A 72,089-nucleotide genomic window follows, 5' to 3' on the forward strand; every position below is an offset into this window, starting at 1 on the left:
GTGGAACATAAATAGAAGTACACAGGACTTAGTGGATGTCATGTAAAAGAAGCAGAGGGTTTAGAACATGATATTCTGGAAAAGAAAGGAACATATCCAGCAAAACTGAATACAATCATGAAGTAAAATATATATATTTAATGAAATAGAGAACTTTCAAGTATTCTGTTGAAAATAGCAAATTGTTATTCAAACAGAAGACAAGAGAATCAAAAAAGATAAAAAGTAAAGAGTAATCATAAAGGCCTCAAAAAATAAAACTTTATATTGCTATATGGGAAGAAGAGATATACAACTCCTCAGAAATTTGTCATCATCACAGCACTTAGGAGGATTCTAGTAAGAAAAAGGCTATGGAAGTGAGCTATTTATGTTGGGATCATGTAAAAAAATATGGTTAGGTGTCCTGTAAGAAGAGAAAAACAGAGAAATTATCTTACTTTTAAAAAAGGTACAAAAGGGAAAAAAAAACGTTTTACAGTGGAGGGGGAAATGCTTGAGCCTCTGACTTCTAAAATGATTCAATGGGATACACACACACACCCCCCCCCCACACACACACACACACACACACACACATGCACACACATATAGATATTCAAATGATAATAGAAATTTATCTCAAGCAACAGAGAAGATAAGGGGGAGGGGATAAAAGAAGGGAGATGGTGATAAAATGAAGGGTAAACAAAAAATATAAAAACAAAGAAGACTTTAGAGGAGGGCAGGATGAAAAGAGAAAGAATGATAAACAGAAGAAAAAAGATTACAAAGATGTTCATAATAATCAAAACTGTGAGTGTTAATGGAATGAAGTCACCCATAAAATAGATATAGGGAAGAAGATGGATTACAAATAAAAACCAACAATATATTCTTTACAAGAAACACACTTGTACTAGAGATATATACAAAGTACAATCAGGAGAAGACTCTATTACGCTTCAGATGAAGTTTAAAAAGGTAAGAATAACAACTCTCAAAATAAAGGAAAAGTAAAATTAGCCTTAATTAAGTTTGATAAGCATGGAAATTACATTTTGAAAAAAAACATCATGGCAGTAAAATAATAGAAATGCTAAACATACATGGACCAATTGACATAGTATCCATATTCTTAAAAAAAAAAGTTAAATGAATAACTGGAGAATATAGAGAGTTAAACTATACTACTGACAGACCATAACTTTCCCCTCTCAGAGCTGGATATATCCAATCATTAAATAAATGAACAATTTTTAATAAATCAAAGAGATGAATAGAATCTTAGAATAATTAGATATGATAGAGCTTGGTAAAAAAAAAAAAAACTGAATGCCACTTAAAAAACAATGTACATGGCAGCTTCACAAAAATTGATCATTGTGGGTTTGCTTCAGCAGCACATATACTAAAATTGTAATGATACAGAGAAGATAGCATGGCCCTTGTGCAAGGATGACACACAAATTCATGAGGTGTTCCACACACACACACACACACACACAAACACACACACACACACACAAAAGGTCATTGTTTAGGCATAAAAATCTTACAAACAACCGAAGAAACACAGAAATATTAAATATACTCCTTTTCATATCATAATGCAATAACATAAATTTAATAAAGGAGTATGGAAACATAATTAAAAATTAAAAATTTAATTCTAAAGAATGAGTGGGTCCTTTGCAGATGATATGATGGTATACCTTCTACTAAAAAGCTATTAGAAATAATCCATAATTTTAGCAAAGTAGCAGGATACAAAATAAATCCCCATAAATCCTCAGCATTTTTATACATCACCAACAAAATCCAACAGCAAGAGATACAAAGAGAAATTCCATTCAAAATAACTGTTGATAGCATAAAATATTTGGGAATTCTCTACCAAAAGAAAGTCAGGAATTATATAAGCAAAATTACAAAAAAGTTTCCACACAAATAAAGTCAGACTTAAATAATTGGAAAAATATTAAGTGCTCTTGGATAGGCTGAGCGAATATAATAAAGATGATAATACTCCCTAAATTAGTCTATTTATTTAGTGCTATACCAATCAGACTTCCAAGAAAATGTTTTAATGATCTAGAAAAAATAACATCAAAATTCATATGGAACAATAAAAAGTCGAGAATCTCAAGGGAATTAATGAAAAAAAAAATCAAATGAAGGTGGCCTAGCTGTACCTGATCTAAAATTATATTATAAAGCAGCAGTCACCAAAACCATTTGGTATTGGCTAAGAAATAGATTAGTGGATCAGTGGAAAAGGTTAGGTTCACAAGATAGAATAGTCAACTATAGCAATCTAGTGTTTGACAAACCCAAAGATCCTAACTTTTGGGATAAGAATTCATTATTTGATAAAAATTGCTGGGATAACTGGAAATTAGTATGGCAGAAATTAGGCATGGACCCACACTTAACACCATATACCAAGATAAGATCAAAATGGATCCATGACCTAGGCATAAAGAACGAGATTATAAATAAATTAGGGGAACATAGGATAGTTTATCTCTCAGACTTGTGGAGGAGAAAGAAATTTGTGACCATAGATGAACTGGAGACTATTACTGATCACAAAATAGAAAATTTTGATTATATCAAATTTAAAAGCCTTTTTACAAACAAAACTAATGCAAACAAAATTAGAAGGGAAGCAACAAACTGGGAAAACATCTTCACAGTTAAAGGTTCTGATAAAGGCCTCATTTCCAAAATATATAGAGAACTGACTCTAATTTATAAGAAATCAAGCCATTCTCCAATTGATAAATGGTCAAAGGATATGAACAGACAATTTTCAGATGATGAAATTGAAACTATTACCACTCATATGAAAGAGTGTTCCAAATCACTTTTAATCAGAAAAATGCAAATTAAGACAACTCTGAGATATCACTACACACCTGTCAGATTGGCTAAGATGACAGGAAAAAATAATGATGAATGAATGTTGGAGGGGATGCGGGATCACTGGGACACTGATGCATTGTTGGTGGAGTTGTGAATGAATTCAACCATTCTGGAGAGCAATCTGGAATTATGCCCAAAAAGTTTTCAAACTGTGCATACTCTTTGATCCAGCAGTGCTATTACTGGGCTTATACCCCAAAGAGATACTAAAGAAGGGAAAGGGACCTGTATGTGCCAAAATGTTTGTGGCAGCCCTGTTTGTAGTGGCTAGAAACTGGAAATTGAATGGATGCCCATCAATTGGAGAATGGCTGGGTAAATTGTGGTATATGAATGTTATGGAATATTATTGTTCTGTAAGAAATGACTAGCAGGATGAATACAGAGAGGCTTGGAGAGAGTTACATGAACTGATGCTAAGTGAAATGAGCAGAACCAGGAGATCATTATACACTTCGACAACGCTATTGTATGAGGATGTATTCTTATGGAAGTGGATTTCTTTGACAAAGAGACCTAACTCTGTTTCAATTGATAAATGATGGACAGAAGCAGCTACACCCAAAGAAAGAACACTGGGAAACGAACGTGAACTATCTGCATCTTTGTTTTTCTTCCTGGGTTATTTTTACCTTCTGAATCCAATTCTCCCTGTGCAACAAGAGAACAGTTTGGTTCTGCAAACATATATTGTATCTAGGATATACTGCAACATATCTAACATATATAGGACTGCTTGCCATCTAGGGGAAGGAGTGGAGGGAGGGAGGGGAAAAATCGGAGCAGAAGTGAGTGCAAGGGATAATGTTGTAAAAAAATTACCCTGGCATGGATTCTGTCAATACAAAGTTATTATAAAAGAAAATTAAATTTAAAAAAAAAAAAGAATGAGTGGGTCAAAGAACACCTCACTTAAGCAACCAGCAATTTAATTAAATAAAATAACAACTAGTTTGTATCATCTCAGTGCTGAAGAGAACCACGTTCATCAGAATGGATTGTCATATAGTCTTGTTGTTGCTATGTATAATGATTTCACTTAACATCAGTTTATGTGGGTCTCTCCAAGCCTCTCTGAAATCATCCTACTGGTCATTTCTTACAGAATAATAGTATTCCATAGAATTCATATAGCATAATTTATTCAGCCATCCTCCAATTGATGGGCATCTATTTAGTTTCCATTTTCTTGCCATTACAAAGAAGGCTGCCACAAACATTTTTGCACATGTGGGTCCCTTTCCCTCCTTTAAGATCTCTTTGGGATATAATCCCAGTAGAAATACTGCTGGATCAAAGGGTATGCACAATGCATAGTTTAGTATAATGTGCTGCTGAAGAAATGTATGAATTATTCTATGATATTCGAGTGTTCTTTTTGATTATTTTCTAAAAGATAGTGTCTAGGCTCTTTTTTTTTCATCATGTATTTCAGGGAGTCCAGTAATCCTTAGATTGTCTCTACTATGGTAGATCTATTTTCCAGGTTGGTTGTTTTCCCAATTATGTATTTTACATTTTTTCATGTTTCTTGATTTTGCTTGACTAATTCTTGTTGTCTCAATGAGTTATTCATTTCCATTTTTCTTTCAATTCTGAATTTTAGTGAATTATTTTCTTCATTTACTTTTTTTTTTTACTTCTTTTTGTATTTATCCAATTGAATTTTTAAATAAGTTGTTTTGTTCTATGGAATTTTTTTCCATTTCACAAATTTTGTTTTTTAAGGAGTTGTTTTCTTTTTCCATTTTGAAATTCTGTTTTTAAGGAGTTCTTTTCTTTTTTCTTTTTTATAAATTCTGTTTTTCTGGGAGTTGCTTTCTTTTCCCATTTTATCAAATTTATCTTTTAATGAGTTATGTAATTTTCCCATTTCATTAAGTCTATTTTGTAGTGAATTTTCTTCAGATAGTTTCTGTGTTGCCTTTTCCAAACCCTCTTGCAAATTTTTCATTTCCTATCTCCATTTTTCTTTAAGCTCTCTTTTAAGGTCCTTTTAAATTTCTTTTAAGAGAGCCTTGTGTAATGGGGACTGGGTTATATCACCTTTTTGGGCTTCATTTGGAGATATTCTGCCTTTAGTCTCCTCATGATTTGAAATCTGTTCTCTTTCACCATAAAAGCTGTCTATTGTCAGAGTCCCCTTTATTTTTTACTCATTTAAAAAAATAATCTGCCTTTAGGATGGGGAGGTTTTCCAAGCAGCCTTGGCTGTGCTGTGTCAGTGCTGATTCCCTTCTGGTGCTGACTGGGCATAGCCAGGTCCTGTGATATTCTGGCATTTTGGTGTTCATTATTGATCTTTGTATTTGTATTGGATGTTTTATAACTTCTCTGCTGATCTACTGGCTTGCAATCAGGGCAGAGTGGCCAACATTTCTATAGATTCTTGTAGATTCCTCCCCATAGATTCTCTGCCACATGGAGTCTGCACCACCCCTCATAGTCCACACTGTCCCTAGAATCTGCACCCACCCCATGGATTCTGCACCACACCAGGACTCTGTGTTGTCTGTCCTGGTGTTTCAGCTGATTGTGCTTCACTAATTCCCTCCCATTTCCAACTGAACCAGAACTTTTCTGGTCTGTTTCCTCCCTGTAGATTCTCTACCACATGGAGTTTGCACTACCCATGGAGACTGTACTTTTTGTTGTCTGCCCTGGTGTTTGTGCCCAGCCTCGTGCTTGGATGCCTCCCTCCCATTTCCAATTGAGACAGACCTTTTCTAGCAAAATTAGAAATTATCTTCTGCTGATAATTTGTTGCACTCCCAATATTTGTGGGTTCTGCAGGTCCAGAGCTAATTCAGAGGTTTGATTTCTTAATGAGTGTGAGAGTTGTAGAGAAAGTCAGAGAGAAATTTGTGTTGTCTTTGCCATCTTGGCTCTGCCCCTGGAAGTCACAAAATCTATTTTAAGGAGCTTTCTTCAGATAATTTCTGTGTTTGCTTTTTCAAACCTTCTTGCTACATTCTTATTCCTTTCCCCATTTTTCTTCTCTCTTTAAAATTCCTTTTTGAATTCTTTCAAGAGAGCTTGTGAGATAGGGACCAATTCATAATACCTTTTGGGGCTGCATCTGGAGATGATCTGCTTTTCGTGTCCTCAGGATTTGAAATCTGTTCTCTTTCTCCTTAAAATCTATTCATGGGTAGAGGTGTTTTTGCTTTTTTGCTCATTTTTTTTAAAGCTTGAGATCTGCTTTTAGGGAAAAGGGGAGATTGTCCAAGATTCCTCTGCAGGTGACATTGGCTGTGCTGGGTCAGTGCTGAAAAATGTTTGGTGATGGGTGAGTGTGGCCAGTTTCTGCATTATTATCAGATTGAGTGGCTATTTGCCTTTTGTATTAATGTTGGATGTCTTGAAGTTTATCTGCTGATCTACTGACTTGCAATCAGGACAGAATAGCCAAGACAGCAGTCTTTGGCTTTATTTCTTCGGTTCATGGGATAGGATGCCACACCTCCCTAGGTTTCTGTGCTCATGTGTATTCAGTACCCCTTCTGTGCCCAATTAAAACAGATCTTTCTAAAGTTCTTCCAAAGTATCTTCTGCTGGAAATTTTTTACACTCCAGATATTTATGGTACTCCAAAACCAGTTTAGGGGCTTGATTTTGTGTTGATTTGAGGGACATCAGGGAGAGCTTAGATAAAGACATGCCTCCTTTCTGCCATATTGGCTTTACCCTGACCAGACTTATTTTTTAAGAAAAAGATCAAAGCTACCTTAATTATATGGAAAATGCTTTGAATCATCAAGTTATAAAAATACTAATAAAACAGTTGTGATGTATCACTTCACTTCTGCCAAATTGGCTAATATGACAGAAAATAAAACCACAAATGAGGGAAGGGATGTGAGAAAATTGGCAAACTTATTCATAGTTGGTGGAGTTATAAAGAAATTTAAATCTTTTGGAGTATAGCTTGAAACTATGCCCAAAGTGCTATAAAACATGCATGCCATTTTCCTAGCAATATTGTTACTTGGTCAGTATAAGTCAAAGAAAAGAGAAAAGGATCTATTTATACAAAAATATTTATAGAAATTCTTTATGGTATGGAAAAGAATTGGAAATTGAAGGGTTACATATTAATTGGGGAATTGCTAACTAAGATGTGGTATATAATTGGGATGGAACACTACTGTTCTATAAGAAACAACAAGGGTGCTTTCAGAAAAATCTAGAAAAATGTATTTAAATTCATGCAAGTGAAATGGACCGAGCCAAGAGAACATTGTTCATAGTTACGAGAACATTGTTCATAGTTACAACAATATTGTAAGAATGATTAACTGTAAAAAAAACTTAGCTACTCTGATTAAGGCAGTGATCCAAGATAATTCTAAAGGACCCATTGTGAAACATGATATCCACCTTCAGAGAGAGAACTGAAAATTTTTGAATGAAGCATGCTTTTTTAAAACTTTCTTTTTATGTGGTTTATTTTGTTTGTGTTTTATTTTACATGGCTGATATAGAAATTACTTTTATAAGATTGATCAATTTGCTTTTCTTCTCAAGGAGAGGGAAATGACAGGTGGGATGGGTAAGAGAATTAGCAACTTAAAATTTAAAAATATGATTGGCACTTTTAACATGTTCTTGGGAATTTTTAAAATTATATATGTGTGTGTATACATATATATATATTTGCACATTTGTATATTTAGCTATGTGTGTATGCATGTATGTGTAAAATAAAACATAGACTCTAAATTTCTTCACAAACTGACCTCATGTTATCATTCTAATCTAGTTATATATTACCAATACTTGCATGATATTTCTCCAGCCAAACGGGCATATTTTTTGTTTGTCATATATAACTTTCCATCTCCTGCCTTTGGATCTTCAAATAGAAATGTTTAGAAATGTTTTTCATTTCTAAAATAGGCTCCCTCCTAATCTGTACCTCTTGGAACCTTTAACTTCCTTCAAGATTCAGTTTAAGTTGTCCCTTCTTTAAGAAAAATTTCTTGATTTCTCAAATTGTCATCCCTCAAATTCCAAATTTAACATATATTTATATATCATGTATTAACTTATCAACTTGTCAAAGCCTACTAAAATGTAAGCCCCTTGAGAATAATGTCTTGTTATTGTATTGAGAATACTCTACATAGTGGTTGCTTACCACATATCTGACTGATTAATTGATTCAGTCTTTTAAATTAATTTATAGTAAAAAATGTAAAAACTGATCAATGCATTTCCTCTGTTGCTATATACACTTATTTGTTACTGGAGAAAGATTTCATATATAAAATAACCAACAGCTAATTTAACATTTATAAATGGTCTACAAAATGTGACGTTTAGCATCCTCTGCCCCTATTTTTACCCTTCGAACACTGTTGAGAACATAAAGGGACCATCCAGGACTTAGGGGGATTTTGTATTTTCTTTTGTTCTGTGGATTTCTATGCTCAAAGAAATCATCACTGGAATGCTGGCTTTAGTGAAAAGCCTCAATCCTTACCTAGACTGGTCCTCAGGGAGACAAAAAAATATGGATTTCTATTGATTATTTTTTAAGCTGGCATTTGATAATATCCACTAAAACCTTATTCCAGTGTTTCATCCTAATATGGAGAAGATCTTGAACAATCAAAGTCTATATCAGCTACCTCCAAAATAGAGTAGCTTTAAGAAGTTGCCTAGTAACAGACCAACCTAGCTAAATTTAGAGATGTTCATTCAAGCAAGCAAACCATAAGCACCATGCTAGGTACTGAAAATGGAAATATAAAGAATGAAACACTTCTCTTTTCAAGTATCTTGCCTTGAATGAGGGATACAAGTTTATAATTATAAACAAAATAAATAGAAAATGAATGCAAATAGATAGCTAGGAATTAAAGGCAAGATAGTTTGAGGAGAGAATTAACAGATGAAAGGGTCAGAAAGACTTCATGTAGATGATAGTAATTGATCTGAGTCTTACAGGATTCTCTAAGGTTGAATAGAGGAAGGAAATGAATACCAGGGCCAAAGGCTTCAACTGCAAGGGCACAAAGGACAGAGATACAGTGTAACATATGAGAAACAGAAAAATTGTTTCATAATAGATATTGGAATTTTCATCACAGCAACTAAGCAGATCCATCTACCAATATATGGAGCATGTACCTACATGGACAAAACAATAGCTCATCAATTTGGAACTATGCTCAAAAAGTTATCAAACCCTTTGATCCAGCAGTGTTATTATTGGGCTTATATCCCAAAGAGATCTTAAAGAAGGGAAAGTGATCTGTATGTGCAAAAATGTTTGTGGCAGCCCTCTTTGTAGTGGCCAGAAACTGGAAATTGAATAGATGCCCATCAATTGGAGAATGGCTGAATAAATTGTGGTATATCTATGTTATGAAATATTATTGTTCGGTAAGAAATGACCAACAGGATGATTTCAGAAAAGCCTGGAGAGACTTACACAAACTGATGCTGAGTGAAATGAGCAGGGCCAGGAGATCATTATATACCGCAACAACAATACTATATGATGATTAATTCTGATGGACCTGGCCATCTTTAGCAATGAGATGAACCAAATCAGTTCCAATGGAGCAGTAATGAACTGAACCAGCTATACCCAGCAAAAGAACTCTGGGAGATGATTAAGAACCATTACATTGAATTCCTAATCCCTATATTTTTGTTGCCTGCATTTTGGATTTTCTTCACAGGCTAATTGTACAAGATTTCAGAGTCGATTCTTTTTATACAGCAAAATAACAGTTTGGTCATGTATACTTGTGTATCTAATTTATACTTTAATATATTTATCATTTACTGGTCATCCTGCCATCTAGGGGAGGAGGTGTGGGGAAGGAGGGGAAAAATTGGAACAAAAGATTTGGCAATTGTCAATGCTGTAAAATTACCCTTGCATATAATTTGTAAATAAAAAGCTATTTTTAAAAATGGCTTATTCTGAAATCATTGCTTGGTAAAATGATGGATATGAAAAAATGCTCTGAATCATTCTTGATTAGAGAAATTTAAACTAAGATAACTCTGAAATATCATTTCACACTACTCAGATTGGTTAAAATGATAGGAAAAAAATGATAAATGTTGGAGATGAGGGAAAACTGGGACACTAACACATTGTTGGTGGAATTGTGAACTGATCCAACCAATCTGGAGGGCAATTTGTAACTATGCAGAAAGAGCTATCAAATTGTGCATATCCTTTGATTTAGCAGTGTTTTCATTGGATCTGTATCTCAAAGAGATCATCAAGATGGGGAAAGTACTCACATGTGTAAAAATGTTTGTAGCAGTCCTTTTTCTATTTGGCAAGGAACTCAAAATAAAGTAGATGTCCACCAGTTGGCTGAATAAGTTACAGTATATGAATATAATGGAGTACTATTGTTATATACGAAATTATGAACAGGCTGATTTCAGAAAAATCTGGACTCATATAAACTGATACTAAGTGAAGTGAGCAGAACCAAAAGAACATTATATACAGTAACAAGATTATGTGATGATGAATAGTCATGGACTTGGCTCCAGGCAATTCTAATAGACTTGTGAGGGAAAGTGCCATCCATATCCAGAGAGAGAGAATCATCAAGACTGAATGTGGATCAAAGCATAGTATTTTCAACTTTTGTTGTTTTTTGTTTACTTTTCTCTCCTTCTGATTGGACTTTTCTGTTGCAGCATAATGACTATGGAAGATTGCTTGCTATCTTGGGGGAGAGGGAGAAAAAATTGAAACATAAGGTTTTGCAAAGGTGAATATTGAAGACTGTATTTACATTTATTCAGAAAAATAAAATACTATTTTTAAAAGGAGAAAAATGTAACTGGAAAATGTTTTACACAATATAGATACAATATACTGGAAGAAGTGTTAAAAATAAATAAAATGACTGACATAATATGTGTTTCTAGCTATGTGAATCTTGGGTAACTTCTAGGTTTGAAGTTTTATGATACCATTATCTTTGTTTGAGCCTTGGCTTTCTTATTTTAAAATTAGAAATTGTATTAGTTTAGATTACCTTGATGGTATATGTTAATTCTTTGATAGTCAGCTTTAGGTTTATCTTACAAAATCCCAATACTTCTCAAACATCTTAAGCATGATGGTTTCTACTCAGACCTTGACTCCACTGCTTTCTCTCTGAAAAATAACATTCAATTTTGGTAATTTGGTAAAATGATGGAAATGCTAGAATCTTGCTGAGTTTTGATAGTCCAGATATGGCCTTATTTTGATGTTTCAGACAACACTTTTCAGACTTCTGTCACCAGAAGCATACTTTTGCAGTTTCTTTTCAGGAATCCTCTTCTTTATTAGATCCTAAGATCTTAAGAATAAAAACTATCTGGCAGCTTTCATTTGGGTCTCTAGCACATAACACAATTCTTGGTACAGGGTAAGTGCATTATAGCTGTGTTATCTATCTTTAACTCTATTTCTTAGAGTCTCCTGAGATGATTCATAAAAAAATAATAAGATGTTGTCTTTTGCAACAAGTTCAGTGTCACAGAGTTTATGTGGATCATGTTAAGGATATCTGGGTCAAAAGACAACAATTCTACCAAAGAATATTTGCTAAATTTGGAGTTTTCCAGAGCAAAGATGAGAATCCTATTAAATATGAAATATTTGGAGCTATTTGGATTATGGTGTTTAATGCATAAACTGAACCTAAACCTTTTATTTTGATAACATAATAATTCAATATCTATAAAAACTACAGATGTTCTCTGTTCTCCAGAAATGTATACTCTAAATTAGTAAAATAAAAACTCAAATAGAAATGATGTCACCTATTGACTTAGAAACCCACAAATTAACACTGTCCATGTTGCATTGTATTTTTACTAATTATATTTATTTTTGTTTGTTTATAATTTTTATTTTATTATGCTTCAGGTGGTAGTCCCACCATTTGGCACATTTAATCTAAATGAAAGAATAGAGCAAACATATACAGAAAGCCATTACCCAGTATTAGATTCTGGATCCTAAGAATTTTGGCTCCAATTCTGTTTCAAATGGACCCAAGACAAATAACTTAAACTTCCTGGACCTCAGCTTCTACATCTTTCAAATGAAAAGATTAGACAGGACATCCTGTGGGATCCCTTCTAGACTGGTTTATAATGCCACAATTCATTTAGAATGCTTCAAGATTTTTTTTTCCTTTTTAGTCTGGAGCTATGAAAAGAACTCATGCTTAGAAAATCATTCTACTAATGAAGATCAGCATTTGCTTTTCAATTTATTATTTTATAGAGGGACTTGCAATACTTAGAGAACAAATGACTTATCCAGGATCTCACAGACATTTAGGATAATATTTAAACCCAGCACTAATTAACCTTGCCCCTCAGATTTGCTCATTGTAAATGTTTAATAGGTGATTGCTGAATGAATTAATATTTTTTTTTAATGAATAGAAAGAAGGATGAAATAAAAGAGGTGATCAAAGTCATCTTGGATAAGACAAATTTCAGGGAAGTAGATGAGTTGTGAATAGAGTTTTGAAAGAAAGCCAGGAGAGTTGGGGGCAGACCCAAGATGATGGAGAAGGCATACTTGACTTTCTAAGCTCCTCTCATACCCTCACAACCAATTATTAAATTCAGTCTCAAAAATAGCGCTTGACTGATAAAACCCACGAAGATCCGAAGTACAACAACTTACCAGCTGAAGAAGATATGGAAGATCACCAGGAAAGGTTTGTCCTGAAGGGCCAGAGCAGATCAGCACAGGCAGAGAGATAGGAGAGACTAGCATCCAGAGCAGACCAGGGGCGGGGGTGGCCTCTGGGTCTAGAAAAGTTATAGAGATGACTCTGGCATATGCTGATTTATCTGCTCTGCTTGCAAAACAGCAGATCAGCAGAGAAATTAAAGCCAAGACAGATGGTGCTCTAAAAACATCAGAACCTAACAAGATCTGGCTATACCCACCCAAAACCAGAAGTGACTCAGCACAGACTACAGCACAGTTGTGCAGCTGCAGATGGCAGCACGGGGCTCTAGTGGGCAGTCACTATTCTGCAGGACAGGGGAGTGCAGCCTGGGGCAGCCTATAATATGCACAGTGGGGGGCCCAGCCTGGAGCAATAGAACTTCCATAGTAAGAATATGCTTCCCTGGACAGAGACACAGGACAGAGGTCTGTGTGGGACTATTCGCTGGATCACTTCCAATACCCACAGTCCCACTGCAAGCTTTGGCTTGAGGTAGTGACACTTTCACTGCTCAGTCTCTGGCCTCAGGGCAGTTGCTAATCTGCACAGCAGAATTCTTCACTGGGCACTTCCACAGCTTGGCTCATGCTGACCAGGTCTGAATCACTTCTGGTGGGGGTGGGGGGAGGGTGGACTTTCCCCCAGAATACTCCCATACCCCGCAGCTCTTTGCAGCTTGTTGGCAGGACAACTACCGTACATATACCTATTACTGTTCTGCAGAGGAAGCTGGTAACCTCCTAGCCCTGAAGGCAGACCTTACAGGCTTTTAAAAAAAAAAATGAGTAGGAAAATCAAAAGGATGATCAATAGCTTCCATACAGAAAGAGAGAAGGTTTTTAACCCTGAGGAAACTAATAGCAGAAAGTCTCCAGACAATTGTTGGTCCCCAATACAAAAGACTCTACTCGAAGAGACTATAGAAAATCTTAAAAGAGAGCTAGAAGAAAAATGGGGAAAGGAAAGAGAAGCTATGCAAAATAGTAACAACTTCCTGAAATATGAATTGGAAAAGGTAAAGAAATTCCAGGAAAGTAGCATTTGTAAATTGGAAAAGATAAAGAATTCCCAAGAAAGTAGGATTTGTGAATTGGAAAAAGAAAATAACTCACTAAAAAAAAATAGTGAAATGGAAAAAAAAATTCCATATAGTAAAACAAATAATTTATAAACTCAACTGGGCATATGCAAAAAGAAGTAAAAAATAGCTAATGAAGAAAATAATTCATTAAAAATCAAAACTGAACAAATAGAAATGAATGATTCATTGAGACATCAAGGATCAGTCAAGCAAAACCAAAAAAAAAGAAGAAATTAGGGGAAAAAAATCAAATATCTATGTGGAAAAATAACAGATCTGGAAAATAGATCTAGGAGAGATAATCTGAGGATTATTGGACTTCCTGAAAGGTATGATGAAAAAAAAGAGCCTAGATACTACTTTACAGGAGACCATCAAAGAGAACTGTCCAGATGTAATAGAATCAGAAGGTAAAATAGGTATTGAAAGAATTCATGGAACACCTTCTGAAAAAGACCCTAAAATAAAAACTCCAAGGAATATTGTGGCCAAATTTCAGAAATATCAGACTAAGGAAAAAATACTACAAGCAGCCAGAAAAAAAAAAAAAAAACAATTCAAATACCAAGGTGCCACAATAAGGATCACTCAAGATCTGGCTGCCTCCACATTAAAAGATCGAAGAGCCTGGAATCTGATATTCCGAAAGGCAAAAGAAATTGGAATGCAGTCAGGAATAAACTACCCAGCTAAGCTGAGCATTTTTTCCATGGAAGAAGATGGACATTTAATGATGAATTCCAATTGTTTCTAATAAAAAAAAATATTTGAACAAAAAAATTTGATCTCCAACCATAGAACTCAAGAGAAACAGAAAAAAGTAAAAGGAACTCTTGAGAACTGTATTTCTCTTGTGGATACACATAAAGACTACATGTATAATGTGATTTTACTGATATAACATAAAAAAAGGGAAATAGAAATTGAAAGGGGATAGGGGAAAAGGGAGATAAAAAGAAGGAAACTACATTCCACGAAGAGACAAAGGAAACCTATCACATCTGAGGGAATTTAGAGAGGGGGAGGAACATTCTGTGAGTCTTACTCTCAACAGAGTTGGCTCAAAGAGAAAATAACTGACATATTTGTTTTATAGAGAATCTTCTCTCACCTCATTAAAAAGTGAGAGAGGAAAAGGGAAAAGGAAAGGAATAATAAGGGAAGGTACAAGAAAGGAGAAGGGAATCAAAGGGAGGAGGGAAGGATCATAAAGAGGGAGAACTGCGTGATACAAGTGGGGCCCATAAGTTTAATCCTGGTTCAGGGGGAAAGGGAGAGCACGAAAAAGAAAAGCATAATCTTGGGATAATAAGATGGCAGGAAATACAGAATTAGTAATTTTAACCATAAATATGAATGGGATAAACTCTCCCATAAAACAGAAGTGGATTGCAGATTGGAACAAAAGTCAGAACCCTAAAATATGTTGTTTATAGTAAACACATTTAAAGCAGGGAGATACATACAGAGTAAATATAAAAGGCTGGAGCAGAATCTGTTATATTTCAGGTGAAGTAAAAAAAAAAAAACACGGAGTAGCCATCCTTATCTCAAATCAAACAAAAGCAAATATTGATCTAATTAAAAGAGATAAGGAAGAAAACTATATATTGATAAAGGGTAGCATAGACAATGAAGCAATATCAGTACTAAACCTATATGCACCAAATGCTATAGCATCTAACTTCCTAAAGAAAAATTAAGAGTTTCAAGAAGAAATAGACAGAAAAACTATAATAGTGGAAAATCTGAACCTTGCACTCTCAGAATTAGATAAATCAAACCACAAAACAAATAAGAAAGAAATTAAAGAGGTAAATAGAATATCAGAAAAAAATTAGGTATGATAGATCTTTGGAGAAAATTGAATGGTAACAGAAAGGAGTATACTTTCTTCTCAGCAGTTCATAGAACCTATACAAAAACTGACAATATATTAGGACATAAAGATGTCAAAATTAAATGCAGGAAGGAAGAAATAGTAAATGCTTTCTTTTCAGATCATGATGCAATAAAAACTACATTCAATAAAAAGTTAGGGGTAAATAGAACAAAAAGTAATTGGAAACTAAATAATCTCATCTTAAAGAATGATTGGGTGAAACAGCAAATTATAGACACAATTAATAATTTCACTTAAGATAATGACAACGATGATACATCATACCAAAATTTGTGGGATGCAGCTAAAAGAAGTAATAAGGGGAAATTTTATATCTTTACAGGCTTACTTGAATAAAATAGAGAAAGAGAAGATCAATTAATTGGGCTTGCAACTTAAAAAGCTAGAAGAAGACCAAATTAAAACCTCCCAATCAAATAATAAACTTGAAATTCTAAAATTAAAAGGAGAAATTAATAATATTGAAAGTAAAAAAAAAACTATTGAATTAATAAATAAAACTAAGACTTGGTTTTATGAATAAAACAATAAAATAGATAAACCTTTGGTAAATATCATTAGAAAAAGGAAAGAGAAAAATCAAATTATTAGTCTTAAAAATGAAAAGGAAGAACTTTCTACCAATGAAGAGGAAATTAGAGTAATAATAAGTAGTAAGTTTGCCCAATTTTAATGCCAATAAATTTGATAACCACAGTGAAATGGATGACTGCCTCAAAAAATATAGGCTTTCCAGATTAACAAAGGAAGAAGTAAATTGCTTAAATAGTCCCATTTCAGTAAAAGATATAGAACAAGCTATTAATCAACTCCCTTAGAAAAAATCCCCAGGAACAGATGGATTTACATGCAAATTCTACCAAACATTTAAAGAACAATTAGCCCCAATGCTATATAAACTATTTTTAAAAATAGTGAATGAAGGAGTCCTACCAAATTCCTTTTATGACACAAACATGGTACTGATACCTAAACCAGATAGGCTGAAAACAGAGAAAGAAAATTATAGACCACTCTCCCCAGTGAATACTAATGTTAAAATCTTAAATAAGATATTAGCAATAAGACTACAGAAAAATCATCCCTAGGATAATACACCATGATCAAGTAGGATTTATACCAGCAATGCAGGGCTGGTTCAATATTAGGAAAACTATCAGTATAACTGGCCATATTAATAACCAAATTAACAAAAACCATATGATCATCTCACTAGATGCAGAAAAAGCATTTGATAAAATCCAACATCCATTCCTAATAAAAAACACTTGAGAGTATAGGAATAAATGGCCTTTTCCTTAAAATAATCAGTAGCATCTATTTAAAACCATCAGTAAGCATCATATGTAATGGGGATAAACTGCAGCCATTCCCAATAAGATCAGGAGTGAAACAAGGTTGCCCACTATCGCCATTACTATTCAATATTGTATTAGAAATGCTATCTTTGGTAATAAGAGTTGAGAAAAAGATTAAAGGAATTAGAATAGGTAATAAGGAAACCAAATTATCACTCTTTGCTGATGATATGATGGTATACTTAGAGAGCCCCAGAAATTCTATTAAAAAGCTATTAGAAATAATCCACACCTTTAGCAAAGTTGAAGGATACAAAATAAACCCACATAAGTCATCAGCATTCTTATATTTCACTAACAAAATTGAACAGTTAAGAGTTACAAAGAGAAATTCTGTTTAAAGTAACTACTGATAGTAAAAAATATTTAGGAATCTATCTGCAAAGGGAAAATCAGAAACTATATGAGCAAAACTACAAAACACTTTCCACACAAATAAAGTCAGATCTAACCAATTGGAAAAATATTAAATGCTCTTGGATAGGGTAAGCAAATATAATAAAGATGACAGTACTACCTAAAATAATCTATTTATTTAGCTCTATACCAATCAGACTCCCAAAAAACTATTTTAATGACCTAGAAAAAATAACAACAAAGTTCATATGGAAAAACAAAAGGTCAAGAATTTCAAGGGAATTAATGAAAAAAAAAATCAAATGAAAGTGGCTTAGCTGCACCAGATCTAAAATTATATTATAAAGCAGCGGTTACCAAAACCATTTGGTATTGGCTAAGAAATAGACTAGTTGATGAGTGGAATAGGTTAGGTTCAAAAGACAAAACAGCCAATAACTTTAACAATCTAGTGCTTGACAAACTCGAAGACCCCAGCTTTTGGGATAAGAACTCACTGTTTGACAAAAATTGCTGGGCAAATTGGAAATTAGTATGGCAGAAACTAGGCATTGACCCACACTTAACACTGTACACCAAGATAAAATCAAAATGGGTTCATGACATAGGCATAAAGAATGAGATTATAAATAAATTCGAAGAACACAGGATCTCAGACCTGTGAAAGAGGAAGGAATTTATGACCAAAGAAGAACTAGAGATCATTACTGATCACAAAATAGAAAATTTTGATCATATCAAATTGAAAAGTTTTTGTACAGACAAAACTTATGCAGACAAAATTAGAAGGGAAGCAATAAACTGGGAAAATATGTTTACAGTCAAAGGTTCTGATAAAGACCTCATTTCCAAAATATATAGAGAATTTACTCAAATTTATAAGAAATCAAGCCATTCTCCAAATGATAAATGATCAAAGGATATGAACAGAAAATTCTCAGATGAAGAAATTGAAACTATTTCTAGCCATATGAAAAGGTGCTCCAAGTCATTATTAATCAAAGAAATGCAAATTAAGACAATCCTAAGTACCACCACAAACCTGTCAGACTGGCTAGAATGACAGGGAAAGATAATTTGGAATGTTGGAGGGGATGTGGGAAAACAGGGACACTAATACATTGTTAGTGAAATTGTGAGTACCGTGTTTCCCCGATAATAAGACCTATCCCAAAAATAACCCCTCCCCTTACTGTGTAAGATTCCTCTAAAATAAGCCCTCCCCCGAAAATAAGTCCTAATGAGATTGCTATTATAGTGAAGGTGATCCCCTGCACTACACGCTACATTACGGTACCCTCTGTATGCACTGTCCTGCCCCCCACCCCCCCAATCTGGTGAAATGCACGCCGCGCTCCAAGCTGCATCCAATCAGAGCTGCAGCAGCGAGCGCATCATCCTGTTCTTCCCCAGTGATTTGCTTGCTGGCACCATTGAGAGCAGTGCCACGGAGGAGAGCTGAGGCAGGACAACATAAAAACCTGGTATGTAAGCGGGAGTGAGGGGGCATGATGGAGGATAAAAGAAGAACTCAGGGGCATGATGGAGGATAAAAGAAGAACTCAGGGGGCATCATGGAGGATAGAAGGAGCACTCAGGGAGCATGATGGGGTTAAAACATTATTGAGGGGCATGATGGAGTGAAAAGAAAAACTGATGGTCATAATTTTATTATTCTGTCTGCACGGGTCACCTGTGTTTTGACAATTTGTTTGGATGGAAAGAAAGCCACACCTCTAATCATCAGTAAGGGCAAGAAAGATAAGATTGAAGGTGTATCAGGCATTTATGTTCTTGAAACCGAAAAAGCCTGGTGTACACAAGCCATTATAAGAAAGTGAGTTGATTTAATGCTGCCATTTGTTATGCGAGGTAACCAAAGAGGTCTGATAATCTGGGATTCAGCCAGCACTCACCACGCTAAAGAAATGAAGAACTTCCTTGCAGAGAGAAGAATAGATCAAGTAATGATTCCTGCAGGAATGACTGTCTATCTCCACACCTTTGACATTGCAATAAACAAGCCATTCAAGGACCATTTGCACATGGAAGTCAATGACTACATTGAAAATAGAATGAAAAGAAATCAGCATGGAAAGTTTGTGAAGCCCTGTCTGCAAGAAGTCGTGACTTGGGTGAAGAAGTCATGGGATAAAATTACTGACAGCTGTGTCGCCAAGGCACTATGAGCAGGTTACCTGGACAAGACATGTTCATTTAAAGAGAGCTATATTGCTGGACATGACAGATTGGGTCCACTTCTTCTGAAGGAAATAGAGGCGCAAGACATCCAGGATGGAATTCAGGGTATGGACACTTATGACGATGTTGTTGAAGAAGATGACATGATCATTATTGAATAAAGGTACTTTTTTTTGTTCCCATTTACCTGTTTATTAAAATTGCTGTCAATGTTCATTAAAATAAGCCCTCCCCTGAAAATAAGCCCTCTGGGGTTTTTCTATCCAAAAAAATAATAAGACAGTGTCTTATTATCGGGGAAACACAGTACATCCAACCATTCTGGAGAGCAATTTGGAACTATGCTCAAAAAGTTATCAAACTGTGCATACCCTTTGATCCAGCAGTGTTTCTACTGGGCCCAGTGTTTCTACTATACCCCAAAGAGATACTAAAGAAGGGAAAGGGACCTGTATGTGCCAAAATGTTTGTGGCAGCCCTGTTTGTAGTGGCTAGAAGCTGGAAAATGAATGGATGCCCATCAAGTGGAGAATGGTTGAGTAAATTGTGGTATATGAATATTATGGAATATTATTGTTCTGTAAGAAATGACCAACAGGATGATTTCAGAAAGGCCTGGAGAGATTTACACGAACTGATGCTGAGTGAAACGAGCAGGGCCAGGAGATCATTATATACTTCAACAACAATACTATATGATGATCAATTCTGATGGACCTGGCCATCTTCAGCAATGAGAGCAATGAGCAATCAGTTCCAATGGAGCAGGAATGAACTGAATCAGCTACACCCAGTGAAAGAACTCTGGGAGATGACTAAGAACCACTACATTGAATTCACAATCCCTTTATTTTTGTCTGCCTGCATTTTGGATTTCCTTCACAGGCTAATTGTACAATATTTCCTAATCCAATTCTTTTTGTACAGCAAAATAATGGTTTGGTCATGTATACTTATTGTGTATCTAACTTATACTTTAATATATTTAACATCTACTGGTCATCCTGCCATCTAGGGGAGGAGGTGTGGGGAAGGAGGGGAAAAATTGGAAGAAAAGGTTTGGCATTTGTCAATGCTGTAAAATTACCCATGCATATAACTTGTAAATAAAAAGCTATTTAAAAAAACCACAATACTATATGATGATCAATTCTAATGGACTTGACCATCTCCAGCAATGAGATGAACCAAATCAGTTCCTATGTAGCAGTAATGAACTGAACCAGTTACACCCAATGAAAGACCTCTGGGAGATGACTATGAACCATTACATAGAATCCACAATCCCTCTATGTCCACCTGCATTTTTGATTTCCTTCACAGGCTAATTATTTCAAAATATGGAATATTATTGTTTGATAAGAAATTACTAACAGGATGATTTCAGAAAGGCCTGGAGAGATTTACACGAACTGATGCTGAGTGAAACAAGCAGGGCCAGGAGATCATTATATACTTCAACAACAATACTATATGATGATCAATTCTGATGGACCTGGCCATCTTCAGCCACTATTTCAAAGTCCAATTGGACATGTGTATACATACACACACACACACACACACACACACACACATATATATATATATATGTATACATATATATTGTATTTAACTTATATTTTAACACATTTAACATGTATTGGTCAACCTGCCATCTGGGGGAAGGGGTGGGGGGAAGGAGGGGAAAAGTTGGAACTAATGGTTTTGCAATTGTCAATGCTGTAAAATTACCCATGCATATATCTTGTAAATAAAAAAGTATAATAATAAAAAGAAAAGAAAAAAGCCAGATAAAGCTATGTATTTCCAATGTAAACCACATATATAATTTAAATTTTTAAAAAGGATCTAAGGAAACCATGTATGGGATGCTCTCACAATTTGCTGTTATTCAAAATAGAACTTAAAAAAATTGTTACTAGAGCTGCCTCAAAATGATTCTCTTCTCCTCTCTCAGCATCTTGCTAAAGTTTTAGATTTGTTATCTGATAAATTGACTCACTTAACAACCCTGTACCTCCTCCAAATGTACCTTATTTCTTCTCTTTTATGTAAGCAAGTCCAAAACCTGGTTTAGCTGGAAGTAAGACCTCTAAATGATGTATAATTAACAAAATCTCTTCTTTTCTAATATTGTAGAACAATGGAAGGATGCTAGTTCTAAAGTGAAATGATGCGATTCCACAGAGTGATTAGGATAATTACCACTTCTATATGACTTTAAGAAAATCATTTAATCTCCATCAACTTTAGCTACCATAACTGGAAAATGACAAAGTTTAGGGTAGTCACATGACACAGTGATAGAGTTATAGGTTTTTGGGTAAAGGAAACCTGACTTCAAATTTGACCAAAGATACTTACTAGCTTTGTGACTCTGGGCAAGTCAAGTAAATTTAGTTACATATGCCCTAATTTCTTCAGCTGTAAAGTAAGAATAATAATAGCACCTACATTTCAGAGTTGTGGTGAGGATCAAATGAAAAGATATTTGCAAGGAGCTTAGCATAATGCCTGGCACATTAGCAAGTACTTAATAAATTTTTGATATTCTTTTTGCCTTCCTTTGTACACCAGATTTCCAATAAGCCATGCTAATAGGTTCAAAGTTAAAAATACAATAATTACTCATGTACCATAACATCAATTTAAACCACTCTGCTAATTACAATGTAAACGAACACAATTCAAAAGATCAAAATAGACAAACTACTGAGCTCCTAATTAGTCTGTCAATCAAAAAGAACTTTTATTAAATGCTTAACATGTATTGGACACTGTTCTTAGTTCTGGGAATATAAAGAAAGGTAAAAACAATTCTTGACTTTAAATGTCCTCAAGGAACAACTGTTTTAATGGAGACACAATATGCTGAGAACTAAATTTATGCAAGATATTTACAAGATGTTATAAGCAATCTCAGAAGGAAAAAGCTTCTTCTAGCAGGAAAGATTTAAGCTGACTAAATTGGCTCTAATGGCCCCTCACCAACCCTCATTCCTTCTTATGCTAGATATTTTACACTTCATTCCCCTTCCCAATGTGTAGAGCTCTGATGGGACAAAGGCAAGGAACCATGAAGAAGAAGACACTATAAATCCAGGTAAAACTATATCTGTGCCATGAAAAGACTTACCCTTCCCCTGTGACAATCAAGCTTCAGCTTCAGACTTGGACAGATATTTTTTGAAGTACCCTCCCTTGCTCTAAAATTGGCTTTGCTGGTTGATTTTTTTATTTCTTCTTTTATAAAATTATTTAATTTGTTCTTTTTTTTTTCTTTCAGGAAAGTGTTGAAATAGAATCCACTCCTTTAAAAAAGTGAGTTCTCATCCTTATCTGCTTATTCCCTCTCTGTCTTCCTGTCTCTCTTCCTTTCTTTCTCCCTCCATCCCTCCTTTGTTCTTTCATTCATTTGTTTTTTTTTTCATCCTTCCTTTCTTTATTTATGGAATAAAACAAACATTTACATATCATGTACAATGAAAAAGATGATTCCATGTGAAAATGCAACTCTACTATGCAGAGCTTTATATGTCTTTCAAAAATAACAAAATTATCATGTAAATTGCTTTTATTCTTTTTTTAGTCTCCCCTCAACTCTCCCACCTTTGAAATGACTAACATCACATACAAATAAATGTATGTGTGTATCTAGCCATATCTACACACACAAAATATATATATATATATACACACACACACACATATACATACATACATATAAATATGTGGATGTGGATATGTGCATATCATTTCTTTATTTAGCTGCAGATAGCATTGTCTTTATATGTCCTTGATAGCTATTTTGGGTATTTATAGTAGTAAAAATAATTTATTTGCTCAAAGACATTCTTTTTTTTTAATTTTTAAATTTTTTTATTAAAGCTTTATTTTTCAAAACGTATGTGTGGACAATTCTTCAACATTAGCCCTTGCAAAACCTTGTGTTCCAATTATCTCTATTTTCCCCATACACTCCCCTAGATGGTAAGTAGTTCAATATGTTAAACATAGTAGAAATATATCTTAAATCTAATCGTACGTATTTATACAATTATTGTGCTGCACAAGAAAAAAAAAAACAAATTATACCAGAAAAAAGAAGCAAAATAAAATGCAAGCAAACAACAACAGTAATAGTGAAAATGCTATGTTGTGAACCATATTCAGTTCCCATAGTCCTCTCTCTTGATGTAGCTGGCTCTCTTCATCACTGAATTATTGGAACTGGTTTGAATCATCTTATTGTTGAAGAGAGCCATGTCCATCAGAATTGATCATCATATAACCTTGTTGTTACTGTGTATAATGATCTCCTAACTCTGTCATTTCATGTGGCATCAGTTCATGTAGGTCTCTCCAGGCCTCTGTGAAATCATTCTGCTGGTTGTTTTGTATAGAACAATAATATTCTATAACATTCATATACCATAATTTATTCAGCCATTCTTCAATTGATAGGCATCCATTCAGTTTCCAGCTTCTTACCACTACAAAAGGGGTGCCACAAACATTTATGCACATGTGGGTCCCTTTCCCTCATTTAAGATCTCTTTGGGGAAAGTTACCAAATTGTGCATACCCTTTGATCCAGCAGTGTTTCTATTGGGCTTATATCCCAAAGAAATACTAAAGAAGGGAAAGGGACCTGTATGTGCCAAAATGTTTGTGGCAGCCCTGTTTGTAGTGGCTAGAAGCTGGAAAATGAATGGATGCCCATCAACTGGAGAATGGTTGAGTATATTGTGGTATATAAATGTTATGGAATATTATTGTTCTGTAAGAAATGACCAGCAGGATGAATACAGAGAGGCTTGGCGAGACTTACATGAACTGATGCTAAGTGAAATGAGCAGAACCAGGAGATCACTTTACACTTCGACAACGATACTGTGTGAGGATGTATTCTGATGGAAGTGGACTTCTTTGACAAAGAGACCTAACTGAGTTTCAATTGATGGACAGAAGCAGCTACACCCAAAGAAAGAACACTGGGAAACGAATGTGAACTATCTGCATCTTTGTTTTTCTTCCCGAGTTATTTTTATCTTCTGAATCCAATTCTCCCTGTGCAACAAGAGAACTGTTCGGTTCTACAAACATATATTGTATCTAGGATATACTGCAACATATCTAACATACATAGGACTGCTTGCCATCTAGGGGAGGGGGTGGAGGGAAGGAGGGGAAAAATCGGAACAGAGACGAGTGCAAGGGATAATGTTGTAAAAAAATTACCCTGGCATGGATTCTGTCAATATAAAGTTATTATTAAATTAAAAAAAAAAGAAAAAAAAAGATCTCTGTGGGGTATAAGCCCAATAGAAACACTGCTGGTCAAAGGGTATGCACAGTTTGATAACTTTTTGAGCATAGTTCCAAATTACTCTCCAGAATGATTGGATCCATTCACAGTTCCACCAATAATAAATCAGTGTTTTCCCACATCCCCTCCAAAATTGGTCCTTTTCTTTTCCTGTCATCTTAGCCAATCTGAGAGGTGTATAGTGATATCTCAAATCTGTCTTACTTTGCATTTCTCTGACCATGAGTGATTTGGAGCCCCTTTTCATGTGACTACAAATAGTTTCAATTTCTTCATCTAAAAATTGTCTGTTCATATTCTTTAACCATTTATCAATTGGAGAATGGCTTGAATTTTTACAAATTTGAATCAGTTTTCTAAGGATTTTAGAAATGAGGCCTTTATCATATTCTATGAATATAAACATGTTTTCCCAGTTCATTGCTTCCCTTCTAATCTTGTCTGCATTAGTTTTATTTGTACAAAAAGTTTTTAACTTGATATAATCAAAATTTTCTATTTTGTGATCAATAATGATCTCTAGTTCTTTGGTCACAAATTCATTTCTCCTTCACAGATCTGAGAGGTAAACTATCTTCTAATTTGTTTATAATATCATTCTTTATGTCTAAATCATGAACCCATTTTGACCTTATCTTATGCTTTTTCTGCATCTATTGATATAATCATATGGTTTTTGTTAATTGGTTATTGATATAGTTAATTATGCTAATAATTTTCCTAATATTGAACTAGGCTTGCATTCCTGTTATAAATCCTACTTGGTTATGGTGTATTATCCTGAGGATGACTTTCTGTAATTTCTTTGCTAATATTTTGTTTAAGATTTTTGCAACAATATTAATCATGGAAATTGGTCTTTCTCTGTTTTCATCCCATCTTGTTTATGTACCAGCATCATATCTGTGTAATAAAAGGAATTTGTTGTGACGACCGTGCTAGCACCCAGGACATCCAGAATCAGCCAGAGTCAGTATCAGCAAAAGTCCTTAGTTTTTTTTTTTTTTTTTTTTTTTTTATTCTTGGTCTTTAGATGCAGCATTGAACAGGGTGGAAGCAGAATCCCCAGACCACCTCTCCCTGGCCAAAATGTAACTTTGGCTTGTCTTACTTCACCCACTAGTCCCTCCTTCACTCCTCTGTATACACCAATCATTGAGCCAGCACAGGATAGTGGGAAAGACCATTTTCCAAGCATATGCCCATAGAGTGTTGTCCAATCAGTAATTAGCCCTAAGTGCTTGAACTGACCTCAGTGCAACGACTCAAGAGTTTCAGCCCTCTACAATTTTTTTTAAATAACTTTTTTATCAACAGAACCCTTGCCAGGGTAATTTTTTACAGCATTATCCCTTGTACTCACTTCTGTTCTGATTTTTCCCCTACCTCCCTCCACCCCCTCCCCCAGATGGCAAGCAGTCCTTTGCATGTTGAATAGGTTACAGTATATCCTAGATATAATATATGTGTGCAGAACTGAACAGTTCTCTTGTTGCACAGGGAGAATTGGATTTAGAAGGTATAAATAACCCAGGAAGAAAAACAAAAATACAAGTAGTTCATATTCATTTCCCAGTGTTCTTTCTTTGGGTGTAGCTGCTTCTGTCCATCCTTGATCAATTGAAACTAAATTAGCTCTTTTTATTGAAGAGATCCACTTCCATCAGAATACATCCTCATACAGTATTGTTGTTGAGGTATATAATGATCTCCTGGTTCTGCTCATTTCACTTAGCATCAGTTCATGTAAGTCTCGCCAAGCCTCTCTGTATTCATCCTGCTGGTCATTTCTTACAGAACAATAATATTCCATAACATTGATATACCACAATTTACTCAAACATTCTCCCAATTGATAGGCATCCATTCATTTTCCAGCTTCTAGCCACTACAAACAGGGCTGCCACAAACATTTTGGCACATACAGGTCCCTTTCCCTTCTTTAGTATCTCTTTGGGGTATAGTAGAAACACTGGGCCCAGTAGAAACACTGCTGGATCAAAGGGTATGCACAGTTTGATAACTTTTTGAGCATAGTTCCAAATTGCTCTCCAGAATGGCTGGATGTGTTCACAATTCCACCAACAATGTATCAGTGTCCCTGTTTTCCCACATCCCCTCCAACATTCTGTATTATCTTTCCCTGTCATTCTAGCCAATCTGACAGGTGTGTAGTGGTATCTCAGAGTTGTCTTGATTTGCATTTCTCTGATTAATAATGATTTGGAGCATATTTTCGTATGGCTATAAATAGTTTTAATTTCTTCTGAGAATTGTCTGTTCATATCCTTTGACCATTTATCAATTGGAGAATGGCTTGATTTCTTATAAATTAGAGTCAATTCTCCATATATTTTGGAAATGAGGCCTTTATCAGAAGCTTTGACTGTAAAAATGTTTTCCCAGTTTATTGTTTCCCTTCTAATCTTGTCTGCATTAGTTTTGTTTGTACAAAAACTTTTCAATTTGATATAATCAAAATTTTCTATTTTGTGGTCAATAGTGATCTCTAGTTCTTCTTTGGTCATAAATTCCTCCCTCTTCCACAGGTCTGAGAGGTAAACTATCCTATGCTTTTCCCGTTTATGTATAACCTCATTCTTTATGCCTAGGTCATTTTGACCTTCTCTTGGTGTATGGTGTTAAGTGTGGGTCAATGCCTAGTTTCTGCCATACTAATTTCCAATTTTTCCAGCAATTTTTGTCAAATAATGCATTCTTATCCCAAAAACTGGGGTCTTTGGGTTTGTCAAACACTAGATTATTAAAGTTATTGGCTGTTTTGTTCTTTGAACCTAACCTATTCCATTGATCAGCTAGTCTATTTCTTACCCAATACCTGATGGTTTTAGCAACTGCTGCTTTATTATATAATTTTAGATCTGGTACAGCTAGGTCACCTTCAATTAATTTTTTTTCATTAATTTATCTAGTTCTGAGAGAGCAAGGTTGAGATCTCCCACTATTATAGTTTTGCTGTCGATTTCTTCTTGAAGCTCTCTTAACATCTCCTTTAGGAATGCCCATGCTATACCACTTGATGCATATATGTTTAATATTGATATTGCTTCACTGTCTATGCTACCCTTTAGCAATATATGGTTTCCTTCCTTATCTCTTTTAATTAGATCAATTTTTGCTTTTGCTTGATCTGAGATAAGGATGGCTACCCCTGCTTTTTTACTGTACCTGAAGCATAATAGCTTCTGCTCCAGCCCTTCATCTTCACTCTGTTTGTATCACTATGAACAACATATTGTAGGATTCTGGCTTTTAATCCAGTCTGCTACCTACTTCCATTTTATGGGAGAGTTCATCCCATTCCCATTCATAGTTAAAACAAATAATTCTGTATTTCCTACCACCTTTTTAGCCCCAACTTATACTTTTCTCTTTCCTTTTTCCCTTTCACTCCTCTCCAGCATTTTACTTAGGAGCACCACTTGCCTCAAGTAGCCCTCCCCCTTAAAAGTCCCTCTCCCTTTCTTATACCTTTCCCCTACAACTTCCGTTTTCTTTTCTATTTAGCCTATCCTTTTCCTTTTCCCCTTTTCCCTCCCCCTTTTCTATAAGGTGAGAAAAGTTTTTCTGTGAAATCAAATATGTCTAATATTTTCTCTTCAAGTAAAATCTGATGAGAGTAAGTTTCACACAATATTCATCCCCATCTCTTTTTTCCCTGAATTATAACAAGTTTTCTTTGCCTCTTCCTGAGATGTAATTTCCCTCATTTTGCCTCCCCTTTCTTCTTTTTTTTTTGGTACAATCCCCTTTCCACCTCTAGTTATTTTTCTATATTATAACGGTAAAATCAAATTATAGATGCATTCTCTAATGTATACCCATAACAGAAAAAAAAAAAAGTTGTCAAGAGTTTTGTTTTGTTTTGTTTTCCTTTTTAACTTGTCAATTTATTTTTCAGCTCTGGTCTTTTCATTGGAAATAAGTGAAATTCATCTGTTTCATTGAATGTCCATTTTCTTCCTTGAAAGGAAATGCTCAGTTTAGCAGAGTGGTTTATTCTCAGCTGCATTCCAAGCTCCTTTTCCTTTGGGAATATCAGATTCCAGGCCTTATGATCCTTTAAGGTGGAAGCTGCGAGGTCTTGTGTAATACTTACTGTGGCTCCTCAGTATTTGAATTTTTTTCCTGGCTGTTTGTAATATTTTTTCATTGCTTCAATAATTCAGAAATATAACCATAATATTCCTTGGAGTTTTAATTTTAGGGTCTCTTTCAGGAGGTGTTCAGTGAATTCTTTCAATGGCTATTCTACCTTCCGATTCTTTGACATCTGGACAGGTCTCTTTGATGATTTCTTGAAAAAATAGTGTCTATGCTCTTTTTTCATCATGGTTTACAGGAAGTCTAATAGTCCTTAGATTGTCTTTCCTATATCTATTTTCCAGGTCAGTTGTTTTCCCAAGTAGGTATTTTACTTTTTTTTTTTTTTTTTTTTTTTGGTTTTGCTTGACTGAATCTTGCCATCTCCTGGAGTCATTCATTTCCTTGATTTTTAGTGAATTATTTTCTTCATTTTCTCTTTTTATTTCTTTTTGTAATTGTACAATTGCATTTTATATATTTTTTTATAACTTTTTATTGATAGAACCCATGCAAGGGTAATTTTTTACAGTGTTATCCCTTGCATTCACTTCTGTTCCGATTTTTCCCCTCCTACAATTGCATTTTTAAATGAGCTGTTTTGTTCTATGGATTTTTTTTTTTCCATTTCACTATTCTGTTTTGTTGGAAGTTGTTTTCTTTTTCCATTTTGTCAAATCTATCTTTTAATGAGTTATATGCATTTCCATTTCACTAAACCTGTTTTGTATTGAATTTTCTTCAGATAATTTCTGTGTTCCCTTTTCCAAACTTTCCTGGAATGTTTTCACTTCTTTTTCCCAGTTTTCTTTAAGCTTTCTTTTAAGATCCTTTTAAATTTCTTCTAGGAGTGTCTTGTGTTATGGGGACCAATTTATATCACCTTTTGAGGTTTCATCTGGAGATTCTTTTAGTCTCCTCAGGATTTGAAATCTGTTCTCTCCATAAAAACTATCTATGGTCAGAGTTCATTTTGCCTTTTTATACATGTTTTTCAAAAGTTGAGATCTGTTTTTAGGGCAAAGGAGGCTGTCTAATCTTCCTTTACAAGTGTCAGTGACTATACTGAGTCCATGCTGAGTCACTCCAGATGCTGGGATGGGCATGGTGAAATTCTGGTGTTTCTGGGTTCACATTTACCTTTTGTGTTTGTGCTGGATGTTTTATAACTTTTCTGCTGGTCTAATGGCTTGCAATAAGAGAAGAGTAGCCAATACTCCTGTAGATTCCTCCCCATAGATTCACCACCCATGGAGCCAGCACTGCCCCAGGACTCTGGGTTACCTGCATTTCCCAGCATCTGTGCTCAGTCAAGCTTGCACTTGATCTACCTCACTCTGTGCCCAATTTAAACAGAACTTTTCTTGTGATCTTTGAAATTATCTTCTACTGATAATTTGTAAGGACTTCCACTATTTGTGGATTCTGCCAATCCAGAAATAATATAGAGGCTGGGTTTGCTAATTAGTTTGAGGGACACGGAATGAGGTCAGAAAGAAAACTGTGTCCTCCCCACCATCTTGGCCTCACCCCTCAGTAGTCTCAAATACATTCTTAAAGAGATACTACTGTTGATGTATACAGCCTTTTCTTGGTTCTGCTCATTTTACTCTTTATTATTTTTTGCAAGTGGAGCTATGAATTTTATTCAGTCATTCTGAAAAGCAATTTAGAACTGTAAAACACAAAATTAACAAATTGAGCATATCCTTTGACTTGATACTGATACTAGTCTATGACTCAAAGAAATAGGAAAATGTACAAAATGTACAAAAATCTTTATAGTAAAGTTTTATGGTGCAAAAAACGCCTAGAAATGGATTTGGGGGACGTGGACAAATGGACATGTGAGACATGAAACAAACAGGACACAGATATATTATACACTTTTGTCAATTAATATGTGAAATATCTCATGGTAATAATTAATCAACTATGACTAAGCAAGATAGTCAGGTGATTAAGCAACTTGTTTTTTTTGGGGGGAAATAACTTTTTAAATCTCAGGTGAGCAGAGGACTGACTGTAAGGTAAGAAGAGGATCAGGAAAATATCAAGGGTAAGAGGAAGAATCAGGAATGACTTTAGTTTTCTAAAGATATACCAATCAAGACACAGTAGAAGACTGGAGACAGGATGGATAGTTTACAAGTGGTCACATCATACCTTGTAAACAAAACAGCCTGAGAGAACTAACTTGATTAAAATTAAAAATATGAACAGTAGGCTTATTTTAGCAATTTCTGAGGACAAGCTGGTTTAGGATTCACAAGCTGGCTAGAGTTCTCATTATTGGGATTTAATATAGAGTAAAGAAAGCAGAATCAAGAAAAAAAATCATTTTAAATAAAAGCAAAATTGAAAGATTAAATAATCCTGATATGATGAGGTATTTTATTCATTGCCTGAGAGAGAGGTGATGGAGAATGTGCAGAGACATATTTATGGATATAATCAGTGTGGGGATTCGTTTTACTTTACTATACATATTTGTTACAGGTCTCCATCCCCAATTCTTTTTCTTTCTCTTATTTAAAAAAAAAAAGAGTTTAAGAACAAATGCATGAATTGCTATGTTTAAAAATAGAGAGTGGAATTGAATCATTCTTTTTAATGCATGGAAGAGGAAAGAAATAAGTTTGGAAGAAAGTCATAACATGAAGGACAGTTTTAAAGTAATGTGTCAAATTTATTATACTTTTAAAAAAACTAGTGATAATTTGGAGTTTTGTTGTTTCATGTGAAATCCTTTTAGTCTTGTTCTAGGTATATGTACATGCTTTTTAGGTGCAAAACAAAAAAAAATAAATTAAAAAACAAGCAATACATGATAGAGATTCCCAGATTCATATTCAGTTACCTTTTTTTCTCTTCTCCTTTTCATAAGGAATGTATGTATGTGTCTATATTAAAGAGTAGAAAATTTTTAAAATGGAAAAAAGTCTGACTTGAGGTAGTAGGTTTAGATTTTTTTAAACAAAAATTTAGTCCTTTTTAACTTTATTTGCTTCCTTCCTTTTATTCTTAAGATGTATTAGCTTCATTTTCTAATTAAAGGTAAATTTTTCTTTGCCCTTGCAATATATATTTCTAGAAAATGATATTAAAAGCCTAGATAATGCTAAAATTTTCTTTTTTTTTCATTAAGATAGTTGAATTGGACATTCTCATTCATTGTATTCAGGCTTTTCCCATTATTTGTCATGTTTGCAATCCTTTCCAACTTAGATTGCCAAACTGACTCCAACCAAGGATAAAAAGGAAAAATAAATTACTGTATACTGAATGAAAGATTCTTAAAATATTAAGTCATATTATATCTTTCAATTTCATATCCATTTTGACTGATTCATGCTATTTTATATAATTGTTTTTCTTTATTGCTTGATTTAGTAAGAATTTTTAAAAATATTAATTTCCAAGGATGGATCAAGAAGAGAATAACGTAAAGCATAGAATTATGGATTCTAAGGTACATTACTTATAATTAATCAAGTCAAACAACTTCATAGTACATATGAGGAAATTGAGGTTCAGAAAAGTTTAGGGATTTTACCAGTGGGGCAGAGTATCTAAGGGTCAGTGTTTGGTTTTTAACTGGGATCATTCTGATTCTAAATCCAGTATTCTACCAATATTCTATCATATTATACATTATATTAACTTCACTTTTTCCTCCCATACAATCTTGATAAAATGCAAAATCAAGAGAATTTTATAGAAAAAATTAGGATTTCAAGTTGACATTTAAGAGCCTTTTTTGCTGTTCTTATGTATAAGATAGAGAGGTTTGTACTAGATGACCCTATGGCAAGGTTCATTTAAAATCAGCAAAATGAACATATAGCAAGAATAGAGATAGACTTTAGTATTTATTATTCAGAGAAGAGGGCTTTGAATATTATATTTCAAAGGCAAGGGAGCCAGGATTACAACTAAGAATCACCTATCTAGCAAAACTGAGTGTATCCTTAAGGGGGAGAATGGATATTTAATGAAATAGAGGACTTTCAGCATTCCTGATGAAAAGATAGTACTGAACAGAAAATTTTATATTCAAACAGAAGACTCAAGTAAAGCTTATAAAGATAAAAATGAAAGAATAATCATACAGGACCAAAAAAAAGTTAAACTGATTATATTTCTACATAGAATGGAAGATAAGAAACATAATTCCTAAGAACTTTATCATTATTAGGGATGTTAAAAATGAATTTACATAGATAGAAAACATGTATGTGAGTCAAATGTATTGGAATGATCTCCAAAACAAAGGTGAGGTGAAAAAAGTCAGGTGCATGAGGAAAAAAGGAAAGAGAGAGGTAGAAAGAGGAAGTTTGTTTTCACATAAAAGAGACATAAAAAGAACTTTTACAAAAAGAAAATGGCAGGAGAAGCGAGGCACAATGGACAGTATTTGAACCTCACTCATCTGAATTAGTTTAAAAAGGAAAGAAGTTATGCATCAAGATATAGATAGATAGCTAGATATAAAATAAAGTACAATTTAAAAAAGATGATTGCATGAGAAACTGCAAATCCACTATGTATGTATTGCTATTACTTTCAAATACACACCAAAGTTATCATGTAAATTTATTTTTTTTTCTTCCCTTCCCCTCCTTCCATCCTAGAAATAGTTACCATTTAACATGGATCACTTCCTTATACACAACTCAATCCCAACCTTTCCTTTAAACTACATAGTAATAATAGTTTTTTTTAAATACTATTACTTCTGATAATTACTAATATTAATAGCATTTTCATATGTCATAAGTAAACAGTTTGATCTTATTTGGTGCCTTATAAATAGTCTTGAATTATTCCCTTATATTTCCTCAACATCTTTTATACCATATTTTCTTTTAGTTCTTGTCTTTTTGTTTCGAATATCTGAAAGTCTTTCATTCTTTTTTTCATTCAGGATCATGCTCAACTTTGTTGGAAAAGTTATTTTTAAATACAATTCTAGCTCTTTTGCTCTTTGAAATATAATGTTCCAAGACCTATAATCTTTTAGTATAAAAACTGCTATATATTGTGAAATTCTGTTTGTTTTTCTTCAATATTTAAATTGTTTTTCTCCTTGTTGCTTACAATAAATTCCCTTTAACATGAGAATTTTGAAACTTGAGTATGACATTCCTATAAATTTTCTTCTTAGTATCTTTTTCAAGTGGTAATTGGTGGATTTTTTCTATTTCCATTTTGCCTTCTTGTTCTAGAATTTCACAATTTTGCTCAGTAATTTCTTTTAATATTATATTCATCTTCTTTTGTTTAATCATAACTTTCAAGTAGTCTGACAATTCTTAAATTGCCTCTCCTCAATATACTTTATATTAACTGTTTTTCTAATGAGATGTTTCAGTTTCTCATTTTTCCTCGATTTAATATATCTTAGTGTCTTATAATGTCATTCAAATCCAACAGCTCAATTCTAGTTTTCAAGAAGTTATTTTCTTCCTTAAGATTTTGTTTATCTTTTTCTAATTAGTTAACTTTCTTTTCACAATTATCTATAATTATTTTTATTTTTTCCTTATATTTTCCTTGTCATTTCTTTTTTTATGTTTTTCCAAAATTTATTTGGAGTCTTGTGACCCTTTAATTTACCTTTAGAAGATAGAAAGTGTATTTTTTTCACTATCTTCCTCTGAATATGATTCCAAATCTCTTTTTTAACACTAAAGTAAGTAGGGTTCTTTAACTTTTGCTTAAAAATTTTAATTTTCAATTTGTCTCATATTTTAGCAGCTTAACATTTTTATTATCAAGATTCAATTACAACTTGTGGGTAATGTTGTGCTAGGCCTCAAGTCCTTTTGAAAATTTGTTTTCTGAATTCCATCTGTGAGATCAACCTCAGGGAGAATCTCTATTCCTCCCCTAAGCCTCAGCAACATTATACTAAAAATGTTCTTGCTTATTGCAGTACCATTATCACCATATTTGTGCTCCTCTTCACGCATAGTCACAGTTAGTATTATAGCATGATGACTAGTAGGTAACAAAAATCCAGGAATATTCTGGACTGCAGCTGAAAGACAGAAAAAACAGAAAACCCTTGAAACAAAAGAGAAGACCCAAGAAACATCTGGTGGTTCCATTTCTGACTATATGTGCCACTGAAAGAGCATGGCTACTAACTCAATGTGCCAGGCAATTGATTCATGAACATCAAAAATTGTTGATGAGACTGCAGCAGGATTTCAAATTCTGCAGGAATCATTGGATTCCCTGACACATGATGAGACTAATAAAAGACTTCAAAACTTGCAGGAGTCATTGGATTCCCTAACATGTGAAGCAATGGACAATAGATTGGTTTTGCACTACCTTTTGGCTGCTGAAGGAGGCGTATGTGTGATTGTTATTTCTATACTTTCTTTCTAGGACTTATGGGCATGTATAATTTCTCATGTTGATTCATATTGTTTGTTATATCACTACTAGCCTGTGTTATATTACTATGCGCTTGTGTAATACCCCCCATGCTGATGGATTTATGTATACCTGTTTCAATTAAGACTCTTCAGCCCAAAGGAAACCTGCTAATAATATCTGGTTTGACTCTCCATTTCACTTTGGTGCTTACCTCCCTTTCTGAGAAGTCAGGGAGGGTGTGACCACTTATATTCTAAAACAAAAGAAAACAGGAGATGTAGAGGGCCACAGAGAGTAAGGGAATTCTGGGTAAGGTCTACTTGAAGTAAGGGATACATACAGCAGAGTGCTTATTGTTAGGACTTAGTGTGATTGATGAGATAATGGTTCACTAGTTCAAACATACTTAGTGTGTGGTAATGACATAATCACTCTAGTTGGCACATACTTAGTGTGCTATAATGATGTAAACTAACTGAGGTATTTAAGGGCTGAGAGCACTGGAAATGACACATAGAGATTTCATCTTTGACCATCACGTTGGCTCTCCTACCTCATTCATCTCTTCCACTAAGACCAAGGCTTTTCCCAAGATCATCCAGAAAGCTAGTCCAGATACTACATTATGGTACCCAAACAGGGACCTCCAGAAGGACACTACAGGAAATGACTTACCAAGTTGTAGAATATGATTGTGATAGAGAATTATCATACTACAAGAAAAGACAAAAGGTATGTTTTCAGAAAAAGTATGCCAAAACTTATATGGACTGATGCAAAATGAAGTGAGAAGGATCAGGATAACATTGTACACAGTAACAGCAATGTTGCAATAATGATCGATGTGAAAGTCTCAGCTATTCTGATCAATATAATTAATCAATATAATAATCAATATATCAGGTGAAGGCTTGGTCTAAGTGATCTTTGAGTTCATCTTCCAACTCTATTATTCTTCAGTTCTGAGAAATTTGGCAAAGCATACTGACTTATTTTTAAACAACATTCTTACAATCATGAACTAATAGTTGGTATTAGAAATGATCCAATTCGATTCAATACATTTTAATTACTCAGTTAACAACTATAAGCCACTGGGCTTAGCTTTCAGAAATGAAAATCATAGAATCAGAAAATCTCAGAAATGGAAAAGACCTCAGAGATCATTTAATCCAAATAAAAATAAAACAGGCCCTGAAGAGCAACACCTGAATTTAAGGAGTAGAAATCAGTAAGATAGAGGGCTGGAACTCTGAACAAGTATGTTTGAAACAAGGTGCAATAAATGAGATGATTGTTCTCTAGTTCTCATATATATTTAGTACTTAGCATGGTGATATAATGGTTCTCTAGTTAACAAATATTCAGTATACTGTAATGATGCAATTGTAATAGGGTATTTAAACTGGGGCCAAAGTCAGACTCAGAGGTCGACTGATTGAGACAGTCAGATTGTCAGATCCTGGAGAACACAGGGTCAGAGTATGACAGACACAGACTGTGTAAGAGACAATAAAGACTTTGGTCTCTATTCTTGTCCATTCTTGTTGTCTCTGTCCTGCTGAAATCAAGGCCCTTCTGGAGGACCTCCAGAAAGCTAGACTGAACATTACAGTAATTTGTAGCATAGTACAGTGGCTAGACAACTGACTTCAGATAACCTAAATTTGGATCCTATCTCTGATATTTCCTGCTATTGGATTCTTGGCAATAATAACTACTCATTGCCTCCCTCTCATCAATTCTCTAACATTTGTAGTTTAAAAAACAATCAATGATTTGCATTAGTAAAGTGTATGTTCTTGTGGAGAAATCCCTACTGCAGTGAAATCATAGATATAAAAACAAAAACAAAAACAAATCTAAAATGAACAAATTGGCTCATTTTTCTATAAGGTCAGCCTCAATACTCAATGTTACCAGAAATATAGGGTTTTTGAGAGCAGGAGTGAATGAAGAGTATTTTAGGTAAGAAATTGATTTTCAGGATCTTGTTGGTTACAATTAGTGTGAGTTACAGGGCCATGGTTATGGCTATAAATGAAACAGTCAAAAGAGAGATTCTTTTCTGAAAAATATCAGCTCCTTGGGAGAGAAATATGGTTTTCTTCATTTCTTTTCATATATGACAATTTAAAAGAAAACTGGCTCTCTCTCTCTTATAATTTCAAGTCTGCAAGAGATAGTTCAGGATATCATCAACTTTGCTTGTTTCCTCACTTTGATTTGCCGTCCAAAAAATTTTAAGGTAGTATCAATGCCACTAAATTTTTTCTTATTTTCTTTCTGGTGCAATCCCTTTTAGCTGCTAATATTCAGTCATGTTTTAAGCTATAATACCTTTTTAATGTTTTAATTTAATTTAATTTAATTTATATATTTTTGCTGAGGCTATTGGGGTTAAGTGACTTGCCCAAGGTAACACAGCTAGAAAGTGTTAGGTATCTGAGACCAGATTTGAACTCAAGTTTTCCTGACTTCAATGTGCACTGTGCCACCTAGCTGCTCCTATAATACCTTTTTTTTTTTAAGTTGTAAAATAAGATATTAAATGCCTAGATCTGGACTCTTATCCCACAAAAAGAGGATGATGTGATCTATTGCCTTTGAGGGACTTACAAACTAATATTAAGTATTATCTAAATTAAAATGAGATATGGGCTCTAGATGTGTTATCTGACATTCTCAGTAAGAAGACATGAGTTTAAGTTGAGAGATTTGAGAAGGTTTTAGGCAACACTTAACTTCGGCCTTGAAAGAGAGAAAGGTGGAAATAGTGAAGGCATTTCTTTTTTAAATATAAAAATAGCTTTTTATTTTTCAAAATACATACAAAAATAGTTTGCAACATTCACCTCTGCAAAACCTTGTGTTCCAAATTTTTCTCTTCCCTCCCCTAGACATTAAGCAATTTAATGTAGGTTAAACATGTGCAACTCTTCTAAACATAATTTCATATGTATCATGCTTCACAAGAAAAATCAGATCAAAAAGGAAAAAATGGGATAGAAAAAATCAAGCAAGCAAATAACAGTAATGACAAAAATGTAAACATACTATGTTGTGATCCATTTTCAGTCCCCATAGTCCTCTCTCTAGATGCAGATGACTCTCCAAGTGAAGGAATTTCTTGCAGAAATGAGATTTAGTTTATGAAGTTATTCAGTAATGAAAGTATAGGATAAGAGAGCAGAAAAGCTAGTTTTATTTTGACTGGAACATGGAATGTATGAAAGGGAATGGTGAATCCAAATTGAATAAAGTGATTTGGAGATCAGTCATCAGAGGTTTTAAATATTAAATTTTTGAGTCCAGTGGCAGTATATTAGTAAACTGTCCATAATATCCCTCTGCGATGCATATTAATTAGTTTTAAAATGTAATGCTATCTGAATTTTATTGTATTTTTACTTAGATTTGTTCATTTCCTAATTATATTTTAATCTGGCTCTGGCCTCACTCAAGAGTATTGTGGGCAAAATATGACCCTGCTAGCCATGTAACTGATCCTTGTTATTTTACATCATGTAAATATATGTATTTTCTAGCCCCCTTCATTTTATATCTGAGAAGAAAGCAATATTCTTAAGGTCCTGAGGTAACCTCACTTAAGGTTATATCACTAATTTTATGTATGATCCCAGGCAAGTCATTTCAACCTTTTGGGATCTCAGTATCTTAAACTGCAAAGTGAAGATGACCGACAGATTCTTTCAGCTTTACATTTGTAATCTTAAGAATCCAGGTTTCCTTAGTGCTATATATTTGTTCTTTCTATAACCCATCACATACAGCAGAAGTGCCTTATTTGTTTTTACTATGAATCTTAACATTTCCAATGATTTCATAAATTAGAATTTTAATAATTGAAATTTTATTGAAATCTGAGAGGTAGACTTCTGCTGAAGAGAATAAGATTCAACTTATGATATGATGTTATAAGCTTATCTTTCAGCAATCATATTCCAAGGTCATCCTCTATCCCTAGACCCAAGACTTCTAGCAACTCACAACATATGGCTATGCACAGACTTCTCAACTTCCAAACAGGATATGGGGGCACAACCAAGGTGGATATACTATACATAACTCCATATCCCAGATTTACACTCCTCTACCTTGAACGGGTCTCACTTGAATCTCTTCCTTTTTTATGCACACAGCTCTCCAAAAATTGCATACTAGACAAGCCAATAAATAATGAAAGAACAGCCTACAGGGTCTAACTCTAACTCTTTTTATATATTGCCTCTAGGCAGCCTTACAGCATGAGAGAGGCTTAGAGACTTTGACAACAGTTATTTCCTTCTTGTCCCACAGATCAACTCCTTTTCTCCCAAAATTGTTGTAAACAGAAAAGCAGCATAGCATCATGGATAAAGCCCTTAGTATAAGAAATCTCAATTACAATTTTACCTGAGATACTTGTTAGTTGGAAGATCATAGTAATGGCACATCACTACTCATTCTTGGTTTCCCCAAGTGGAAAAAAACCCTAAACATTGATGATAATATTTATACTACCTAAGCCATAAGTTTTTTATGAGGATGATATTTTGTGTACTTATGTAAACTTGCAACAGAGAGACAGATTCAACACCAAGCATCTATTTATTTATAGCATCTGGTCCAACCAAACACACAAAATCATTTTCTTTGGAAAATTCCAATCTTGTTAACAGATACAATTTTTTCTATATAATTTTTCTACAGGTACATGTTGTTATCCATATAGTATTCAAAAAACTACTTCATAACTATGATACTAGTTTATTACATATTATAAATGCTGAAGTGTTATTTTAAAAAGAAAAGGATTGGGGGTTAGAAAGTTAAGCAATGTAAGTAATATTGTAGGTGGGAGTAAAATGTTCACTGCTAAGGGAGTAATTTTGTTTCATCTTGTAGACATGATTAAATATGGCTTCAACAAAATAATATCAAATTTCATTTCATGGAAACAACAGTAGGAAAATGAAAGGCACCCTACATTGTAGATCAAGAGAGTTAGGTTCCAGTCTTATCTCTGTGACTTTGACCAAATCAACTAATATTCCTTTCTCAAGTTTTTTCATCTGCAGAATAAATATATGTAGATATATGGACACATGCACATTATAAGAATTATGTGACATTATGAGAAAAGAATTTTATATTTTGTAAGACATAGTTATTATAACCTAAATTATTCCATAGCAATAAAAATATAAAGTATCCATACTATGCCTGTGTATGTATATTAACCATTATAACATTATATGTTTGTAGCTGGTTTACTATGGACAGAGATTGATAATACTGAAATCAAGTACTGTATCCTTTTGATTCTACACACAGAAACATGCAAATTTTAAGGAATATCCCTGGAATATATGTATAGTGGATTTAGAACTGGAAAAAGACCTTAAAGCTTTACGTCCTTATCTAACCTTTTTTATTGTACAAGGCCCAAAAACCTTGAGACATGTCCAAAGGTCATAGACATGGTAAATAGCAAAGGTTGAATTTGAATTTTTGTTGTTATTGTTGTTGTTTTTTTACTTTTATTAAAGCTTATTATTCAATATGAGCTCTTGCAAAACCCTCTGTTCCAATTCTCCCCTTTCCCCCATGCCCTTCCCTAGATGGCAAATAGTCCAATATATGCTAAACATGGTAGAAATATATGTTAAATCCAATATATATGCATGTATATATACCTATTTATACAATTATTGTGCCCCATAAGAAAAAAAAAAAGAGAAGCAAAATAACATGCAAGGAAACAACAACAAAGGAAGTGAAAATGCTATGTAAGGAGCCATACTCAGTTCCCACAGTCCTTTCTTTGAGTGTAGGATGGCTCTCTTCATCACTGAACAACCGGAACTACTTTGAATCATCTCACTGTTGAAGAGAGCCAGATCTTGTTACCCTGTATGATCTCCTGGTTCTGCTCATTTCACTTAGCATCAGTTCATGTATGTCATCCCAAGTCTTTCTGAAATCATTCTGCTGATCTTTTTTTTTTTTTCTTTTTTTCTTTGCTGAGGTAATTGGGGCTAAGTGACTTGCCCAGGGTCACATAGTCAGGAAGTGTTAAGCATCTGAGATCACATTTGAACTCAGGTTTTCCTGACTTCAGGCTGGTGCTCTATCCATTATACCAACTAGCAGCTCCATTGATCTTTTTTTTTTTAACAGAATAATATTCCACAACATTTATATACTATAACTTATTCAGCCATTCTCCAAGTGATAGGTATCCACATAGTTTTCAATTTCTTGCCACTAGGAAAAGGGCTGCCACAAACATTTTTGCACATGTGGGTCCCTTTCCCTCCTTTAAGATTTTTTTGGGATGTAATCCCAGTAGAAACACCACTGGATCAAAGGGTATGCACAATTTGATAGCTCTTCCTGCCTAGTTCCAAATTGTTCTCCAGAATGGTTGGATCAGTTCACAACTCCACCAATTTTAGGTAGAGGTATGAGTGTCCCAGTTTTCCTACAGCCCCTCCATCATTCATCATAATCTTTTCCTGATATTTTAACCAATCTGAGAGGTGTGTAGTGGTACCTCAGAATTGGCTTAATTTACATTTCTGTGATCAATAGTGATTTAGAGCACTTTTTCATTTGACTAGAAATGATTTCAATTTCATCTGAAAATTGTCTATTCATATCCTTTGACCATTTGTCAATTGGAGAATGGCTTGAATTCTTATAAATTTGAGTCAATTCTCTACATATTTTAGAAATAAGACCTTTATCAGACTCCTTGAATGGAAATCCCCCTCTCCCTACCCCCCCCCCCAGCCCAGTTTATTGCTTCCCTTCTAATTTCCCTATGATGTTAACACAGGATGTCATAGTCTGGAGGTTTGCGGAGAGTCAGCTTGGAGCCCTTAACTAAAAGTGAAGTTCTAAGAAGTATTTGCCAATGGGGAAAGCTCAAAGCTCCAGACTTATCACCACTTAGAAGGTTCCATTCTAATTTCTCAAAATTAGCTCCTAAGGTTTAGCCCCTGCTAAATCCTCTGTGTCTGAAGGACTCCATCCTGGCCCATGCCCTATGCTTCAAGGCCCACCTTGATGGCCCTCCTACACCTCCCTTCCTTCCCCCAGCAGTGAGTTCTTGCCCTCCTCCCAGGCCAGGAATCCTTCCAGGGAAACAAGGCGTTTCTGTTCCCGCTTTGCACCTATTGCCAGGAGGGCCTGAAGCTCCACTGCCATACATTTTCAGGGATGCTTGAATGGGTAGGTGAGTTGTTACTCATTCCTTAGTGGATTCCGACTTCTAAGGCCACTGTCCTGCTGCCTATATCAAGCAAAACCTTTTCCGGGGTCTGATGAGCTTTGTCGTTAAGCGGCTTAACCAGGCGTTTAGTTCATCCCACAGCGCCAGTTCTGCTTACCAAAAGCAGTCCAGTAGGCACTTGGATTCCATGCCCGGCTCCAAGCCAACCAGCTGGGTTTCTTACCCCTTCAAAATCTGATAACAGGTTTGACTTCTTTTCGGCTTCCTCTGCCGCCATGGCGGCTATGCTCTCCAAAGCTGAGTATCTGAAGCGTTACTTGTCAGGGGCCGGGGCAGCTGTTGATTGGGAGGGGTGGGAGGGGCAGGGGTGGTCTGGAGGCTAGCGGTAAGCATCAAAAGAAAGAGCCAAAGCGGACTGGTGCCTGAGGCAAAGGAATGAAGACTGTGGAAGGTGATGTGAGCTGGGCAAATAATTCAACTAAGAGTGCAAAGAAGGCCCCTCACGACTCTCCAAATCTCTCGCTCTGCAAGAGGGCTCGTCCCGATTCCCCAGACTCTTCACCTCCCAGGAGGACCCGGCATGACTCTCCAGACCAAGAAACCAAACAGTTGGAAGCCAAATTCCAAAATGCTGAAACCATTTTTGGAGAGAAGTCTGGCCGAAGGAGGGACCTGAAGCTGGAACAATTAGAGCTACGACGAAAAGAAGAATCAGAGAAAAACAAAAGAGTCTGCTCAGTGGGGAAAAGGTCTTGCCAGAGCCGACCGCAACAACAGAATGTGGAGGACGCAACAAAGGAGATGCAGAAGCCACTGGCCCATTACATCAATAATGAGGACCTGGATCCGATGCTCCCAGAGCAGGAGAGGAGGGTGACCCCATGGCCTACTTCATTAAGTAGAATAAGGCCAAGGAGAACAAGGAAAAGCCTCGCTACAATGGCCCTGCACTTCCCTTCAATAGATTTAATATCTGTTGGTGAGGTTGTAAACTGCTTCAACCGTTCTGTAAAACAATTTAGAATTGTGATTTAAAAAAAAAAATGATCCGTTCATATATTCTGACACAGGAATCCCAAATGTTAAAGTAATGAGTTGGAGTATTAATTTCTAATTCACAGTACAAGATACAAGGCACAAAGAACATGTAAAGAATTCACAATGGTGTTCTGTTTGCCCAGAGGTATCTTTATTTATGAGAAGAGGTTATGGACAAAAATGAAGAGGTAAGATGGTGTGGACAGGTCGAATGGCTTTGAGGAAAACTTGCTGGCAAGAAAGCTGTTGAGGAACTTGTCCATAAATGGAGTGTTGAGGATATATACCTCTTGTAATTAAGCAATGGCCGTCGGTTCTGCTGGTGGGCACAGGACTGATAAGACAGACAGGCAGGGTCACAGAGAACACTTTACAAAGACTGGCAATACATGGTTGCCACCAAAGGCCCTGGAAGAGAGCTTTGATAACTGGTTGGGGCCAGCACCATGACCCAGGGAGATGTCCATGTTCTTCAGGCATTCACACAGCTGTTTCTATTATCTTTTAAATGACATGGACCCCTGAGGGTCTTACAAGTGCCCCAGAGTTCAGTCTTCATTGGGGTTTTTTCTCTAAATCCCCTCTTCCTCCCCCCACCCCGCCAAAACAAAAACAAAAACAAAAACGTTTGAGAATAGGTTGAGATTGTTTCGGCCCCAAGACCTTTAATCATCCGCTTGATTGGATAAAACTGCGTGCCCGCGGGTGCCAGGGGCGCCTCCCCTTCCCCACCCCACCCCCACCTCCATCTGCAACTTCCCCTACCCCAGAGGCACCGGCGGTAGGAGGGAGAAAACAGCCCCGCCCGCCCACTGTGAGAGCAGAGCGCCCCATCGAGTCTTCTCCGGGCAAGCCCGACTACGGGGAGGTATTGCGGGAAGGCGACCGCGGGGGGCGAGAGCACCATTCGTCACCCCATCTGAGCTGCTACCAAACGGAATCGGCCCTAGGAGCAGTTCCCGGTTGGCAAGATCGGGGGAGAAGCCGCCATTCCTCCCTCCCTAAAGGGGAGGCGGGGGGCGAAGGAGCCAGGAACAGGCACGAGCGAGGTCGTCCTGTAGTCTGCCCAAAAGGGCAGACTCCCTCGCGGGACCAGGAATTCAAAAATCTTAAAAACAAATGTAAAAAATAGTTTTGAATATAATTAGGAGAAAATATTAAATACAAATTAATTAAAATTTAAAAAGTAAGAGTCCTCAATTGAGAAATTGTCAAAAGATATAAAAAGGTAGTTTTCAGAAGAAGAAATTGAAGTTGTCAGTTTTCAAATGAAAATATTCTCTATGTCACTGATAGTTGAGAAATGAAAATTAAAATAACTCTGAGATGCCTCTGTAAACTTGTCAGATTGACTAACATGACAGAAAAGAAAAATAGCAAAGACTGCAATTAATATGGAAAAACTAGGACGCTAATGTAGAATTGGTACAGTAGTGAAATAGGCCAACAATTCTGGAAAACATTTGAAATTGCTAAAAGAACTATAAAATAGTGCATGCCATTTTACCTAACAATATCACTACCACTGCTATATCTCTGAAAGAGCGAAGAAAAAATGGAGGAGGGGAGAAATGTATTTGTAAAACAAAAAATCTTACAGTAGCACCTTTTCTGTTTCCAAAGAACTGACAATTGGAGGGATATCCATCGGTTGAGTATTGGCTAAATAAGCTTTGGCATATGATTGTTATGGAAAACTTTTATGAGAATAATTTCAGAAAAACCTGGAAAGACTTTGTGAACTGATGAAAAATGAAGTTTAACAGACAGAAGAAAACATTGTACTCAACAATATTATAGCAATACAATTACCCAAGATAATTCCAAAGAGCTTAAGATAAAATGTCAACCATCTTCAGAAAGAACTAATGAATTCTAAGTGTAAATTGAAGAACCCTCTTTTCACTTATACTATTTTCCTTATATATTACATCATGGTTAATATGGAAATGTGTTTTGCATTGCTTCATATGTACAATTCATATCATATTCCTTCCCTCTCAGTAAGGGGGAAAGGAATGGAGATAGAGAATTTGAAACTCAAAAAAGTTTTAAATGCTTTTTTAAAATAAGAAAGTACTAAAAGGTAGGGAAATGCCAAATGTTATAATTTGGAATTTGATATATTGTTTTGTTGCTTATCTAAAATTTAAAAAGTGATGGGAAAATATTAATAATGCATATTATTTATAACATAATATATTAATATGCCATTAACACATAATAAAATAAACATATAATATATTAATATGCCATTAATACATTATAAAATAAATATGTAATATAATAGCACAGTATTAATAGTAAAATAATAAAAATTGAACTTTAAAAGTGTTTAACAGTTACATTCATTTTGGAGAGTCTAGTTTTAAACATTTAATAGTATGGGAAGATTTAAATACTGAGGAGTATTCATATGAACAGTAGAAGAACTAGCAGAATCCAGTGCCATAATTCATAAAGAGAAAAAGAATATTAAAAAGAGAAGGTGATTAGCAGTAACAAAGGGGTAAAAGCTCAAAATGTTGTAAATTGAGAATAAGACACCAGATTTACTAATTAATAATAATTAGTAAGATAGAATGTAGTTCCTCTGAATGATGAAGTTGTAATCAAGTGGAAGAACAGTGTGATAGCAAAAGTAGAAACATCTATTGAAGATAGACTTCTCACGGAGTTTAGCCATACAAAAATGGAGAGTAAAGGATCATGATAATTTGGGTTTGGCAAATAAAGTGACAATTTTTTGAGGATGAGGTGACATATCTTTGTAAACAGCAGTAAAGCAGCCAATAGATAGGAAAAGAATGAATAGTTGAGAGTGGTGATAAAAGAGAGAGTAATGTGCTATGGAAAAAGGATCACTTGTTATTTTTCATTTTCAAAGAGGAACAATGACACCACAGGGTGATGTTTTGGCTTGAATTGGATTTAAATGAGGCAGAATCAATGAGGTGCAGTAGCAAGAATAAAGTCAAGATTATTGGCAATGACTTGAAATACTGTGGATGATCTTGGTGTCTTCAGTGTCTGGCCACACTCTGTTGCACAGTGCCTTGCTTTAGGGCAGTCTTCACATGCATGAAGTAAAATCCCTTTTAACTCATAAATGAATTTGAGGGCTGTTGGTTATCCTCAGCTTGGATTTAGCCTGATTGCCAAAACAATTTTACTTGTTTGTGGACTTCACAAGAAAGGCTACCTCTTCATATGAAACAAGGGTCACAGTATTTTCCCTACATCATGACCTCAGAGCTTATACCATGTTGATAAGACCTTTGAGAATCCAGGATCATCTACATACCACAAAAAATGTTTATGTATGTCAGCAGAGGCTTTGACCATGGCAAGCTTCAATTATATCATAATTAAGACAATAATTCATGCCTCAAATCCACAGGCACACATTTACATCCTCCAATGTTCTGGCTTTTGGCATTACAGACTTTTCTGATTTTTAGTCTGTATTAGAACATTGTACTACAACAAAGAACACTTTCAGTCTTTTAATGTTTTTCTCTCCAAATGTGGACAAAATAATAGTTGAACTGGATCCAACTCCTTGGTCTAAGTGTAGCAAATTCTTATGAGTATTCACCATTCTCTACTATGGTTAAAATTCAATTTTTCCAAGAGTACCTCTCTATTGAGACATATTTCCCTTTTGTAAATATACTCTATTTTGTAAAGTCATTTGTAGATATACTCTATTTTCTTGATATTTGGAGTTTTAATGAAAATGAAAATGCATATAGTTTAATGCGTTTCATTTACTTTTGAATACATCTCATATATATATCACTATCCCATATTAACACTGTCCAGATTTTTCTCCTAGGTCTCTATTCATTTTATATAAATAAGTCATAATGTTATGAACATATGAACATATTGTGGTATGTTTGATTTTTAAAAAGGCAGATGCAGGGAAAAAAACTATTTCAACCCTATTTCAATTATTGTAAACATTGCAGCTATGAATAAAATATATATCATTAGGAAAAATCCATTGTGAAAGCATATATGCTCAGCCTTAAGAAGTAATTATATTCAACTGGCATTTTAATAGGATTATTTTTTTTAATCTTGAATCTAAATGAATCTATAAATTGCTTTTTGACACCAAACCTGTGATTCCAATTTTAGAGAATTTCTGTTCAACTCCCTATATAAGTTGAAGTTTGTAACAAACCTGCAACTTTTAGTCTTAAAGAGATCCTTAGGGACACTAAGGGAGTAAATAATTCACCAGAGTTGCAGATTATATTATATTACAGAGGAGTTGGACTTTTGACATCAAGACCAGTTTTCTACCTGATATATAATGTTACCTCTTATGCAAATTGATAGTAAAATTAAGTATTTTTTTCTTGTAAAGAGAGTGAATTGGAATGCTTTTAGGCAGTCACAAAGCACTTTTACTAACATCATTTCCCATCTCAGCAAAGACCAATTTGGTCAATAGAAAAATGTAAACAGTGTTGCTGCTATGTAGCAGGAGATCTGAAACCCTGTCATTCCCAAACAATTAAAGAGGACTTTCAACAAGGTGGGGAAAACAAAGGCTAAATTGGATAGATGGAGGCTAAAATATTTATCTAATAACTTTGAAGAAGAGATGAAGCAAAGCACATTATCTAAGAATTGTTCACCAGAAAAATAAAATGACCTAGTCTTGTGGCAATAAGGAAGAATAACATATAGATGTCCAGAATACTAAGAGAAAATCTCTAACATATTGGATAGATAAACTGTACTGAATTTTTGTGTGGATGTGGATAAGGATTATACAGAATGTGCAAGCATGGTTGGTTTGTGATATCCATTGTTGGGGAGAAGTGCTGAATTAATGAGATCAGAAATACATTTAGGCATTATTATATATTTTTTTTTTGTTTTTAGAATTTCAACCTACCAGAGCCTGAAAAGTACATATTTAGAATCTAAAAATCATTTTAGTTTTATATCTTATAGGATGAGATTCATTTTTCCTTACTTAAAAAATAAATAATGCCAGTTTATATTGTCAACTAGACATTATTATGTCTATCTGAACTATAGAGAGTTAAGCAATTGCTCTTGAAATTTGGGAAGGTGAAGCTCCAGAATTCAAGCAGTCCTTCCAGGCATAGAGAAGGGTTGAAATTTGAAAGGTTTAATCTACTATTTTCCCTTAAATATTTGGAAACCTCAGTTCTCAGTTCTCAGTTCAGGAATTTATTTCCTGCTTCTTTCATGTTATTTAATGATTGTTTCCTAATATAGATTGGTTCTATTGTTGAGAATAAACATCTACATGATGAATGGAAATGCTCACTTTATGCCAGATAGATGTAATAGATGCACATTTTAAAATAAAAATTGCCTCAAGGAGCTTATATTCCAACAGGGAGAAGCAATGCATTTAAGAACGCGGTGGCCTATTGATTTGGGAAATCCTAGGGTTTTTAGAAGGAATCGTAGGACAACCAATTGTTACAAGTGTTATAGTCATGTTGATTTGAAAATCATCCTTAGAAAGAGAGGTAGCAAAAATGATCAATTCTCTCTTCATCTATATTTCCTACAGTTCTTTTACTAGCATCATTTTGATGAGGACTTATGGATATCTCAGTCTATGAGACTCAATAAGATATATTAGTAAATATTTTATTAGGCATGAACAACAAAATAATATTTACTAGTACATTACCACAAAACAAATTCCTCTCTCTTTCTCTCTCTCTCTCTCTCTCTCTCTCTCTCTCTACATTTCCCCTCTTACTATACATATATGTACATGTATATACACACATAATACACATATATGTCTATGTGTATGTATTTATCTTTTATTCGCTCATCTGCATATGAAACTTTGTAACATTCATTTATGAAAATTTGAATTCCAAATTGCTTCTTTCCCATACTTTTACCCTCCTTCAGAAGGTAAATAATTTGATATAGATTTTGCATATGAAGTAAGTAAATATGTGTTCATATTACTCATATAGCAAAAGAAAATACAGACCAAAAAAAAAAAAAAAAAGAAAAAGAAAAAGAAAAACACAAAGCCAAGAAAAATAAATTTAAACAGTATACTTCAATCTATATTTATACTCCATCAGATCTTTCCTTGGAGATAGATAGCCTTTTTTATCTAAGTCATTTAGATGACTGTTTTGGATCACTGTATTTCTCAAAATGGCTAAATAACGAGTTACAGTAGCAGAATTCCAATTTTCTTTCAAACGTAGTTGGATGAGTTCACAAATCTACTAACAATATTTTAGGTATTTCTATTTTTGCACATCTCTTTCAACATTTGTTATTTTCCTTTTCTGTCATAAAGTCCTCATAAAGCAGCACTCCAGACTTCTTTTTTTAATGTGACTAACTTTAATTTCTTCATCTGAAAAGTGCCTATTTTAAAGGATAAAAAATCCTTTAACATCATTTATAAATTGGAGAATGACATATTCTTGTAATTTTGACAGTTCTCTATATATTTGAAAAATGAAACTTATATCACAGAAACTTGGTGTAAATATTTTCCCCAGTTTCCTGTTTTCCTTCTAATTTTGACTGTGTTTGTTTTGTTTGTATAAAACCTTTTTTAGTTACATGAATCAAAATTATCCATTTTGCATGCCATTATGTTATCTATCTCTTGTTTGGGCAGAAAATTTTCCTTTGTCCTTGAATCTTAAAGGTAAAATTTTCCATACTTTCTTAATTTCCATATGATATAACTTTATGTTTAATTAATGTACCTGTTTTGACCTTATCTTCTTTCAGTGCTAGATGTTGATCTATGCCTAATTTCTATCAAACTATTTTCAAAAAGGGAAGAAGGTAGAGGGAGATAATGTTCAAGGTAAAGGAAGAGAAGTGAGGAGGGAGAGAGATAGAGAGAGAGACACAGAGAGAGAGAGAAACAAAGAGAGAGAGAGAGAACACGTTCTTATAAAATACATAAAATATTATAAAATAAGCTATTTAGATCTTTATGAGCTTATGTCCTCATAATGGATAATGCATTATTTTTTCACTCTCACATATTGTAATTCCATGATTCCTTTCCATCCTCTATTTCCTATTAACATGAATAGCTATAAACTTGGAGTCAGGAAGATCAGTCACTACTCTTGCTTCAGAAACTTAATTGTGGAGTGACACTAGCTGTGACAGCAGTAAAAGCAGATTCAACAGCACCAGTAATAGGAGTAGTAGCAGAAGTGTAGTAATCATAATATTTATATGCATCTCCAACTGTAAATTGTTTCTATACATGATCCACTCACAATACTGCTGTCCTTTAAGGATTTAAAATATATATATATATATATCATTTTTGTACTGCCACGGTAGCAATTGACCTTTACACTTATTATTTCACATAATCTCTACTCACTCAGTTTGACTCATTTTCTAGTTATATCAAGTTTTGATTATTTCATATATTCCATCATTGGTGATTTATTACAGCCTTCTCTTTCTCACTAATCATCTTTCCAATGTATTGAATTCTATGAAATTTTACTTCCTCCAAAATTCTGATTTTTTAAAATAACTTTTTATTGACAGAACCCATGCCAGGGTAATTTTTCACAGCGTTATCCCTTGCACTCACTTCTGTTCCGATTTTTCCCCTTCCTCCCTCCACCCCCTCCCCGAGATGGCAAGCAGTCCTTTACATGTTAAATAGGTTACAGTATATCCTAGATAAAATATATGTGTGCAGAACCGAACAGTTTTCTTGTTGCACAGGGAGAATTGGATTCAGAAGGTATAAATAACTTGGGAAGAAAAACAAACATGCAAGCAGTTTATATTCATTTCCCAATGTTCTTTCTTTGGGTGTAGCTGCTTCTGTCCATCCTTGATCAATTGAAACTGAATTAGCTCTCTTTATCGAAGAGATCCACTTCCATCAGAATACATCCTCAAACAGTATCGTTGTTGAGGTATATAATGATCTCCTGGTTCTGCTCATTTCACTTAGCATCAACATTCTGATATTTTAAGACAGACAGAAAAAGGAGAGAGAGAGAGAGAGAGAGAGAGAAGGAGGGAGGGAAGGAGAGGAAGTTTGTCAAATTGAAATATTTTAGAGACCATTTGAAACTAGAGGCATTTTAGGCATTAACATGAAATATTACTTAATATTTTCCATTTTATGATGCTGATGAATACATCAGTGCTATATTCAGAACTGAAGAATTTTTGTTGATTAAATAATATAAAACAGAATGTAGATGGTTTCCCATTAAGAAACTGTGGAATTTGGTGTTGTTTATCTATTATTGTATTTAGTTAAGACATCCATCATAGCTGGCATAAATTCTAAACAGTAGGAAAAAGTTTAAGAATAAAAGATAACTAAAAGTGAACAGCTATATCTTTATAAAGAACAACTCTCTCTCTCTCTCTCTCTCTCTCTCTCTCTCTCTCTCTCTCTCTCTCTCTCTCTGTTGCGTGTGTGTGTGTGTGTGTGTGTGTGTGTGTGTGTGAGAGAGAGAGAGAGAGAGAGATGATCATAAGATCCAAAGTGAGAAGAAACTTCTGTGATAGTCTTATTTTATAGATTTAGAAAATGAAGATCAGAAAAGTTAAATTGTTTGTTCCAAGTCACATAGGTGACTATTAAGATTTGAACCTAGACCTTCTGACTTCAAAGCCAGTCTGCTTTCCATCAAGCTATGCTGTCTACTATTTTTACACATTTGCATGTAATTTGAAATAGGAATAGGAAATTTTCTTGGTATTTTTTAGTTAAAATGAACATTTATCTGAAAGCTATTATATATCCTTAGTCTTTGATGATTCAAAATTAAATTCTTTGTTAAAATTCAAATACATACACACGCACACACACACACACACACATATATGTCCATGCTTTATAAGCATTCTTAAAAATAAATGATTTATTTATAAATTAAATATAAATAAACCTAGGTTTATGTCCTCATAAAGGATAATACATAATTTTTCTACTCTCACAGATATAATGCCACCATTTCTTTCCATCCTCTATTACCTGTAACTCCACCATTTCTTTCCATCCTCTATTACCTGTTGACATAAAAAGAATCATGAACTTGAAGTCTTCTAATGTTGTTTTAGACACTTAATTTATGTAGGACAGCAGTAAAAGTAGCATTCCCAGCACCAGTAATAGTAGTAGTAGAGTGTAGTAGTAATAGTGGTAGTAGTAGTAGTAGTAGTATACTAATAGTAGTATCTCTACTTATAAATCATTTCTAAACATGAGACACACTATACTATTGGCCTTCCTTTAAGGTATTTTTTTTTGTTAAATTTTTGTGATACTATTATAGTTTTGATGATTCATTACAGTCTCCTTTTCTCCACTAATCATCTTTTCAATGTATTTTGAGTTCTATGAAATCTTACTTCTTCAAAAATTCTAGTATTCTATAATTCTCATATATAAAATATTATAGTGAGTATATCAGTTTTTAAGTGGTAGGAATTTTTAGTAGCAAACATATTAAGATCGTTTAAGTCATACTATCATGCCACGAAATATAATCCATTTGAATCTTCTCTTTTCCTAATATCAGCCCTTGCTCAATGCATATACCAAATGCCTATTCAAGATAAGGATGTTCAAGAACAAATTCCATTATTAAGAGATGAGAAAGGCATGGGAGTCAATATACTTGTGAAAAAATATGATAGGGTTTTATTGCATTATAGTTTCAGTATAAGTCAACAATAGATCCGAAATGAGCAATTTTGGAAAATGGGTCAACTTTACAAAACATACTCTTTAAGTAAAATTGAACATGCCCTTTGTAATATACAACATATGAGAAGATATATATGCTGATTGGAGTGACACAAACATTAAATCAGCCTTACATTCATTAATATATATATATACACTCTATATTAATAATATGAAATTATCTATTCAATAACACGAACATCATTCCTTCTAGGAACAAATCACCAACTTGCTTCCTAAAAGTTCAGGAGATGTGCTCATACAATTGGTCAAATAACCATTTTCTTCTCTAATTAGTTGGAATCATTTTGAAAAATCTCTGTTATCTTTGCCCCAATCAAACAAATAATGTTTATATCTCTATCTTTGAAGAATGCAAGAATTACTTCTGGTGGCTGATTAGAATCTGACTTACACCTGTGACTTTCAGTAAATGTTTTATTGTTTTGGCTAAGGGCTTTTACTATTAAATCTAAATTTTAATTGGTGATCAAATTACTTAAGCTTATGATAAAAGGAAACTACATTCACCAGATTTGGGGAAAACATGCATCATTGATAGTTTATTGGATTTGAGGGATACATAAATCATTACCAAACCACATCCAAATGCTTATTTTAGTATAAAAAATCATTTCTGTAACTATAAAGCCAAAAATGAAGCATTAAAAATAGAGTTGATAATACTAAGTTACCATACTTATTTCTCCATATTCTCAAATAAACGAGGAATTGAGGGAAAAGAGCTAATGAAAATTCACCACTTTGAAATATAGATTATAAGACATCAGAATCAACTGTCTGAAATACAAAAAAGTCTAAATGATGTTAGAATCCACTATATTTCACAACTTAGTTATTCTTCTCTAGTTAAGATCTAAGTGATTAACATTTTAAGATGCACTTACGGCAATTATCTAGAATAAAAGAAATAATAGATCCATTATAATCAGTTCTGTCCAAAACACAATTTGAATACCATGTTTAATCTGAGGAATTACATTTTGGGAAAGAAAAATACATACCTCTAGAAGAAGAAAAAAAGAACAATGAAGATCCTTGAAATTATACCATATATTATGATTTTAGAAGGAATTAGGGATGTTGAATATAGAGAAGGGAAGACTTATCAGACCACGATCTGTTGATACAAATGGAAAGCATAATGGTCATTTCTCTCATGGATTTTATATTCCAGTTCGAGAGACAATATACATTGAAGATTTTAGATCAGTCAAATTAAAAAAGTTTCCATGATGCAATAAGGTGCCTCAACAAAGAAAATGTTAATTTTTTATTATTTCCAATGACAAAATCATATACTTTCTAATATTGAACGAACTGACAATCAAGGACTTTGGTAATTAGAAAAAAATGATTTTTTCTGAGTCTTCAGCATTAGTGGCTGCAGCACTTGCTGAAAACGGTGCCATTCTGCATCTCCATGTTAGCTACTTCCTTATATCTTGGTTGTATGGCTGCAGTGGAAGAAAGAAAAAAATTGTTTGGAGAGAACTGACACTCCCTGAGTTCCTCAGCTTAAATTTCTATTATAGATAGTTGGTCAGAAATTGGTATTGATGATAAGTGAACCCTGTATCTGTAGTCACTATTCTTCTCAATGTAAACTATGGAGTCCATGAAGTGGTTTCTTTTTTCAGGCTTGTATAAATTTAACAGAAAAAAATAAAGTATCAAGTTGAGTTAAAGAGAATATTACAAAAGTCAGATATATATATATATATATATATATATATATATATATATATATATATATATATATATATATATATATATTCTTAGATTTAAATGTTGCCTTGAAAATAGAATGTATATCTTTGTCAGAGAATAATAACAAATATGTAAACAGACAAAAATTTAATAAATATTTTTATGGCCAAGCTGCAATAAAAACACAGTAACTAATCTAGGGTACATAAGCTGATAAAATAAGACTGAAATGGAAACTAAGTGATATAAAATGAGTTATATATCCACAACAATTAGTTGTGGAGTTAGTTAATAAGCATAAGAAAGAGGATGATTACGATGATGCAGCACATGAAATTTTTGAGGTACAGATAAAGCAGTCATCAGAGGAAATGCTATTATCTTTCAAGGCACATATTAGTCTCAAATGACATAAGAAAATATTTATGTACTGAGCATGTAAAAAATTCACAGTAAAAACATTAAAGCTAAAACAAAGGAAAAGAAGTTCTAATATTGTGATGTAGTTAAAATAAAACAACAACAGCAGGAAGATTATACAACTTATTAACAAAACAAAAACTGGTTCTTTTCTTTTTGAAAGGATAACAGATTCAGTTAAACATTTGGTATGCCCCAAAAGGAAGGGATACAAAATTGAAAAGTGAATTAAAATGGAAAAAATAAAAAGAATTATCATAAAATACTTTATACATTTTATGCCGAAATTTTTATGCCATATATATATGCCATTTTTATGATATATGTTTATATAAAGAGGATGGGGTAACTAAATATAAAAAATATAAATCATCTAAATCAATGAAACAAGAAAGAGGTATAAAAAACCCTAAATTTTAGAAAGAAAACTGAATAATCTATAAATCAATTACCAAAGGGAAAAAAATCTTTAAATTATATATATTCACAAATGATTTCCCCACATATTTAAAAGTATGTTAATATTCGTACTACACAAATTATTATGAATGAATGAGAAAAAAAACATTTTAAAAAACTGGTTCTTATCCTTTATTCTTGAAGAGGACCAAAATGATATTATATTAGAGTTGAGTTACAATGCATTTGACTGCAGCTGTCAATACAACAATACAAACTCTGTCCCAGGTAGGACATAAATAGTGTTTATGAACATTTGGGGTTGATTCGCTAACTTTGTGCATATCACATTGCTTCTGAGCTAATTCGATTTTGCTTTGATCATAGGGCACAGCATTTTCCCGGATGAGGGTAAGCCATGCTGGGCAGTCCTATGCCAGTGTTTTCCATGTCATGTAATCAATTTTTTTTTTACTTTTTTTTCATAATTATAACTTTTTATTGACAGAACCCATGCCTGGATAATGTTTTACAACATTATCCCTTGCACTCACTTCTGTTCCGACTTTTCCCCTTCCTCCCTCCACCCTCTCACCCAGATGGCAAGCAGTCCTATACATGTTAAATAAGGCATGGTATATCCTAGATAAAATATATGTGTGCAGAACCAAACAGTTCTCTTGTTGCACAGGAAGAATTGGATTCAGAAGGTAAAAATAACCCGGGACGAAAAACAAAAATGAAAACAGTTTACACTCATTTCCCAGTGTTCTTTCTTTGGGTGTAGCTGCTTCTGTCTATCATTGATCAATTGAAACTGAGTTAACTCTCTTTGTCGAAGAAATCCACTTCCATCAGAATACATCTTCATACAGTTGTTGTTGAAGTATATAATGATCAGCTGGTTCTGTTCATTTCATTTAGCATCACTTCATGTAAGTCTCTCCAGGCCTCTCTGTATTCATCCTGCTGGTCATTTCTTACAGAACAATAATATTCCATAACATTTATATACCACAATTTACACAACCATTCTCCAATTGATGTGCATGCATTTGTTTTCCAGTTTCTACATTCTAATTTTTTTTATTTAATAACTTTATATTGACAGAATCTATGCCAGGGTAATTTTTTTTACATTATCCTTTACACTTGTTTCTGTTCCGATTTTTCCCCTCCCTCCCTCCACCCCTTCCCTTAGATGGCAAGCAGTTCTATATATGTTAGATATGTTTCAGTATATCCTAGATACAATATATGTTTGCAAAAACGAACAGTTCTCTTGTTGCACAGGGAGAATTGGATTCAGAAGGTAAAAATAACCCGGGAAGAAAAACAAAGATGCAGATAGTTCACATTCATTTCCCAGTGTTCTTTCTTTGGGTGTAGCTGCTTCTGTCCATCATTTATCAATTGAAACTCAGTTAGGTCTCTGTCAAAGAAGTCCACTTCCATCAGAATACATCCTCATACAATATCGTTGTCGAAGTGTATAATGATCTCCTGGTTCTGCTCATTTCACTTAGCATCAGTTCATGTAAGTCTCACCAAGCCTCTCTGTATTCGTCCTGCTGGTCATTTCTTACAGAACAATAATATTCCATAACATTCATATACCACAATTTACCCAGCCATTCTCCAATTGATGGGCATCCATTCAATTTCCAGTTTCTAGCCACTACAAACAGGGCTGCCACAAACATTTTGGCACATACAGGTCCCTTTCCCTTCTTTAGTATTTCTTTGGGATATAAGCCCAATAGAAACACTGCTGGATCAAAGGGTATGCATAATTTGATAACTTTTTGGGCATAATTCCAGATTGCTCTCCAGAATGGTTTGTTTTCCAGTTTCTAGCCACTACAAACAGGGCCGCCACAAATATTTTGGCACATACAAATCCCTTTCCCCTCTTTAGTATCTCTATGGGGTATAAGCCCAGTAATAACACTGCTGGATCAAAGGGTATGCAAAGTTTGATAATTTTTTTGAGCATAGTTCCAAATTGCTCTCCAGAATGGCTGTATGTATTCACAGTTCCATCAACCGTGTATTAGTGTCCCTCTTTTCCTACATCTACTCCAACATTCCACATTATCTTTCCTATCATTCTAGCCAATATGACAGGTGTGTAGTGGTATCTCAGAGTTGCCTTAATTTGCATTTCTTTGATCAGGAGTAATTTGGAATACACTTTCATTTGAGTAGAAATAGTTTCAATGTCATTATCTGAAAATTGTCTTTGCATATCCTTTGACCATTTATCAACTGGAGAATGGCTTGATTTCTTATAAATTAGAGTCAATTCTCTATATATTTTGGAAATGAGGTCTTTATCAGAACCTTTAGCTGTAAAAAATATTCTTCCAGTTCATTGCTTCCCTTCTAATCTTCTTTGTATTAGTTTTGTTTGTACAAAAGCTTTTTAACTTGATATAATCAAAATTTTCTATTTTGTGATCAATAATGATCTCTAGTCCTTCTTTGGTCGCAAATTCCTTCTTCCTCCACAAGTCTGAGAGGTAAACTATCTCATGTTCTTCTATTTTTTTTTTAAAAAATCTCATTCTTTATGTCTAAATCATGAACCCATTTTGATCTTGTCTTGGTGTATGGTATTAAGTGTGGGTCCATGCCTAGTTTCCTCCATACTAATTTCCAGTTTTCCCAGAAGTTTTTTTCAAATAGTGAATTCTTATCCCAAAATTTGGGATCTTTGGGTTTTCCAAACACTAGATTGCTATAGTTATTGACTATTTTGTTCTGTGAACCTAACCTATTCCACTGATCAACTAATCTATTTCTTAGCCAATACCAAATGGTTTTGGTGACTGCTGCTTTGTAATATAGTTTTAGATCAGATACAACTGGGCCACTTTCATTTGATTTTTTTTTTCATTATTTCCCCTGAAATTCTTGAGCTTTTGTTCTTCCAGATGTATTTTGTTATTATTTCTAGGTAATTAAAATAGTTTCTTGGGAGTCTGATTGGCATAGCACTAAATAAATAGATTAGTTGAGGTAATATTGTCTTCTTTATTATATTCTGCAGCCTATCCAAGAGCACTTAATATTTTTCCAATTGTTTAAATCTGACTGTGTGGAAAGTGTTTTGTAGTTTTGCTCACACAGTTCCTGACTTTCCTTGGCATTTAGATTCCCAAATATTTTATGCTGTCAACAGTTATTTTAAATGGAATTTCTTGGGGGTGAAGCCAAGATGGTGGAGAAGGCACAAGCAACTTTCTAAGCTCTTCTCATGCCCTCATGACCAATTATTAAATTCAGCCTCAAAATTAGTGCTTGACTGGTAAAACCCATGAAGTTTAGAAGCATACCAACTTACCAGCCAAAGATAATCTGGAAGATTTCCAGGAAAGGTTTGTCCTGAGAGGCCAGGAACAGACCAGTGCAGGCAGGGTTTGGAGCAGACCAGAGGCAGGGGTGACAGCTTTGGCTAGAAAAGTTATAGGGATGACTCTGCCTTAGGCTGACTGCTCTGCCTTGATTACAAAGCAATAAACCACCAGAAAATTAAAGCCAGGGCAGAGGATACTATAACAAATGCCAGAACTTAACAAGATCTGGCTGTACCCACCCAAAACTGGAAGTGAGGGACTCAGTGCATACCAGAACACAGCTTTGCAGCCACATTCCAGGGCTTTTCCTCAGGGCAGTTACAAATCTGCACAGCAGGTGGGCAGAGCCCAGGGAAGCCTCTAATCTGCACAGTGTGGAGCTCGCCCTGGGGTACTTCCATAGCTCAACTGTGCTTCCCAGGGCATAGAAACTTCCAGTCCATGAGAGGCTATTCATTGGTCAGCTGCTAATATCCACAGCCCTACGATGGGCTTTGGCCTGGGATAGTAACACTTTCACTGCTGAGCCTCTAGCCTCAGAGCAGTTGCTAATCCACACAGTAGGGTTCTTCACTGGGCACTTCTGCAGCTCAGCTTGTGCTAACCAGGTCTGAATCACTTCCTCTTGGGGGAAGGAGAAATATTTTCCCAGAGTACTCCGATACCTTGCTGCTCTTTGCAGTCCATTTATACCTATTCCTGCTTTGCAGAGGAAGCTGGTAACTTCCTTGCCCTGAAGGCAGATCCTACAGGCTTTAAAATATGAGTAAAAAATTTTAAAGGACATTGATAGCTTCTATACAGAAAGAGAGTAGGTTTGCTACCCCAAGGAGACTAATAGCAAACAGTCTCCAGACATTAACCCAAAGGGGAATGTTACCTGACCCCAATCACATAATGCTCTCCTAGAAGACACTATTAAAAATCTTAAAAGTGAGCTAGAAGAAAAATTGGGAAAAGAAAGAGAAGCTATGCAAGAAAGTAACAACTTCGTGAATTGGAAAAGGTAAAGAATTCCCAGGAAGTGCAAGGAAACAGAATTTGTGAATTGGAAAAGGTAAAAAAAAAAAAAAAAAAAAAAAAAAAGCCAGGAAAGTAGGATTTGTGAATTGGAAAAGATAAAGAATTCTCAAGAGACTAGGGTTTGTGAATTGTAAAAAGAAAATAACTCACTAAAAATAATGAAATAGGAAAAAATTCCACAGACCAAAACAATTTATTTAAAAACTTAATTGGACATATACAAAAAGAAGTAAAAAAAAGTTAATGAAGAAAATAATTCATTAAAAATCAGAACTGAAAAAATAGAAAACATTGATTCATTGAGACATCAAGAATCAGTCAAGCAAAACCCAAAAAATGAAAAATTAGGAAAAACATGAAATATCTACTTGGAAAAATGACAGACCTGGAAAATAGATCTAGGAGAGATAATCTGAGGATTATTGGACTTCCTGAAAATTATGATGAAAAAAAGAGCCTAGATACTATTTTACATGAAATCAAAGAGAACTGCCCAGATGTAATTGAATCAGAAGGTAAAATAGGCATAGAAAGAATTTATGAACACCTTCTGAAAAGGACCCTAAAATAAAAACTCCAAGGAATATTGTGGCCAAATTTCAGATCTATCAAATTAAGGAAAAAATATTACAAGCAGCCAGAAAAAACAATTCAAATACTGAGGTGCCACAATAAGGATGACCCAAGATCTGGCTGCCTCCACATTAAAGGATCAAAAAGCCTGGAATCTGATATTCCAAAAGGCAAAAGAACTTGGAATGCAGCCAAGAATAAACCACCCAGGTAAGCTGAGCATTTTTTTTCCCATGGAAGAAGATAAACATTTAATGAAACTGAGGAATTCCAATTGTTTCTAAGGAAAAAAAAAAAACAGATCTAAATAAAAAAAATTTGATCTCAAACCATAAAACTCAAAAGAAGCAGAAAAAGGTAAAAGGAACTCTTGAGAACTGTTTTTCTCTTGTGGATATTCATAAAGACTATGTGTATAATTTGGTTTTACTGATATAACATAAAAAAGTGAAGAAGAAATGGAAAGGGGAGGATAAAAAGAGGGAAACTACATGCCACGAAGAGGCAAAGGAAACCTGTCATATCTGAGGGAATTTAGAGAGAAGGAGGAACATTGTGTGAATCTTACTCTCATCAGAGTTGGCTCAAAGGAAAAAAATGACATATTTGATTTACAGAGAAACTTCTCTCACCTCATTAAAAAGAGAGAGAGGAAAATGGAAAAAGAAAGGAGTAATAAGGGAAGAGTACAAGAAAGGGGAAGAGATTGAAAAGAGGGAGGAATCCGAAAGAGGGTGAGCAGTGAGACACAAGTGGGGCCCATAAGTTTAAAACTGGGAAAGAGGGGAAGGTGGGGCAAGAAAAAGAAAAGCATAATCTGGGGATAATAAGATGGCAGGAAATACAGAATTAGTCATTTTAACTGTAAATGTGAATGGGATGAACTCTCCCATTAAGTGGAGGCAGATAGCAGACAGGATCAAAAGTCAGAGTGCTGCAATATGTTGTTTACAGGAAACACATTTAAAGAAGGGAGATACATACAGAGTAAAGGTAAAAGGCTGGATCAGAATCTATTATGCTTCAGGTGAAATCAAAAAAGCAGGGGTAGCCATCCTTATTTCAGATCGAGCAAAAGCAAAAATTGATCTAATTAAAAGAGATAAGGAAGAAAACTATATCTTGCTAAAGGGTAGCATACACAATGAAGCAATATCAATACTAAACATATATGCACCAAATGGTATAACATCTAACTTCCTAAAGGAGAAAGTAAGAGAGTTACTAGAAGAAATAGACAGCAAAACTATAATAGTGGGAGCTCTCAACCTTGCACTCTCAGAATTAGATAAATCAAACCACAAAACAAATAAGAAAAAAATGAAAGAGGTAAAAAGAATATTAGAAAAAGTAGGTATGATAGATCTCTGGAGAAAACTGAATAGTGACAGAAAGGAGTGTACTTTCTTCTCAGCAGTTCATGGAACCTACACAAAAATTGACCATATATTAGGACATTAAGTCCTCAAAATTAAATGCAGGAAGGTAGAAATAGTAAACGCTTTCTTTTCAGATCAAGATGCAATAAAAACTACATTCAACAAAGAGTTAGGGGTAAATAGATTAAAAATTAATTGGAAACTAAATAATCTCATCTTAAAGAATGATTAGATGAAACAGCAAATTATAGACGCAATAATTTCACTCATGGCAATGACAATGATGAGACATCATACTAAAATTTGTGGGATGCAGCCAAAGCAGTAATAAGAAGAAATTTTATATTGTTAGAGGTTTACTTGAATAAAATAGAGAGAGGATCAATGAATTGGGCTTGCAGCTCAAAAAGTTAGAAAAAGACCAAATTAAAAACCCCCAATAAAATACTAAACTTAAAATTCTAAAATTAAAAGAAGAAATTAATAGTTGAAAGTTTAAAAAAAAGTATTTAATTAATAAATAAAACTAAGAGTTGGTTTTATGAAAAAAATAAAATTGATAAACCTTTGATAAATCTAATTAGAAAAAGGAATTAGGAAAATCAAATTGTTAGTCTTAAAAATGAAAAGGAGAACTTTCCACCAATGAAGAGGAAAGTAGACAGATAATAAGGAATTTCTTTGCCCAACTTTATGCCAATAAATTTGATAAACTAAGTGAAATGGATGACTACCTCCAAAAATATAGGCTTCCCAGATTAACAGAGGAGCAAATTGCTTGAATAGTCCCATTTCAGAAAAAGAAATAGAACAAGCTATTAATCAACTCCTTAAGAAAAAATCCCCAGGATCAGATGGGTTTACATGTGAATTCTATGAAACAATTAACCCCAATGCTATATAAACTATTTGAAAAGATAGGAAATGAAGAGTCCTACCAAATTCCTTTTATGACACAGACATATTACTGATACCTAAACCAGATAGGTTGAAAAGAGAGAAAGAAAATTATAGACCAATCTCCCTAATGAATATTGATGCTAAAATCTTAAATAAGATATTAGCAAAAAGACTACAGAAAATCATCCCCAGGATACCACACCATGATCAAGTAGGATTTGTACCAGGTATGCAAGGCTGGCTCAATATTAGGAAAATTAACAGTATAATTGACCACATTAATAACCAAAATAACAAAAAAACATATGATCATCTCAATAGATGCAGAAAAAGCATTTGATAAAATTCATCATCCATTCCTATTAAAACACTTGAGAGTATAGGAATAAATGGACTTTTCCTTAAAATAATCAATACCATCTATTTAAAACCATCAGTAGGCATCATATGCAATGGGGATAAACTGCAAACATTTCCAATAAGATCAGGAGTGAAAGAAGGTTGCTCACTATCACCACTACTATTCAATATTGTATTACAACTGCTAGCTTCAGGAAGAGTTGAGAAAGAGATTAAAGGAATTAGAGTAGGTAATGAGGAAACCAAACTATCACTCTTTGCTGATGATACGATGCTATACTTAGAGAACCCCACAGACTCTACTAAAAAGTTGTTAGAAACAATCCACACCTTTAGCAAAGTTGCAGGATACAAAATAAGCCCACGTAAGTCATCAGCATTCTTATATATCACTAACAAAACCCAACAGTTAGAGGTACAAAGAGAAATTCCATTTAAAGTAACTACTGATTGTATAAAATATTTAGGAATCTATCTGCCAAGGGAAAATCAGAAACTTTATGAGCAAAACTACAAAACATTTTCCACACAAATTAAGTCTGATCTAACCAATTGGAAAAATATTAAATGCTCTTGGATTGGACAAGCAAATATAATAAAGATGACAATACTACCTAAACTAATCTATTTATTTAGCACTATACCAATCAGACTCCCAAAAAACTATTTTGATGACCTAGAAAAAATAACAACAAAGTTCATATGGAAAAACAAAAGGTCAAGAATTTCAAGGGAATTAATGGAAAAAAAATTCAAATGAAGGTAGCCTAGCTCTAGAAGATCTAAAATTATATTATAAAGCAGCAGTTACCAAAACCATTTGGTATTGGCTATGAAATAGATTAGTTGATCAGTGGAATATGTTAGGTTCAAAGGATAAAACAGCCAATAACTTTAGTAATCTAGTGTTTGACAAATCCAAAGACCCCAGCTTTTGGGATAAGAACTCACTGTTTGACAAAAATTGCTGGGAAAATTGGTATGGCTGCTGGTATGGCAGAAACTAGTCATTGACCCACACTTAACATTGTACACCAAGATAAGGTCAAAATGGGTTCATGACCTAGGCATAAAGAATGAGATTATAAATAAATTAGAGGAACAAAGGACCTGTGTCTCAGACCTGTGAAAGAAGAAGGAATTTATGACCAAAGAACAAGAGATCATTATCGACCACAAAATAGAAAATTTTGATTATCTCAAATTGAAAAGGTTTTTGTACAAACAAAACTAATGCAGACAAGATTAGAAGGGGAGTAATAAACTGGGAAAATATTTTTACAGTCAAAGGTTCTGATAAAGGCCTCATTTACAAAATATATAGAGAATTGACTCAAATTTATAAGAAATCAAGCCATTCTCCAATTGATAAATGGTCAAAGGATATGAACTGACAATTCTCAGGTGAAGAAATTCAAATTATTTCTAGCCATATGAAAAGAAGCTCCAAGTCACTATTAATTAGAGAAATGCAAATTAAGACAACTCTGAGATGCCACTATGCATCTATCAGATTGGCTAAAATGACAAGGAAAGATATTGTAGAATGTTGGAGGGGATGTGGGAAAACAGGGACACTAATACATTGTTGATGGAATTATCAATCTATCCAGCCATTTTGGAGAGCAATTTGGAATTATGCTCAAAAAGTTATCAAACTGTGCATACCCTTTGATCCAGCAGTGTTACTACTTCACTTATATCCCAAAGAGATCTTAAAGAAGGGAAAGGGACCTGTATGTGCCAAAATGTTTGTGGCAGCCCTGTTTGTAGTGGCTAGAAGCTGGAAAACGAATGGATGCCCATCAAGTGGAGAATGGTTGAGTAAATTGTGGTATATGAACGTTATGGAATATTATTGTTCTATAAGAAATGACAAGCAGGATGAATACAGAGAGGACTGGCGAGTGTTACATGAACTGATGCTAAGTGAAATGAGCAGGACCAGGAGATCATTATATACTTCAACACAATATTATATGATGATCAATTCTGATGGACATGGCCATCTTCAGCAATGAGATGGACCAAATCAGTTCCAATAGAGCAATAACCAGCTACACCCAGCGAAAGAACTCTGGGAGATGACTATGAATCACTACATAGAATTCCCAATCCCTCTATTTTTGTCTACCTGCATTTTTGATTTCCTTCACAGGCTAATTGTACAGTATTTCAAAGTCCAATTCTTTTTGTACAGCAAAATAACTGTGTGGACATGCATATTTATATTGTATTTAATTTATACTTTAACATATTTAACATGTATTGGTCAACCTGCCATCTGGGGGAGGAATGGGGAAAAGGAGGGGAAAAATGGAAGAAAAGGTTTGACAATTGTTGTAAAATTACCCATGCATATAATTTGTAAATAAAAAGGTAAAATTTAAAAAATGGAATTTCTCTTTGTATTTCTTGCTGTTGGGTTTCGTTGGTGATGTATAAACATGCTGAGGATTTATGTGTATTTATTTTGTATCTTGCAACTTTGCTAAAGGTGTGGATTGTTTCTAATAGCTTTTTAGTAGAATATCTGTGGTTCTCTAAGTGTACCATCATATCATCTACAAAGAGTGATCATTTGATTTCCCTAATTACCTACTCCAATTCTTTTAATCTCTTTCTCAACTCTTATTCCCAACGCTAGCATTTCTAATACAATATTGAATAGTAATGGTGATAGTGGGCAACCTGGTTTCATTCCTAATCTTATCGGGATTGGTTTCAGTTTATCCCCATTACATATGATGCTTACTGATGGTTTTAAATAGATATTCCCAACTATTTTAAGGAAAAGTCCATTTATGGAATGGATGTTGGATTTTATCATATGCTTTTTCTGCATCTATTGAGATGATCATATGGTTTTTGTTAATTTGGTTATTGATATATTCAATAGTTTTCCTAATATTGAACCAGCCCTGCATTCCTGTTATAAATCCTACTTGATCATGATGTATTATCCTGGGGGTGATTTTCTGTTATCTTTTTGCTAATATTTTATTTAAGATTTTAGCATCAATATTCATTAGGGAGATTGTCTATAATTTTCTTTCTCTGTTTTCAGTCTACTTGGTTTTGGTATCACTACCATGTCTGTGTCATAAAAGAAATTTGGTGGGACTCCTTAAATCCCTATTTTTTCAAAAAGTTTCTATAGCATTGGAGCTAATTGTTCTTTAAATGTTTGATAGAATTCACATGTAAATCCATCTGGTCCTGGGGATTTTTTTTAGGGAGTTGATTAATAACTTTTTTCTATTTCTTTTCTAAAATGGGACTGTTTAACCAATCTTCTTCTTCTTCTCTTAATCTGGGCAAGCTATATTTTTGAAGGTGTTCTTCCATTTCATTTAAGTTATCAAATTTATTGGCATAAAGCTAGGCAAAGTAACTTTGAATTATTGCTCTAATTTCCTCTTCATTAGTGGCAAGTTCTCCCTTTTCATTTTTAAGACTAACAATTTGATTTTCCTCTTTTCTTTTTCTAATCAAAATTACTAAGGGGTTATTTATTTTGTTGGTTTTTCATAGAACCAACTCTTAGTTCTGTTTATTAATTAATTTATGGGGGAGTTTACCCTATTCCCATTTATGGTTAAAATTATTAATTCTGTATTTCCTGCCATCTTATTAACCCCAGCTTATGCTTTTTTCCTTTTCTTCCTCCTTACTCCCCTCCCTAGTATTAATCTTGTGAGAACCATTTGGCTCACACAGCCCTCTTTTTAGGATCCCTCCCCTTACCTTAAAGTTCCTCCCCTTCTCTCACGCCTTTTCCTACCATTTCTCTATTCCCTTCTACTTAGCTTACTCCTTCCCTTTTCACTTTTCCCCTCCCACTTCTCAATGAGGTGGGAGATGTTTCTCTGTAAATTGAATATGTACAATATTTTTTTCTCTTTAAGACAATTCTGATGAGAGTTAGATACACATTATGTTCATCCTCCTCTCTTCTTTCCCTCAGATATAATAATTCCCTTATATCCACATTTTCCCTTAATTGCTGATATATCTGATCATGAAATTTCAAAATGTGTAATATTTGAAAGGATGAATTTTTTTAAAAAGACAACATGGGTGTATTTCAAAGAAAGAAGTTAAAGAAAAAAACTGTCAAGTTTTCTGTATAATATGAGTACATATCTGTAAATTCTATTGCTCTCTTCAACATATAAATAGAACCTTTTATCTCTTGCTTCATTTAGCTTAATGAAATGAATCATTTGTAAAGATTTATTTAAGATATTTTGAGATCCAGATAGAAACCTCAAGGACTAAAAACTGTTTTTTTTTTTTTTTTTTTTTTTTTTTTTAGTAATTCTGATGTAGGAAATAGGGGGGTAAATGAAGTAACATGGACATTCTAAGGGTAACATACACTTCTTTTCAAGTCTTTCTTAAAGTTGAAAAAGAAACAGAAACCTTAGGGATTTTACTTGGTCTTATAAAAATTACATACATTGAAAGCAATCCAGGGCTCAGAATGAATTGTAAGAAAAATTTCCCCTTGCTATCAAATGAAAGAATATAACTGTTCTATTGAATTTAAGTAAAATAGCAAGGTCATTTCCAGGGAGAGTTAGAAGGGGCTATTTCTAAGAACTTTAGGGATTTTTTTTTTTTAAAGAAAGAACTGCAGTAACTGGCATAAAGAATATTAATAATAATGAGTTTCCGTATATTTGTTACAGGAAATTGAACCAGAAGAATTATAATTATGTCATTCTCTCTAGAAACTAACTGAAAGATGAGAAAATAAAAGTATCTTCATTCTATCAGTGGGGATGAGATGTTTTAGCACCTTCATATTTTCATCCTTAGAGGTCAATCTAGTTTTAACCCTGAGGATACAAACTTGGATTTTTGGATCGTGTTAAAATGTTTGGCAGGGTCATAGTTAATTTAAGATTAAAGGGTCCTAGAAGTGTGTAGTAGTTCTAAGGTAAATTATATTCACTTTAGAAAGATAAAGTTTAATAATGTCTAGAAGCAAAAATGACTTTTTACTGATAATTTTTAATATTGTCTCCTTCATGTATTACCTCCTCTGATTCTAATTTTTTTTAAGAGCTACAGCAAGTACTTCTCATGGCCACAATATCGTCTCCAGGTATCATTTTATTTATAAAAAGGGATGTCTTAGAATAATCCTCTCAGGTGATATATAATTCTCTTATACAAGACCCATTCTTATCAGTGATCTTGATTCCTAGCAATGTGATTAGCTCAAATCCAGTTAACTTTAAAATACCTAAATAAGGTTTAAAATGACTTACCAAATATTCAATAATTGTTGATGGATTGTATTGGGCTTGGGTCATTTTCCTTTATTCTCCTTTCTCCCATAAATAGTCACAAACTAAAAAGTTCCATATTCAGAGGACATTGCTTTTCTAAGAACACGAGTAATTTATGTGTCAATTTAGAATGAACAAAAAGAACCTCAAGCTTGTAAGTTGAATCATTCTATAGTTTATACACTCTTGCATGATTATTTAAAGCAAAGATATGAGAGTTGCTTCTCTGCAATCAATTGTCTTAGTTACATAAGATCAATTCATTACCATTCAAGGATCTCTAATACTGGTTTTTGGTTCTGGGACTGTTTAGGTTAATTATCTTCAATGATGAACAGCAGGTGATGTAGACTTTTCTCAGCTCCCTGTCTTAAACAATTATTTAGGTACTTACCTCATCCAAACATGACTATATTCTTTTCTTCCTTTCTATGCTCAACAGTTATAGTGCATTTGTAAGTATAATTAGGAAAATCAAAGACAAGGGGTCAAGTTCTCTATATTATAATTCTGGCTTTGTGAGCTTGGTGACAACTTTTTCTAGTTTTCTTTCCTGGAACTATAAAAAATATAGAATAGGACAATAGGAAAACAAATGAAAGTACAGAAGAAAAAAAACCAAATAAGTTTAAAATCATTTATCAAATTCTCAATAGTTAATAATGAATTACATTGAGCTATTGCTAATTGAAGAAAGAAACAACTAGGAAATCTTGGGTTATATTTAAATGTTTTGCTTGCTCTTAGACTTTTAGAAATTTCTTCATCTGTAAAATTAATGTCTGGAACTAGATAATCACAGAAATTCTTTCAGGTTTAAATCTTTGATCCTTCTCAAATATTATTCTGCTTCTCCTCCAAATTATTTCCTCTAATTATAGATGTTGGTGGCACCTAAGAAACCTGGTGTCAGGTTATTCTTCTAATGTTATGTTAAATTATTGTAAACTCATGGAATTATGGAGATGGATGAGAGCTTAGGCTTTGTTTAATATATACACTCTTCAATATGTGGGAGAGGAACTTTATTTTCAAGAAAGTAATTTGCATAAGGGCATAAATCCTTGAGTGAAAGAATAAGGAATAAAATTCAGATCTTTTAATTCACTACCAACTCACTCTTCTATCAAACCATGATTAATATAACTGTCTCCTGGACTTTCAATAATTTGATTAGCTCAGGAATTTTATCAAAACTCTCTGGTTCTAAGCAGGTGTACTCTGAAGATAATGCCTACAAGATAATTCTACTCACCTATGAATTACATTGTAAAAAAGAATGTAAACTCTTTGTGTCTTTGTATCCCCAACATCTGGATTAGCAGAGTGTTCCGGGTATAGTACACACTTAATAAATGCTTGCTAACTGACTGATTGAATTAGTGAAGGCAATATATTGTCATATGCCAGGACCTGGGTATAAAGATCTTTTTCCTTCCAAGCTATAGATCCTTGGAATTTGAGTCAGGGAGACATTTCAAGGTAAAAATTATAATAATATAGAGCTATAACTTTACTATAGGTAAATTCTAAGTTGTCCCCGAAGTCATAGTCACCTAGAATCAGACAAAGCAAATAAACAAGGTTTTTTTTTAGAAGTAGGGAATTTTCCCCTCTTAAGTAAATCCAATAGGATTAACTCTAAAGAAAATGAAATCAAAATGGTAGAGTAGAAACAGGAACTCAGCCAAACATTTCCCTTTAAACAACTTTAAAACAAGTCCTCAAAAAGAATTCTAGAGCTTTAGAACTAACAAAAGGTCAGGGTGAAATATTTTTCTACCACAAGACAACTTTAGTATGATCACATCAGAAATCTGTCAGCCTCAGGTAGGAAATGATCTGGAAGAACATACAACCTGAATGGCAAGCCTTGGATATAGCTGCCACAGTGGGAGCAATGGCTTTCAAAGGCAGTAATTATCAAAACTATAACTGGTTAAGAAAGGAAAAGATAAATCAATGAACTAGAATAGACACACAATTTAGAGCAAAAAATAAACATAATAACCTTGCATTTGATGTGTAAAGAATTAAGATTCTGAAATAAGATTCTATTACTTGGTAAAAATTGTTGGGAAAACTGGAAAGCAGTTCGACAGAAACTGATTACAAAACAAAATCTTATATCATTTACCAAGGTGAGGTCAAAATGTATATGTGACCTAGATAAAACTTTTAAAAGAAAATTAGAACACAGAATATATTATTTATCAGACTTAAAGACAGTGAACAATTTATGAATAAACAAGAAAGTTGGTAAAGTTAGGTAAAAAATAGGCCATTTCTGTTGCATTAAATATTTTGAACAAATAAAACAAGTCAAGATCAGAAGGAAAATAGAAAATTGAGGAAATTTTTTACAGAAAGTTGATCAGATAAAGGTCTCATATCAAAAATGTGTAAACAATTTTGTCAACACTATAAGAATATGCATCATTCTTCAATTTATAAATGGTAAAAGGCTATGAACAGGCAATTTTATGATGAAATCAAAACAATTAATAGTCACATAGTGGGCAGAGCCAAGATGGTGGAGAGGGCACGCATCTTTCTAAACTCTCCTTTTCCCTCAATCTATTTTAATAAAATTCAGTCTCAAAATTAGTGTTTGACTGTCAGAACCCATGAATATTGGGAGTACAACACATTACCAACTGAAGATAATCTCAAAATTCTCCAGAAAAAGTCTGTTTTGCAGACTGAGTGGGCAGGGTGTGGTCTCTGCTGGAAGAAAATCTGCAGGGAGAACTTTACCATAGTGTGAGCTACTTCTTTGCCCTGGCACCAAGCCAGTAGATCATCAGAGAAGCTATAAACACAGAGGATAAAGGTTATAACTACAAAATGCTAGAATCTCACAGGACCTGGCCATACCCACCCAAAGCCTGGAGTGACTCAGTTTGAACCAAGCACAGCCACAGTTGTTGGTCTCAGTGCAGCCCTAGTAGATGCCTTTCCATTGCTGCTAATTTCAGCATAACTGCTAATCTCAGAGCAACCAGTGGATGCTATCCCACTTCCCCTTCACTACTACTTCCTATTGTCTGTAGAAGAAGTTTGGAAATACCCCACTGCCCCCACAAGCAGACCATAGCATTTATTGTTATTGTTTGTTTGTTTTGCAAAATGAGCAAAAAGGCAAAGTGGACTATAACTACTGATAGCATCTATATGGAAAGAGAGCAGAATCCAAACCCTGAGGAGACTAAAAACAGTTTATCTTTAAATCCAAAGGTGGATATGATCTGGTTCCCATCACACAA

The 72,089-nt window shown here is 34.1% G+C and overlaps 1 non-coding gene across 1 annotated transcript; it reads left to right on the forward strand.

Annotated features, from left to right (window-relative positions):
- Window positions 1-1,370: 1,370 nt before the first annotated feature.
- LOC127542194 (U6 spliceosomal RNA) lies at window positions 1,371-1,472 on the forward strand. Its single transcript, XR_007948582.1, has one exon. It is a non-coding gene; the product is annotated as a U6 spliceosomal RNA (small nuclear RNA).
- Window positions 1,473-72,089: the final 70,617 nt, after the last annotated feature.

Source organism: Antechinus flavipes, chromosome 6, assembly GCF_016432865.1.
Source record: "Antechinus flavipes isolate AdamAnt ecotype Samford, QLD, Australia chromosome 6, AdamAnt_v2, whole genome shotgun sequence".
NCBI classification, from domain to species: Eukaryota; Metazoa; Chordata; class Mammalia; order Dasyuromorphia; family Dasyuridae; genus Antechinus; species Antechinus flavipes.